The sequence below is a fragment of the Suncus etruscus genome, chromosome X (genome assembly GCF_024139225.1).
Source record: "Suncus etruscus isolate mSunEtr1 chromosome X, mSunEtr1.pri.cur, whole genome shotgun sequence".
Classification (NCBI taxonomy): Eukaryota; Metazoa; Chordata; class Mammalia; order Eulipotyphla; family Soricidae; genus Suncus; species Suncus etruscus.
Window position 1 is genome coordinate 82,567,648 of NC_064868.1, and position 72,089 is coordinate 82,639,736.

At 35.2% G+C, this 72,089-nt stretch overlaps 1 protein-coding gene and 1 non-coding gene across 2 annotated transcripts; one reads left to right on the forward strand and one right to left on the reverse strand.

Annotated features, from left to right (window-relative positions):
* Positions 1-6,813: 6,813 nt before the first annotated feature.
* Positions 6,814-6,875, reverse strand: LOC125999623 (U7 small nuclear RNA). Its single transcript, XR_007492136.1, has one exon. It is a non-coding gene; the product is annotated as a U7 small nuclear RNA (small nuclear RNA).
* Positions 6,876-41,104: 34,229 nt separating this feature from the next.
* LOC125998928 (melanoma-associated antigen B2-like) lies at positions 41,105-42,328 on the forward strand. Its single transcript, XM_049766948.1, has one exon. It carries the CDS (start codon positions 41,105-41,107, stop codon positions 42,326-42,328), a length of 1,224 nt encoding a protein of 407 aa, XP_049622905.1.
* The last annotated feature ends 29,761 nt before the right edge of the window (positions 42,329-72,089 follow it).

The following is a 72,089-nucleotide window of genomic DNA, read 5'->3' on the forward strand; positions in this document are numbered from 1 at the left end:
GAATGACTGTCATTTCACTGCAGACTTTTGGAGCCGATTGGTCACTAAATTAGCAAGGTACCTGGTATTATAGAGATATTGTATTTGTAATTTTCCCTTAAGATATTATAATTATATAATCATAATATTATAGTATATGAGAACAATGACAGAAATGATATTAGTCAGGGAAAAATCTCTTGCAAGCGCAGTGACTTCGAGCACAAAAGTACAGTTTTCCACACACCCAGCCAGAGGAAAAACATGGAGTGTCTCAAAGCAAGAAAAACAACCACTGGCTGATGGGTGGACATTGAGTATTTAGTCACAAGTAAGGAAACTAGTGAGAAGTAGGTGCTGACAAATTTACACTGGATCATTGAAAAATGAGACTTTCAGAATGATTTGAATAAGGAATTTCCAGATCTGTCTGGAAGTTCTGTAAGTCTGTTTTTTTTTTTTTTTAGATCTTTTTGGTAGATGCTAAAACATAGATTCAAAGATGAGAATACCATAAATGCAGGCATTAAATTAAAATAAGATGTATTTATTATTTTTATCAAAAAAGAGCCTGGTTTAAAATAGTGTCCAGGACTGAGAAATAGCACAGCAGAAGAGCATTTCCTTGCATGTGGCCAACCTTGGTTTGATCCCCAGAATCCCATAGGGTTACCTGAGACTGTCAGGAATTATTTTTGAGTTCAGATTCAGGAGTAACCCTTGAACACTGCCAGGTCTGCCCCCTCAAAATACAACTAACATACAAAACACAATGTCAAAACATCTATAACAAATACAGAGACACTAATATGACCATGAGTTTATTATTATTGAACTTATATCTGTGGACGAATTAGGATTTACCTATTATGTTCAATTTTAGGCATGATAGAATTTTTCCCAACCTCTACATTTTCTATGTGCAAGATTATGTTGATGAAAATTTACTTTGGGTAATTATAAACCAAACAGCATCCTGTACTATGACTGCTGTTGTAGTGATCTTTATGTTACATAATCAGTATTCAATACACTGCAAGTTGAATCTCTATAGTATAAGAATTTACTACTCATTATAACTTTGTACACTTAAGCACCTTCATTATCTCTCCATCATTCATCCTTTGAAAAATGCCATTTCTACCATCATATTCTCTATAATTTAAATACTATACTTTTTATATATTCCATTTGTGTGGCATAATACTTTTACTTATTTCTCTTGGCATTTTGAATAACCAAGTTGTTAATAACTTTAAAATTCGGGTTTGCCTAAGAGCTATCTTACTTAGGATTATATACTTCTATGTGTACATTTCGCATATCTATATGTAAGATAATTGTTGTTTTATAAGTTTAAGTTCATGTATACAAATATATGTAATATATATTTACTTGTTTTATATAATATGTAGAAGTATACTATACAAATAATTTTTTGTTTTGTTTTTGTTTTTTGGCCATACCTGGTGATGCTCAGGGGTTACTCCTGGCTATGATCTCAGAAATCGCTCCTGGCTTGGGGTACCATATGAGATGCCAGGGGATTGAACACAGTCTGTTCTAGGCTAGCGCAGGCAAGGCAGATGCCTTGTGGTCTGTGCTACCACTCCGGCCTCATGATTTTTATATGTACTTAATGAGAATTGATACATCCAGATGATAGAAAATATCTTCATAAAGTATTACTTTTGCCAAACATAAATGAAACATAAATTTTGATCAACACTGAAAGAAAGATTCACGATTCTAGTTAGAATTCTACTTAAAACCTTTCAAGTTAAAAAATAATAATGGGGGGCAGGAGTGATAGGGCATTTCTTGCAAACTGCTGACCCAGGATGGACCTGGGTTCGATGCCCGGTGTCCCATCTGGTTTTCTGAGCCAAGAGCAATTTTTGAGCACCTAGCCATGAGTAACCCCTTATCATCACCGGGTGTGGCTCAAAACTAAACCAAAACAAAAATAATAATGGGAAAGTTGTTAGAAAGTGTTTCAATGCCACTGTTTTATACTTGCAATGTTACTTTGCCATTCCGTCAGTGAACTGAGTTTAATTCACTCTCACATCTTAAAATTTCATGCTTCTTAAAATTTTCTCTTTAAGTCACACCTGGCATTAAAAAGGGTTTATTCATTGCTCTGTGTCAGAAATAACTCCTGTTGGGGTTTAAGGAGCTGTATGTGATACCGTCTAGGCAACTGGAAATCCCATATACAAGGTAAATGCCTGAAACCCTAAATGTCATGCTGGTTCCCACCTACAATTTCTGGGAGAATCTACCTAGTGGCGAGACAATCTGTCAGAAAATTAAAAAAATCAGCCAAAAATGGCATACAAAACTACTTGATCTAGTGAATGTATTTAGGGTATTCATGTATATAAATATGCTATATAATATTGTGGTATATTCAACTATATAAAATATTGGTACATACATACAGTAAAAATGGTCAGGAAAGGAGTAAATTTAGGGGAAATAGATGATTACCATACTTAATATGGTATGATCATGAAAAAAATTGGAAATGTGAAAGTAATATAGATTATTAAGTCAATTATTTCTACAGTTTTACATGGTAAATTAGAAGGAATGTATTGATAATGTTAATCATCATGTACAAAAATGGACAGAAGGTCAACAAATATTGGCTGAGAGTAGGAAACTAAATTAAGAAAAGGGTTGGTGGGGCCAGAGTAATAGATAGCACAGAAGATAGGGCATTTATTATGCACACGACAGACCCAGGTTTGATTTCTGGCATCTCATGTTGTCTTACAAGTCTGCCAGGAGTGATTTCTGAGTGCAGAGATAGGAATAACTCCTGAGCTATGAAAGGGGTTGACTCATAATTTAGTGTCGTCAATATTTTGACCCTTTTCATACTCTGCCTAGAATATATTTCCCAATTACAAAACTATTATTCTCTATGAACCTGCAGCTTCTTTTTATTAGGCTTATGGGGAGGGGGGAGATTGGGACATTGGTGATGGGAATATTGCATTGGTGAAGAGGGATTTTTTTATATGATTGAAACCCAACTACAATCATATTTGTAATCATATTTGTAATCAAGGTGTTTAAAGATATTAATAAAAATAAAATAAAAGTTCAATAAAGACTACTTGATAAATGTGATATTTAATTTGCTTTGTATATATTCCATTGCACCAATAGGCAATTCATTCAAATAAAAGAGGCATTTGAAGCAACGATTGGCAGAGATATTTGATGAACATTTGAAAATTAGTTGCAATGTAGAAAAACAGTTGATAGTAAACATTTTCTCAATGTTGTGGTCTAGAAAATGTCTTTTATGGTTGTTTTGTTTTTCTCTTTAAAATTCTGCTGTGGTTGATGGAACATTTTTTTTCATTGCACTCTATTGACTTGATTTGCTGCATCTGAGTTAATAATTTCCTCTAGAAAATAAAAAGAAGGGAATATTTGTGTCATGACCACATAAAACATTCTTTGACAAAACATGTCGATTCTCGCATTATGATCGCCAGTAACCTCCATTCCCATTGCCAATACACTTTTGTTAGAATATCCTCTCTCCCCGTGGTCTGGCACTATCTCATATTTTTGATGTTATTTTCAACATTAGTAAACATCTAAGAATGTTCTAGAAGAGAAAGCTTGAGTCTTAATCAATTTCCCATCTTACCTTGGTGAATATGAATGCTAGCTCTATATCAAGAGGTACTGAACCATAACAAGTTTAAAAAATGGAATTCTATGGGGGGAGGCAGAACAATAGGGAGTCTGGAGGGTGTTTGTCTTGCATGCTTCCAACCCAGGTGAGATTCCTGGCATCCCATATAGTTCCCTGAGCATGTAAAGAGTAATGTCTAAGTGCAGAGCCAGGAATTACCACTGAGCACCACTGGGAGTGACCCCAAAACAAAAAAAAATAAATGTAATAAAGCACAATACTGTCATCTTGGTTGTGGACATGCTTTTCACCACACGTGATTTGACTAGCTGGCCTTTCAGTATTAGATCCATATTTACATAGCATGACTTTACAGTTACCACCTTTATACTATCCACCAGAAACCACACATGTTCCATTCTTCTTCCTTTTCAGAAATATGTCTTTTGGCATTTTGCTGCTTTAGTACTTATCTCAATTTTTTCATTATTTTAGGTTTAGGTCCATACCCTGCAGTGTTCAGGTGTTATTCCAGACTCTGAAATCAAAGATGAATTCAGAGGGGACTTAGAGAACTATTTGGGGTACCAGGAGTTTCTTACTCATTAGTGTATAAGTTCTTTGCATATCAGTTTCAGCAATTCTAAACCCAGCAGTGAATAATGTTCTTATCACAGAGGAAGCATTCAAATATCTGCATGTAAATTAAGCAATATTATTTTAGGGTCACATATAAAGTTATTTCACGAAACCCAAGATATAGAAACTCAAATGCAGTGTTCTTCAAAATACACAGGTGAAACCAGAACTGTATAATAAGTCAAGAGAGCTTTGAGTAGTTACAGAAGGCTTGAAAAGAAAGTGTTACAATAAACATTTGAAACAAAAACAGCTAATAGGATACTGAAAAAGAAAAAGATGTTATCAGCAGTGAATTGACAGAGTTACAGGAAACAAGTTACCCCCTTTTTCACAATGCTCTACCTCCCTAAATATAAACTTCCAATAAAAAAGTCTGTGAGTTTTGCATGAGTGTGTATATGTACATGTGAGCATGAATATGAAAGCATGCACAGATGTGCCTGTACATGTGTCTGCAATATTCAGGGCAAAGAGAAAAATTGGCTTTCATCTGAAAAATTTTGGATGATTATGCAGACAATAAAGATATTGTAAAAATTTAAGCTAAATATAATAAGCCCAGACTCTCAGATACTCTTTTTTTCTCTCAATTTTTATTTAGGCATCATGATCTAAAATACTGTTAATGATAAAGTTTTATGCACTAGATGTTTCAATACCACACTGTCTACAAAATCATCGATTTCCTTCTATTCATGCCTTAGAGTTACCTACTCCAACTTCCAACCTCTCTGTTAATTTATAATCTCACATCTCTAGATCAACTCACATGGTCAGGAGCCATTGGTCATTTGTTATTCACTGACAATATTCCTTCACATTATACATATATGCATATGAAAAATCATTTTGAATTCATGCTTCTCCTTATGAATGACCGCACTCAACATGATAAAGCTAATTCTATCGACATAGCAGCAAATTGGCTGGCTTTATGTTTTCTATTTGTTAAGAATTTTTTTTTGGTTTTTGGGCCACACCCGGAGGTGCTCAGGGGTTACTCCTGGCTGTCTGCTCAGAAATAGCTCCTGGCAGGCACAGGGGACCATAAGGGACACCGGGATTCGAACCAACCACCTTAGGTCCTGGATCAGCTGCTTGTAAGGCAAACGCCGCTGTGCTATCTCTCCGGGCCCAAGAATTTATTTTTTAATGGAGAACATGTAACCAATATGGAGATATGCTAGTAAAGAAAGGAGCCAATTCTTGCCCCCAAGGGATTAAACATTATATGGAAAATTCACATTATAATTTACTCTCTATAGGTCATGAAGATTCCAGTAATAATGAAATATATTTTACTTTCTTCAATCCAGTGTTTCCTAATAATATTTGACAGCTCTCATTTCAAATATAATATACACTCTATTAATAATATCTCTTAACATTATAATTTTAAACACTATTTTAGAAACATACCTCCAAGCTCTTATGGACTTTGCAATGAATGTCAGTGGGCAAGATCACTGGACAGCTTGATGTCTCGGTTTAGAAAGGCCAGCCTAATTATAGTAATCGTCATAAAATGATGATATAAATATCCTGAAATAGAACATTAATGTGGATATGAAGAGGAGAAGATGTATATAACATATATGTAAGAATTAGCAGAAAGAGATTTGACAGGGTGGTTGAAAAGATACAAGAATGAAGAAAATATGACATTTAGTTTGGAAAATTTGTGTTTACAATAATTGGAGATTAACAAATAAACAACAAAAGTACAACTCTACTTTTTAGGATTGCTGATTAGAAAGATATGTGTGGCTAACTCTTGACTTTAGAGTTGACTTTCAGGGTGACCAGGTAAGCAGTTTTGAATAAGAAAAGCATGTACATGGAATCATGCTGAGTGAAATAAGCCAGAGGGAGAGAGATAGACACAGAATAGTCTCACTCATCTATGGGTTTTAAGAAAAATAAAAGTCATTTTTGCAACAATTCTCAGAGACCACGAGAGGAGGGCTGGAACTTCCAGCTCACTTCAAGAAGCTCACCACAAAGAGTGGTGAGTGCAGTTATAGAAATAACTACACTGAGAACTACCATAACCAGGTGAATGAATGAGGGAACTGGAAAGCCTGTCTAGAGAACAGGTGGGGGTGGGGTGAGCTGGAGGAAGATTTGGGACATTGGTGGTGGGAGTGTTGCACTGGTGAAGGGGGGTGTTCTTTACATGACTGAAACCTAATCACAATCATATTTGTAATCAAGATGTTTAAATAAAGATATTAATAAAAAAAAAAGAAAAGCATGGCCAGAACTTTGACAGGCATTTATTTTGAAGTAGTGGGTAGAGGAAAGTAAAGGAGCAAAAGAGTAAATTATTTTACTTGGTGAAGAAATAGGCAATGACCTAAAGGGGATTATATGCTCTAAGTACTCAAAACAAAATGTCAATAGATTCTGTCCTCCACTCAACAACAGTTATGTAAACAAAATATGGTACAAATACCTGATAGTGACTCAGTTGAATAAAGTCGAATACTTCTCTGTTCATTGTGATTTTATGCTACAGTTTCTTTTTTTTGGCGGGCCTTCCAGTGGAGACCAGAAGGCCTGCTGGACAAATTCTAAAAGAGCTGTAACAGTTATGCTAGAGTTCTGTTTAAAATAAATTACTTCATATTTCTTCATCAAGGTGTTTGTCTATATCAGTGTTTTCAACCTATTTTGTGCACAGGCACACTTTTTTTATGAAAAAAATTACGAGGCACACCACCATTAGAAAATGTTAGCAAAAACTGGGGCCGGTGAGGTGGCGCTAGAGGTAAGGTGTCTGCCTTGCAAGCACTAGCCAAGGAAGGACAGTGGTTCGATCTTCCGGCATCCCATATGGTCCCCCCAAGCCAGGGGTAATTTCTGAGCGCTTAGCCTGGAGTAACCCCTGAGCATCAAATGGGTGTGGCCCGAAAAAACAAAAAAAAAAAAGAAAAGAAAAGAAAATGTTAGAAAAAATTTAACTCTGTTCCTATATTGACTATATATAAAATGATTATCTTCAAAATGAATCAAATAGACACAAAGAAATTATTTTATAATTACTTTTAATAAAGTATTTTATAATGATTGGTCTATTTGTGAGCAGAAGCTGCATGTTATGAATGAAATTGGAATTTTTCCCATGGCACACCAGACAGTATCTCACAACAAACTAGTGTGCCGCAGCATAGTGGCTGAAAAACGTTGGTCTATATTGTGTGCTCTGATCAACAATTTGAGTTGGCTTACATCTTCGTTCGACCTAGAATAAAGGCATGCCCAGTCAGAACATTCTTTATTATTCTGCAACCCTTTTCTTTCTACTTCTTCATTCATTCTTCCTTTTATTTTCTGCAATTTTCAATTGTCCATTTCCCCTTGTCAGCTAAGCTCTTTCAGGACTCAATGGCTTGTCAAGATATTATCTTATTTTTTTTAAACAATTCTTTAACAAAATATTAAGCACAACTATTACTTGCAGCCTCTATAGAAATGTTTGAATTCTCAAACTTCATTGGAATTCTTAAAGTTATTATTTCCTTTAACTATTTCTGGCTAATTCTCTTCAGACTGTATTGTGACGCATGCCCACTATCCCTTTAACTTATAACGTACTTGTTGTGGTTTTTCATAAAATGTCCACTCAAAAGGTACACTTGATCATCTATGAACTCCAATGATCTCAACTATAGAGACAGACTTGCTACCAGTACATAATTTCAAGTTTAGTAGACAGAGTTAACTTAAAAAGATAGGGTTTATTATAAATAGAAAAAGTTGTAAATTGTAACTCATTATTATTATTGCTATTATTGTCACCATCTTTATAGACCTCTGCTGTGTTCAATATCATAATAAAAAGAGGTACATAAGCTTCCAGTGGGGACTTCATAAAGGTCATATAAAGCTTTATATAGACCCACAATACAGGAAGCTAGTTAAATGGTTTATTCAAAAATAGAATTTCATGAAAACTTCTTGATACTACAAAATAATAATCACTGTAGTTTCGTTACTGATTAAGCCAAGAATAATGAGTCTACTGACAACTCCTGATTTCTTGAAAGCTTAGAAGGGATGTTTATTTTACTCTCTATTCATTGTGACATTTTCATATAGAAAAGCCAGTTGCTATCGATCCTTTATTCCTAGAAAGATAGACAGGGTGAGAGGGGATCAAGGGCAAAGACCAAGACCAGAAATTAAAAGAAAAACTATTTTACAGCACATTAATATGGTGACTGTAAATAAAATTTTTATGATTTATTTTCCTCTTTACATACAATGGTGATACAAATGGTGATAATGTAAAATTCATCAGGACACTGGAAACATTAGAAAGATTCTAAGACATATAGCGTAATTTCTACTCAGTATATATTGTAATAGCAATGATTACATATTTATATATATTTAACTGTAGATTCTTTAAACTTATCAAACAAAATACTAAAGTATAATTTTGTTTTTGTGCCAACCATATTCATTTGGCATTCTTTATGCTACTTAGTCCTGTAAGGTAGAATCTCTCATATTCCAGATTCAGATTAATATACAGCTATACATGTACATAACTAATGTCTGATCTTTAGTACTTCTCTCTACCTTGTTGATAAGTGACACACTCTTCTTAGAAAATGCAGTCTAATATTTTTGTTTTTGTTTTTTACTTGGGGGGGGCAAACCTTGATGTGCTCAGGGGTTGCTCCTGGCTCCTCACTCAAAAATCCCTCCTGGCTCTGGGACCATTTGGGATGTCACAGATGGAACTCGCTTCTGTCCTTGGTCAGCAACTTTCAAAACAAATGCCTTCCCACTGTGCTACCACTCTGGCCCCTAGTCTAATGTTTTTGTGGTCACCAGTGACAGTCACCAATAAATTTGTAATCAAGGATAAAATTCTTGACTATATACTTTCAGCAATGCTTTGGAATCTAAATGGGAAAGAGTATATTTTACAAAATGACATAAGCAAAAGAAAACTCCAGTCCAGTATTTAAAGGAAACCTGTAACCCACTAACTTTTCAAGTGTTATCACATGAGGACAGGTAGCGACACCTTTATTTAGAACACTTCATTGTAAAATCAAGAAGAGCATTTTATTCCTTCAAACATAGTAGCCATATTAGACTCCAAGAGGAGCCTTTCCATGTGTTTTAAATATTCACTTGAGATAGGAAAAAAAATTCAACTTTGATTTAGTTTATATGGAAAAGGCTATATACCCAAACATATTAGATATGCCTAAAATTAAGTAAAATATTAAATTAAAAGGAAAGTAACAATGATTAAAATATTGAAAGCCATGAAGGCAATTTAGTCAGCCATTCAGTTCATACAATTCTAAATATTTTCTTTCCAAAACAAAAAAATAGGATTTAAAACTATATAACACCTGTATTTCTGTCTTTCGTGTGTATTTTCTGAGTTATTAGTGGTAGAGTCAACATTAAATTTATGTCTATTGCTGTTTTAATTAGTCATCTGTTATATGTTGCATATTCTAAAAATAAAGATAATGGTCTTAAAATTTGCATATTTGAATTGTTAGACAAGATATGATAAAGGAGTACAACAATGGATATATCCTGAAAGATGTGATAAAGGAATACAACAACAGATGTATTCTGGAAGCTATAATAAATAAATAAATAAAACAAATTGACTGTTTTACAGGGTAATCAGTGTAATATTAGGCTATCTGAAAATTTATAAATTAAAATGTTTCCAGTTGTGGATGTAAAACATTGCATAATTTGAGGCCAGAGAGATAGCACAGTGGTGGGGTATTTGCCTTGCTGACCCAGGATGAACAGTGGTTTGAATCCCAGCATCCCATATGGTCCTCCAAGTCTGCCAGGAGTGATTTCTGTGTGCCTCTGGGTTTGACCCAAAAACCAAATAAAATATTTTTGCATAATTCTCTGATACTGTAAGCACAGTTAAATATATATTCACATTAATAAGATTGGAAATAATTTAGTAATAATTTTTCATTTGACTTTCAAATTTATTTTTCTAGACCAGTGCTTAACTTCACAATTTAAAAGTGAAAAAATTGTTTTGCATAAAATTGAAAAATCACATGGTTTTAATGAACTTTCAAGGTCACCTAATAAAATATCTTATCCACTTTATTGTATTGTTTTAATTTACATGTGTAATATGTGCACAGAAGAATTGAGAAAACATACTACATAAAATATAATTTATAACATAAACGAAAAGGAAAATTTATAAATATCTTATGGAAATAGAGAATATGGTTCCATGTGTAAGAAAATATAAGAAAAAAATCTTAAATCCGTGGAGAGAGAACAAGGAATTTGCTTAGGAGAAAAGATCAAAGATGTGATAATAGGTACATTTGACTAAATAATGACTAAGGGGTTGCTATGTATAGGTATTTAAAAGTCCAAAGAAGAGGTGAAAATTATAGAGATGATTTCAGGGTATAATTTAAAATAATGCAATTAAATTTAAAAAGGGGGAAATTTACAAAGGAGAGAAAATGGGTCACCAATTTTCAGTGAATGAAATCTCCTAGAAGAGACAATCTAACAGTGGCAGCAAGAGTTGATCACAGGTCAAAGCTCACGAAGAAGAAACACTACTCAGGTTCAAGAGTAGAAAAAAAGTAGACCTAGAATGTATTTGATCTCCTTTTTCTCCAATTTTTTCTCTTAAGTAACTTTATTTATCCAAACTAACAATGGCTAACTTTAGAGCTTTCATTTCTCAACTTATCTATCAGAAGCTGATACCCTTTTGGAAACAAACAAGAGAAAATAAGAAATAAAGAAGTCATAGAAATTTGAAAACACAACGAAACCAAAGATTTTTATTTTCCCTAGTTCTGAGTTCACTCTGTATTAGAGGTCATATGATCCCCTGCCAGCTGAAATCTAAACATAGATTTCTTTCTACAGAAATTAAAAGTCCATGTTGTTGTTATATTTTTAAAGGCACATGAAGTAATAATCATCTAAGACACAAAAGTTACAAAATTTTAATATGGCTCTTTTCTAGAACCAACAGTTTTTATGCCAATTTTTATTATCTATGGTTGACCATCATTCTAAGTAACTAGAAAATAAAAATCCTTGGGGCAGAAGAGATAATATGAAGGTAGGGCATTTACCTTGCATGCAGAAGGATGGTGGTTCGAATTCCGGCATCCCATATAGTCCCCCGAGCCTGCCAGGAGCGATTTCTGAGCGTAGAGCCAGGAATAACCCCTGAGCACTACCGAGTCTTACCCCAAAACCAAAAATAAATAAATAAATAAATAAATAAACAAATAAATAATAAAATCCATGTGTTCTAATCTCACCCCAAATACCGTGTTTCTAACCCTTAAACAGATAGGTCTAAAGAACCAGAGTAGCTGCAAAGAAATAATCCACCAGTCAGAAAAGAATGAATGAACATTGCATTTGTGGCCTTTGCCTTGTGCTCTCTGCTGCAGTCAAAACCCAGAAGTGCTCTTTTTTATTCAAACCAATTCTCCATCCCAAGTGGGGGAAGATTGAGTAACCCAGGTAGGCATTTTCATATCAAAGAAGAGATTTAGGTAAGGAGGAATTTGGGGAAACACTTTTGTTTGGGTTGGTAGCTGGGTTTAATCTTACATTAACAAATTTAAACCTATGTTTTTATTTTTCATAAAATTTAAGCAAGATAAAAAAAATTTAAGCAAGATAACTGTGAAAGCAAACTATCCCCTTCATCTCTCCTCCTTTATAGTAAAAAAATCTTATCCAGGTAAATCTGTCTAAAAGATTGTATTTCCATTTTTCTTGCAAATAAATGACTAGTAAAAAGAGAATTTGGAAAATGACATTACTTCATTTCAAAACTTTTAAAGCTACAATCTAGACAATACATTATTAGGGAAAAATGGACAAAGACAACAGGAAAAAAACCAGAAACACATCCATGTATGTATACTTAACTTATATTTGGCAAAGAAACAAAGAAAAAATGATAGGGAAAAGATGTTCTTTTTAACAAATGGTACTGGAAACTGAGCGCTCCACATATAAAATGAAAATAAAAACGATCTAACCAAAATTTCCACACCTATGTAAAAATCAATTCAAAACAAGTCACATCAACTTAAATATAAATTTTAAGCCTATCGAAAACATAAAAAAGATGGAGAATAATGCAAATGATCTATGTCTTGTGATGACATATCATATATAATATCAAAGGCATGATATGCAAAATAAATCATGATAGGATGAATTTAATTAAAGTAGATAACTTAGAGTTGATGACATCAAGAGATTGTAAAGACTACTAAGACATATGTTATCTAAGATATCGATATAATATATAGACTTATCTAATATATAGACTATCTAATATATAGACTTATCTAACAAAGAGTAATAACTATAAAACTTAAAAACATGACAACAAAAATGCTTAAAATAGTACAAAGTCTTTAAGTGAATCTTTACAAATCATATAATAGAAAGCCTGTCTAGAGTACAGGCGGGGGTCGGGTGGGGAGGAAGGAGACTTGGGACATTGGTGGTGGGAATGTTGCACTGGTGATGGGTGGTGTTCTTTACATGACTGAAACCCAAACACAATCATGTATGTAATTAAGGTGTTTAAATAAATTAAAAAAATAAAAATATAAAAAAATAAAAAAAATCATATAAATGGCTTAATAAATATATGAAATATGTTGTAATCATTTTATAAAGTAAATTAAAGTGATGAGATATCATGTCACACCTATTAAAGTGGTAAAACCCCAGAATGTTGATAATATATAATGGTGATGATTATTGCAGCAATATATGAACTCTCATTCACTGATGATGGGAATGCAAATAGTGCAATCATATTTAAAGACCAATCGTTCATTTCTAATGGAGCTAAATGTACTCTTACTATAGCCATCCAGAAATCATGTCCTTTGGAACTTACCAAAAAGTCAATAATGTTATATTTAAAAGTAAATCTGCATATTTGAAGAATCAAAATTTATAATGATCAGAATGGAAGCAAACATACGTGGATAGATAGGTAACCATTCAATGAATAGCATTCAATGGAGAAAACACATGAGCTAACTTCAAAAAACCATGGAGTACATTACTATATAAAATTGATCAATGCTAAGATTCTGTACTACATGAATCTAGCTCTATGATATTTTGTTAAAGTGAAAAATGTGGAGATAATCAAAGGATCATATTTCCACATAACAGGTGGAAAAACAACAATATGAAACGAAACTATATGACTCTATAAAATGGAAGAGCATAGAGTAATATTTAAGACAATGGGACTCTATATAATACTATAAATATGAATACATGTCAATAGATATTTAAGTCCAATCCCAAATAATATTCAATACCAAGAGTTAAACGCATTGTAGGCAGTGACTGTAACTCCAGTGTAGTTTTGTTTATAACAAAAGCACCTAGCTGGTGGAGAATGTTCTTTAAAAGAAGATGAATTATGTGAAGACAATAGGAACATTGGAAATCACTGTTTTTCCTAAGCATTTTATTAAATAAAATGGGTCTTTACAAAATTTTAAAGAATAAAAACAATTATATCATATTAATTAATTAATGATCATGTAATATTATTAGCTATATAACCAGGCTCATACATATTTAAATCTATAAAATAAAAGATAGAATTCATCATAAAAGAGTGGTGCTCAAAAGATAATGTTCTAGTTTTAAAGGCTAAAGGTTTCTTTTTCACATACTAATTATTAAATATGTTGCATAAAGTCATGGTTCATTTCTCTATTTTTTTTAATTTTGTTTTCTTAGTGGACTATGGAAAAATTCTATATAATTGCATTTGTCCTGCAGTTGTTTAAAACCTCTTTATTTTGTTTATAACTGATAACTATTTTTTCATCATTAAAAAATCATTGGTTAATAGAGTCTAAGTTTTTCTAAATTTTATATAAAGTGCTTTCAATTCTGGTCCGATATTATGAGCTATCCATTTAAAAATCCAACCTTCTTTTATCCTAACTGAATAGTCATTTTTTTCAATAAAATTATATTTTCAGTCACTAAATCAGAGCTGTCAGTAACAATAAAAAATGATTTCTAATTATTTTACTAGGATTGCTACAGAGTTATTCTGGAAAGTATTTATTATACTGCCTAGTTTCATATTTCTTAGATATCTTTTCATCTCTTTTGATTTTACTGGTGTGTAAACAAAAAGTCACAAATTTATTTCAGAAATTAATTTCTTGAAATTATTTGAGAGAATAAAATGATAAATAAGGTTCATCTTTTTCTCATAGTGTTTATGAATATGGCTAGCTATTAAGTCTAAATCAAAATTGTGGGTTTATACTTCTCTCACTTCCTTGTTCCATTTATCCATCTTGTAGAGTCTTAACTGTGTCTATAGAGTCCTTTTCTTTATGGAAATCGTCTGTAATTTCTGTGAGCTTAAATTCACTCTGTTCAAAGCCATCTATTAATATTTCAATTAATCTCAACTTGAATAATCACTATGTATTTATTCCTGTGCATTAATTAATTTATTATTGTTAATTTTGATGGATTTGGGGAAAAGACAAAGAAGAAAATGAATTTCATCTAAAATGTCAAAGTTTTAATAAATATTCTTAGCAGTCTAGTTAGTCTATTTTCTTCAGTATATCATAAAATAGAGGCTTCAATTATTAGCTCTATTATACAAAATTAATTTTATCTGAATTTCATATTATGCTAGGTTTCTAAGGTGTTTACCAATAGTACATATCAACCTTTGTCTAATTTTTATTTCATGAAATGTATATCTTAAGCTCTATATTTTATCACTTAAATATTGCATGATTACAGAGACCATATGAAATAATTTTTTAAGAGTGAACAGCAAATTCTCTACATAGCAATCTATACAAATCTCTAAAAGAGCTGTAAGAACACTAAAATTGACAGAGGCATTTTCCCTAACATTTACCTCATTAACTCTAAACTTCATTGAGAAATAAATCAATCTGCAAATCTCAGTGGATAGCTATTAAAGCTACTTCTCTAGATTCATTAATTGGTAAGGTGAAATTTCTAATCTGAAATGTCAAACAGAGAAAAAAGGATTGTGTTAATTTATAAAAATATAATTTAAATTGTATAAAAATAGACATTTTTTAATTATTTATAGCATGTATTTTTCAAGTAAGTTGGGAAAAGTCCATTTGTTTCTCTGTTTTCTGGACTCCAGTAAGACAAACGAATTTAATAATCTTATTTTCACATTGGAAATGAAAAAATTCTTGATATGATAAGTGATATTTTAAAACACCTTTGTCGAATTCAATGGAAAAACCATGAGTAACTTTATAATGCTATAGATACCACCTTTAACTCGAGTGATTATTATATTGCCTCATACAGGTTAAGGTCAGTCCATGGTCTAAGAGCCAGTTCTGTGGCGACTACTGGCTCAACAATGCGCAAATTAAGACAAAAGCAAGACACCTAACCCATAAACATTTAAACATTCAAAAATCACTGAAATGTCGTAGTTTAGTTGAATATAGTCCAGTTCTCAGACTAAGCAGAATGACACTGAACTTCTTGAAAATCTAGAAAATCTAGAAAAAGAAAATCTAGAAAAAGAGCTGAAATATGAACATCCCAAGGAGAGTTGAAAGAACTTCTTCACAGTGCTTCAAACATTCTATTCTTATCTAACCAAGATAAGCCACATTAACCTTTGCTGGGAGCAAACTTAATTGCTTTTATTTGTATTACACTGTGATGTTTCCTGGATCTGGATAATGGTTTTAAAGTCTTAACATATTATCCTACCTACAGGAAAAGGATATTGTTTTTACTCATCTTATTTTTCATAAACGTGTAGCAATTACCAGTAAAGTGAATCAATTCATCACTCTCTTATACTGAATTAATTAAACTCTATAAAAAAAACTATGGGTACATTTCCATTATTGAAAGAAAATCTAATTTTATCTGATACACTCCAATCATATTATATTTGGGGGTCTCTTAAGTAATACCTAGGGGGACAGCAATTGTCCTTGAAGTTAATGGTCAAAACATTTCCAATAGCCACTCAAGATAACAAATGCATCAACATAGATGGTATGTGAAAATTCCCAGCTGATGATTATTATAGCTCCATTAATCACCCAGTATGTAAATAAGGTTGATGAGAAAAAGTAAAAATGAACCCAGTTTTGTGAAGGAAGGTAACATATATTAAACACTAGGTGTCAGGTAGAGGCAGAATTCTAATTGTAGAATTACATTATGCTTAGGTTGTGTATAAAATAATTTCATCATTAATAAACCAATATTATAATTAACATTAAAGTATTAATATTTTACTGGTGGGATACTGGGTGAATTATTTAAGAGAATAAAAGTAGTGCGTAAGTGGTAAAGTGTCTGCCTTGCCTGTGCTAGCCTAGAATGGATTGCAAATGGATCCCCTGGCATCCCATATGTTCCCCCAAGCCAGGAGCAATTTCTGAGCACATAGCCAGGAGTAACCCCTAAGCTTCACAGGGTGTGGCCCCAAAACAAACAAACAAAAATCTTTAAATTAGATTAGTATCATCAACTTGAGAGGTAAAAATATAAAAAACTGAGATCATCACTGTCCTGCCAACATTTATTTTGAAAGTAAATAACAATTGAAACTGTACCAAAATTTAGTCTGTTGTATAAAAACTCCTAAGATGTCTGAGTGGCCCCCTCACTAAGCATTTTGTAAAATCCACACACTATTTTAAGTGGTCTCTGAGTACATATAATTCAATGTCACAAAGACCACAGGTTTATGACTATTAGTTATTTTATTGCATGAGGTATTGAGATTCAGAAATACTAATTTTGGAATATGGCATACTACTATTAGTTGGTAGACAGGCTACTTAAAACCTGCTCTATTGTTGCTATTAACCAATAACAAATATCAAGGAAGGAAGTGGTTCCATAATTTGCCGCATATTGCTTAAAGTATCAAAAGATCCCAATGTATGTAATTCTTGCTTTAAATTGCTGAAAAAAATAGTCCAAATATAAATGTACTAATACATATTGACTACCAACATTTATGCTGAAGGCAAAGTTAAACTCTTAACATTTATTCTGTTTATAGTAGGAGTTATAGAAAAGGGAAAGATCCTATGATCTCTTCAGACTTTGTTAATAACATGAAGTAAAATGAATGAATAAGAGATAGGTACATATGACCCTTATGTGGTTTGACAAATTAAAATAGTTAATTTTTAGGGCTGGAGAGATAACACAGCAGTGATAGGGTGTTGCACAAAGCCAACCCAGGACTGAACTGGGTTTGATTCCTGGCATCCTAGTGGTTCGCCAAGCCTGCCAGGAACAATTTCTGAGCTCAGAGCCAGGAGTAACCTCTGAGAGCCCCCGAATGTGACTCAAAACAAACAAACAAACAAACAAGTTAATTGTTAAATACTATCACTGCACAGTAAGGCAAATGTTGCCAGGTTTAGCACTGGAATTCCCAGAACACTTCTGGGTGTGGCTTTATGTCTTTGTACATGAAAAAAGCACCATAGAATTATCTTCCCTTATCCCAGCAAAATAGTCTAGTTCTCCAATAAGAGGTGATGCATCCATTCTAGAAAGAACCATTTGGGACACCCTCCTCCACAGAAAAAAATAAAAACTTCAAGTAAGAAATCTGCTGAATTTTCATAATATATGAACAAAGTGATTCCAAAATATGGTTTTTTTTACCCACATAGCAAAATTACAACTCAGAGAGGCCACAGTGATAGCACAGCGGATTTGCCTTGCATGCTGTCACCCTGAGTTCAAGTGATTCCTGAACTCAGAGTCCAAAAGACGTGGCCAATAAATAAATAAATAAAATAAAATAAAATAAAATAAATAAATAAATAATACAATATCAGAGAGCTAAACAAGAACATAAACCTTTTACTATTCTTTTTTTTTCCTGGAAAAGAATTTTTCCTTATATTATTCATTGTTGTTACTATTGTTTTTGATTTGGGGAAGAGTAACCTACCATATTTGCTTTCATGATCTTGGTTTGTATCAAGTATTTTAGTTAATTAATCTTTCTCATGGGTATTGATGAATTTCTATGTTTTAACTTGTGAATAAAAAAAAAAACGTAACTGAAGAAATTCTTTGTTCTTGCTACATATCTAAAATATATCTCCTAATTAGTTTTTGTGCCATCATTTTTGCCTTTGGCGTGCTTATTTTTGGTTTGGGAGCTACATCTTCTAGGTGCTTGGAGCAAACCCTGTCTCTGTATTAAGGGCTTGCTACCAGCAGTCCTCAGGAAGCACATGTCAGGAAGACACTGTTTAATACCTTTTACTATTCTTAAGGGCCAGTGGCCCTGCTTAATTAGACAAAGAACCTGGATGAAGATGCTGTGTGTATGGGTATACCTATTTTTTTTTAAATTTGTATTGAGACCATTGTTCATTACAAGTCATTCACTGTGGTATTTCAGGCATATCGTGACAGAGAATTAGGGCCATTCCCACCACCAGTGTTGACCTTCCTCCAGCATCATTCCCCACATGCATCCCATAATCCATCCCATAATCCATAATCACCATAATTCCAAGCATGCCTCCTCCACTTTTAGCCTTTGTGTCTACCAATGTAACAGGCCCGTTTTGAGTTTAACTTGTTATAGTTTAGGTCTCTTGCTACTATTGTTATTGACTTTGGCTTAGGTATTTAAATCTGACATGTATTTTTTCATTGAATATTCTTGAGATCACTGGGTCCCATCCACTTTCTTCTTTTTTCTATTTGTAGAAAGACAGAAATATGAGGCAGAACCAAAGTATACCTATTTTAACGGTGACTTCACATTTTAAAAATGAGATAGGCATTGCCTTTCCTCAAATTTCTTTGCATGTATGAGCTTAAGGAGTTGTTTCTGTACTGTTTTCTTATATTATTGGTCCAGTCATTCCCAAACAAGCCATTACATTCCACTAAAAATTCTGGATTACTTGGATAAATAACTCTATCCCCTAAGGTATTTGACACTATGCTATCACTAAGGAATAGGAAAAAAAAGAAGCAAGAGAAAATTGGTTACTAAACTGTACCTACATAAATGCTGTGACATAAAAACCTAAGTAACAACTTGTTTTACCTTATATTTTGTGCAACTTGAGCAGGCAATCACAACTGGGGGATGAGAGTTAGCTCCAAATGCTGGGTGTCATTTTTAGAATGTGTAGGACTAGGTTTAATCCCTTAGGAGCTGTTCTACAAACATTGCAGACCCTTCCTTTGGTACTTACATGTTGAAAAGAATGAAGTCTCTCTTTTTATCCTTTATTCAGTATGTAACGTTTATTACAATTGCTACTTTCTATAGTTTGTATTTTATTGGTTCTAATATATCTGCTTTGGCTTTTTTCAAATCTATATTTAGCATGCATGACTGTTTTCCACCATTTAGCTGAGCCTGGATTTACCATAAAGAATTAACTGTGTTTTTTTTTAAACAGAAAAAGGTATATTTTGTTTCTCGATATATCTAGATACCTTGTAACTTTTGATAGAAAAATTCAGTCCACTGAAATTTTTTGAGTGAGATTAGTGGTGCTAAGATTAGTTTGCATCTTCCTATGCGAACTCAGGTGCCTTGTTTTTTTTTTGTTTGTTTGTTTTGTTTTTGTTTTTGAAAAACCCCTTAAACAGTGCCAGAATTTCTTCCTGAGAACCATTGGGTTTTTCCAAAGAAACAAAACATTTATTTTACTATGAATATTATTTATTGTTCATCCATATTATTTGCCTTCAATGTAACTTCATCAATTTTCAGTATCTCCCATGCTGTGGGAGCACTGTGTTCTTTAGCTTTCAAAGACTTATTTTAATTTTCCTATAAATCTTCCATTTAGTTATTGATCTTTCATACAATAATTATCTTATGTAATAAGCATAAAAAAGAGAGATGGCCTGAACTTATCCTATGAAAAATGTATTATAATATAACTGAGTACTTACTTGGACTCTAGTCCCCATATGCTGAGTCTGCTGAATTCCCTTCCTTTTTTATTATTCCTTGTGTTTTATGGGTACTAAAGATCAAAATCTGGTCTTAACGGTTATCTACTGATCTCACTGAAAACATTAGGCTAGTGCTTATGACTCTCTTCAATTCTGGAAACTACACTTGCCATGTAACGGGACCTAAGATGGGTGGGCAAAGGAATCTGAGTCTGATTTTGTGACATTTCCCTGACAGGGACCACAGACAATACATTTCTGGTTCCTTGAAGGACAACATAGGACTACACATAAGATGTAAGAATAGTCAGCAGGACTAAAGTTGTCATAAAGTTGAGGGTGGTCATCTTTAGGATTAATGTGGGCAGTACTTTTTTATAATATATTTTTATTTAAACACCTTGTTTACATGCATGATTGTGTTGTTTGGGTTTCCGTCATGTAAAGAACACCACCCATCACCAGTGCAACATTCCCATCACCAATGTCCCAAGTCTCCCTGCTCCCCACCCAACCCCCGCCTGTACTCTAGACAGGCTTTCTATTTTCTTCAGACATTCTCATTATTAGGATAGTTCAAAATGTAGTTATTTCTCTAACAAAACTCATCCCTGTTTGTGGCGAGCTTCATGAGGTGAGCTGTAACTTCCAGCGCTTCTCTCTCTTTTGTGTCTGAAAATTATTATTGCAAAAATGTCTTTCATTTTTCTTAAAACCCATAGATGAGTGAGACCATTCTGCGTTTTTCTATCTCTCTCTCTGACTTATTTCACTCAGCATAATAGTTTCCATGTACATCCATGTATAGGAAAATTTCATGAGTTCATCTCTCCTGACAGCTGCATAATATTCCATTGTGTATATGTACCACTGTTTCTTTAGCCATTCATCTGTTGAAGGGCATCTGGGTTGTTTCCAGAGTTTTCCTATGGTAAATAGTGCTGCAAATAATATAGGTGTAAGGAATTGATTTTTGTATTGTATTTTTGTGTTCCTAGGGTATATTCCTAGGAGTTGTGTAGGTGGATCATATGGGAGCTAGATTTTCAGTTTTTGGAGGAATCTCCATATCACTTTCCATAAAGGTTGAACTAGACGGCATTCCCACCAGCAGTGGATAAGAGTTCCTTTCTCTCCACATCCCCGCCAGCACCGATTGTTCTCATTTTTTGTGATGTGTACCAATCTCTGTGGTGTGAGGTGGTACCTCATAATTGTTTTGATTTGCATCTTCCTGATGATTAGTGATGTGGAGCATTTTTTCATGTGTCTTTTGGCCATTTGTATTTCTTCTTTGTCAAAGTGTCTGTCCATTTCTTCTTCCCATTTTTTGATGGGATTAGATTTTTTTTCTCGTAAAGTTCTGTCAGTGCCTTGTATATTTTGGAGATTAGCCTCTTATCTGATGGGTATTGGGTGAATAGTTTCTCCCACTCAGTGGGTGGCTCTTGTATCCTGGGTGCTATTTCCTTTGAGGTACAGAAGCTTCTCAGCTTAATATATTCCCATCTGTTTATCTCTGCTTTCACTTGCTTGGAGAGTGCAGTTTCCTCCTTGAAGATGCCTGTAGTCTCAATGTCCTGGAGTGTTTTGCCTACGTGTTGTTCTATATATCTTATGTTTCGGGTCTGATATTGAGGTTTTTTATCCATTTGGATTTTATCTTCATACATGAGGTTAACTGGGGGTCTAAGTTCATTTTTTTGCAAGTGCCTAGCCAGTTATGCCAACACCACTTGTTGAAGAGGCGTTCCCTGCTCCCTTTAGGGTTTCCTGCTCCTTTATCAAAAATTAGGTGATTGTATGTCTGGGGAACATTTTCTGAGTATTCAAGTCTATTCCACTGATCTGAGGGCCTGTCTTTATTCCAATACCATGCTGTTTTGATAATTATCGCTTTGTAGTAAAGTTTAAAGTGGGGAAAGTAATTCCTCCCATATTCTTTTTCCCAATGATTGCTTTAGCTATTCTAGGGTGTTTATTGTTCCAAATGAATTTCAAAAGTGTCTGATCCACTTCTTTGAAGAGTGTCATGGTTATCTTTAGAGGGATCACATTAAATCTGTACAATGCTTTGGGGAGTATTGCCATTTTGATGATGTTAATCCTGCCAATCCATGAGCAGGGTATGTGTTTCCTTTTCCGCATGTCCTCCCTTATTTCTTGGAGCAGAGTTTTATAGTTTTCTTTGTATAGGTCCTTCACATTTTAGTCAAGTTGATTCCAAGATATTTGAGTTTGTGTGGCACTATTGTGAATGGGGTTGTTTAGGCGAATTTCAGGGTGGACTGAAAAGTGGTATCAAATAGCTTTAGGACCACAAAAGTTCTCTTTTTCTTTCTCTTTGAAATGTTATCAGTGATTATCCAGGTTAATATAACATTTGATATAGATTAATTTACCTGGTCCCCAAATTACATTACAATGAACACAATTAAAGCCAACTAAGAACTATGCAATTCTACAATATTTTGTCAAGTAGCAACAAGATTCGTTTAAATCCACAATTAAATGGAGAATAAGTTGGAATAACATTAGCATCTCTAAATTTGGATGAGAAACAGTGGTGGCAGAATAAATTTTAAAACTATCAGCATATCTAAACGTATTTGAACTGATATTGAGCAAAACAGCTACTCAGGTAATAAATATCTTGAAATGTATATGAGGTACTCTAAGGATATGCTACTTTTCTTTGCTTATCAATTTTTATTTACTTTTCCTTATCTAATTTTTATATTTAACCTTTTGGGATCTTGCAACAAGTACTCAAGAGACTCATCAGTCTCCTCAAGTGATGCTCAGTCAAATATTATTCAATGGAATGATCATACAAAGCAGTCTTGCTGATCCCTATGGTACTGGGCTACCTTAGTATATCCCAGTGATCCCAGAATTGTAGCAGGGGATCAAACTTCACAGTACAATATAGAACCAGGGATTGGGTGCATTTCACACAAGTATCTGTACCCTAAGACAATCTCTCTTGGCCCCAAGCAGACTACTTTAAGTTTGGTTGATTTGGGGGAGGGGTGGAACTATTCAATGATACTCAGTTTATTCCTGTATCTGTGTCAGGAATCACTCTTAAGGGTAGTTGACTGTGATGTGCTAGCAATGAACTATATCAGCCATATGCAGAACACACACCTCATCCCTGGTCTATTTCCTTGTTTCTGGGATATTTTTAATAGTTGGCTCATAAGAAGAAAAGTGCTTCAACTTTAGGAGAGAGTAAAAAAGGCCGAATATTTGTACCAAAAAATTAAATTAAGTGTAGACAATGACAATTTCTCTCATGCCCCAAATATTTTAATCCCAGGAAAGTGTAGATTTTGTTAAATTATTAATGTGGGGTCCATCTTTATATTCATTTCTAGTAAGATGTAAAGGTACAACTTTAGCTACATTAGTCATGAATCCAGACATATTAATTTGTGTATATATATTAAGTATGAAATTACTTCTGATTGCTTGATTAAGGAAAGACCTATATCTAAGTTTCATCAGGCTATTGGAGGAATCCATTTAAATTTTAGCTGTAACATGTGGTTATGCTTCTGTTTTGCATAGTTTTATTTTGTTTACTGCATCTAGACTGGGGACTTCACTAAATTGCTATGAATTTTTAAGTCCTTTTATATGTTATGATATGTGACTGTCCAGAGACACTCATGTTACATATAGCTCTTTCCAGGAAAAGTCCAGAATATCTGAAGTATTCTTGTCCATCATGTACTCATGCATTATATCTGTATTTTAAGTCCAATGATATAGAATTCACATTGTCTCTGCAATATTTTTTACAGCAGCACCTGTATTGGTGTTAGATGAATTCACAAATGATTATTGACAGCAAAAGTGATCCTTTTATGGGCCATTTCAGAAATCTTCAGAACACACTCAATTAAGGGAGAATTCATGACCACTTTCAACTAATTGAGAACAGTGTCTCAGGCTAAGGCACCCTTCTTTTAATGAATGGGTGAGCGCACCTCTTTCATCTTGACTATATGTTCTAAATTTGAAAACAGAAGAGCAATTTTAGACACTACAAAGGTCTGGATACCTCCAAAACACTGACAACATTTTGTTCATTGGAATTTATTGTTTAGAATTCGAGAGGTATTAAATTAAAATTATTTTCATTGATAGAAAATAATGAATGCATATAAAATTAATCAAAGTTATCACGTTTAATTTAATAGTTTGGTTTATTGAAGTACCAATAATAAAAACAAAGTTGGGTAAATCAATTTTTGTTGTTGCTTTTGTTTTATAGGTTTTTGGGCCCTACATGGTTATGCTCAAGAGTTACCCAGAAATCACTGCTAGCAGGCTTGGGGGATCATTGAAGATGCCCATGATAGAACCCAGGTAAGTCTAAGGCAGGCCACATGCAAGGCAAATGCCCTATTCTCTGTGCTATTGCTCTGAACTCCACACTTGAATAATTTATTTTTTAAGAATCCTCATGAGTCTACATTAAACAATTGTATTTGATGACTAGAACTATCATAGTTTTCTCTGTGACTTTCTGACATGGAAGAAAACTTAACTGCTGCCACCAAGCCAAAGTATATGTGTCATGATAACTTAAATTTTTTAAACATTGGTGAATTTACTTTGTCCTAAGCTAAAATCTTCAATTTATATCTTCTGTAGAACAGTTCAAGAAGACATATTACTATCTCTCAAAGCCAAAGCAATCAAAATTGTTTTTCAATAGTACATGGATTAAAGTAAACACACACTGAGCATTTAAATATTCATTATTATGGCCAGGAAGAGCTATAATTTAGTATTTCTATATGTGTGAGCTATACTACTTAAAATGGTCATATCTTTACTAAGTATTTCCAATTCTAGCAGTATATTCTAGTTTTGGGAGAAAAGTAAAACTATATAAACTATTTTTTAACTTTTAACAACAGGAAAACATAAATTTATAAGTGAAATAATTCAACAAATTATACCTTAAACACATGATAAAACATGTTAGTCTGACATTTTAAGTAATATTTACAGGAAGTACCAAAGTCATGTAATAGTTCAGGACATGAATGGAACTGGAGAATATCATGCTGAGTGAAGTCAGTCAGAAAGAATGGTTACATACAAAATGATCTTATATATATGGGATTTAACACACACACAACCACACACACACACACACACGAACACACACATATATATAAGAAACAGAGGGCCAAAGGCAGCAAACCTGAAGTTTAGTCAACAGAACTTTTCTTGCAGGAATGGAGTGGGAAGAGTGGGAAGTTAATGTAAAAGGAAGGAGTCTTTAGAAATTTACTGGAGGAAAACAAATATACTGGTGTTGGAAGTTATGTTTAAAGAATGTATTCCTGAATCCATTATTAACTGTATTGTAAGTTACAGTATCTCAATAAAGATAATTTTAACAATTTCATATTTACAAGAATATATGTAGGTATAGTGATATTCTTTATTATTTTTTGTTTTGTTTTGATTTGGGGTCCACTCCTGGAAACCCTCAGGGATTACTCCTGGCTCTGCACTCAGAAATTGTTCCTGGTTTGGAGGACTATATGGGACACTGAGGAATTTAACCACAGTCCCTTCTAGGTTAGCGTGTGCAAGGCAAGTGCCCTACTGCTTGTGCCACTGCTCTATCCCCTGTATAGTGATATACTTAATACGGATGCTGAGGGAATAATTAAGATATAAAATAATAAGTATTGTTCCATTTAACATTTTGTGTGCCTTCCTAGAGAAATAGATAAAATACTAGCAATTAGATTGTGTACCATTTGATTTCTTGTGTATATTTGCTATTTTAAAAATTTCCTATAATACATATATATTACTTTTATGCTTAAGCATATAAAAATAAAATGAGGAACTCTAAGTTGAAAAACTGGCATTATCATATTAGTGAATATAATTTGGCAAATTATTAATTATATTTGAACTCAACTCATTATTTAGTTTTTCTAATTCATGGACTAGTTAATGGAAACTATTAGCTTTTATGTCATTGTTTTTAATTTTATTATAATTTGTGTTAGCATATTGAAAAAATCAGTATTAAAGGTAATATACATTAACAGTTTGAATACTCAATCCTCTTTACCTTCTTAGTTACAACTTAATCTACAACTCATCATTTACACTATTTCAATAATCATATTCTTGGTTTTGCTGATTCTGATAAATGTATGACTTTCGATACTAAATTAAAACATCCCCATTCTAATTTTCTATACTTCCAAATGTTGGTTAAGGCAAAAAAAACATGTGAATACCTATTTTGAAAACACTGCATTCAGACTATTAGACTCCTAGTGATTTTCCATTTAGTATGATGTGAGTTCTCTACCTTCCATGCTCAAGAAAGCTGTACAATGACATATCACTAAAACTGTGTGAATACATATATAATTAAACTGAATTAGAACAACTATATATACTTTTAATATTTGTGAGCAGATGCAGAATATTGTCTTTCACTCATAAAAGTAGATCCACTATTGAATTTCCTTGTCTATTAAAATTGGTTCCTATTTATATCAGTAGTCTTTGTCTTCTTATTCCCTCTACCAGAGAACATGGCCTCTTTCATATACTTGGATATGACCCAATACAGACATAATAATTTGAATAAGACAATGTACCATCACATGACCTCATTGAAAACTAATGCTTCCAACACACAAAATACATAAAGCCACAGATGCACATTTTATGAAATAAGTCAATACTACTTCTTCAGGCTTGAATTTCTTCAACTGACTGTAATCAAAGGAAATAACACATCTTTGTTTATTAGCTCATAATAATTTCATGACTAAAATATTCAGTCTGGGAGATACCAGAGCAATGAGTTATTCTGGGAAGTCCCAGCCACCATCAGGACCAGATCTCTTTACCAAGATGTGGCAGAGTCCCAGTCCCTTAAAAGGACCAGCAATTAACTCACCTACAACCTAATTTTTTGTTCACCAGGGAAATGACCCAAATGTACAACTTTTCTCAGAGACACCCAGCTCTAAAGCTCTTAGAGCATATGTAGCCATGCAACACCTCCAACCTTCATAGCCTTGGTAGCCCAGTAGGAGCACTGGAAATCAGATAGGAAAGTGATGTAGAATTCCTGTAAACCCATTGAGTATAAACAATAACATACAAGGTTCCACTAGCACATAACACCCATTGAATCCTTTGCAAAGACTTTAGTAATACTACAATGAGATTTGTCTTGTAACAAGGAGTAAATAATTTAGTGCTTGTTAAGGGAGCAGTCCGGGGACATTGGTGGAGGGGACTCGTTTTGAAACATTGGATACCTGATCCAAATATATTGTGAGCCTCTTTGTAAATTATGGTGTTTGAATGATGATTTATGCAAAAAATAAAATATTAAAACCATAGCACTGTCTGGAAATTCTGGTATATTTATTTCTAAGTTTACTTTGTCCTCATGTCCAATTAATGGAAACTGCATATCACTGCAAAATTCCTCACTTTCAAATCATTGAGAAACTAAATTCCATCATATAGAAACTGATGTTTTCCAAAATCATCTCTTCAGAACTACTTGAAAATAAGTTATGGTCATTATTCCATTACCAAACTTATCCTCTTGTTTTCCATTTCATTATATCTATCAATCTTTTCTTCTTATTGGATTTTCTTATTAGGACATAAATGCATTATGTATATGTGTGTAGGATATTTTTGGGGGAGAGGTCCCATGAGATATGTGTGGCGGACTTAAACCCAATTTACTCCTGAGAGATCAGTTTCAACAGGGCTCATATGTGATTGTACAGATCCAACCTGCTTTGACACATGCAAGGCAATTGCCGTACCTGCTGTGCTATTTCTCTCACAACCTCGAGCATTATTTAATCTCTCACATTACAAATAATAATAATAATAATAATAGTTATTATTTGTGCCCATTTGCTTTAAGATAATGTCACAGACTCTGTTTCTCTTCATAGTAAAAAAATATCACTGACAACATTAATGACATTATCAGGATTAGTGTAGATAAAAATTTGCAAAGTTTTCCATTTATTTCTGAATGACAGTGAGAAATTTGCAAGATATCTAACAGAGCATAGCTAATTCATGGTCATAGCAAGACTTACACAGACTTTTTAGATATTTTCACTGGTGGTACAGGCCTGTTGTTGTAACAAACTAAGCATTGCATTCTTCATTATCACATATGGCAATGAAGAAAAAGATTAAGAGGATAATAAAGGATGAGGAAGATTAAAAATTAGTTTCCTTACTTTAAGGAGAATGTTTTCAAGGGTTGAAGCATACTGCGTGCATAATTCTCAGCATCACTTGATCTTCTGAGCCTTACAGAGAATTATCAATGAGAACCAACCAAAAATCAGCCATGAAAGGAGGGTAAAGACAGAAAAAACTAATAAAAGATTAGCAGTAAAAACATTGATTGTATTAGATGTTGGTCTTTATGGTTACAGTATAATTCGTGAAAACTGATTTGTTTAAAGTTCTTTATATTTTACTGCAAAATTGAAAGGTGTGACTATTTCACTTATCTGTATTTACTATGTCTTTCCCATATACTATCAACTATCCTAGATTGCCATTGTCTCCCGTTGTCACTCTATCCCATTAACAACTATCACATATTAGCAAATACTTGAGAAGTAGATGGAAAAAACTGATATAAAAGTAAGAAATCATAATATTCCAGTCTACAAATTACACACTTACTTTTGTTGTAAATTCTACATATTTAGACCAATGCACTCTCGAGTTTCTGTTGTATTATAATATTGATTATTTATAAGGGAAAATTATGTTCTCCAACCTTTTACTTTCTGCATGGCCCACCATAACAGAAAGACATTGATATTTGTAATATCTAGTCTTGTCTTTTCCTGGATGTTCTAGATATTTGAATCAAATAGGTTATACAGAATGTTTTATTACACTTAGAAATATGGATTTTAAATTCCTTCCATAATTTACCCTGGTACAATATTTTAAGGATTAAGAATCATTTCACTATCTCTGCACTTTAATTTATTTATCAAATATGTGTCATCTTTAAATATTATGTAACAAAGTTGTAAGTACACCCAATGAATGCCCTGCGACATTACAGTAACTGTTTTTTAAAAAAGCAGTTGTGCATTTGTTTTCACTGTGAAATAAATTAGTCGCTTTTTACACACAGTAATTATTACTTGAAAAAACTGACAAGGTATGACAATTCACATTCTGAAAAATATGCTAATATGATGTGGATATTCATAATATTGTATTAATAAATATTTTATATAATGAAATGAAATGTCAGCACTTAGAAAATCTACAAACTAAGTTAATTAATATTCACCAAATGTCCAATAAATTCTAGTTAAAAATTATACACACAAGTTAAAGTTCATTCAAAGTGAAAAAAATGTGGATTTTAATTGAAAAGGTTTTAAAAAGTTCATTGCTATAATTTTAAAATCGACATTTAATTAAAGCTGTAAAGAATGGCCCCAGACACATTTTAGAGTGGCATCAAAGAAGAGTTTCCAAAATAATCTGAAAATGGTATTAAAAGGCATTTTATTGTTACTTAACATCATGAGGTTTTTCTTCCTAGAGATTCAAACATTGAATGCACAACCTGGTATGAAAACACAATTATTTTAAGTTAACTACACCTTAGAGATATTTAAATATTAAAGGTAGAATTAAAAACACGCAAAATAAAAATTATTTGTTTATGTATTTATTAGCTTTGAGGCCACACTTGGCAGCTCTCAAGGATTACTTCTGCTTCTGCTGTCAGAAACCAGTCTTGGCAAGCTCAGCGAACCATAAGGAATGCTGGGGATTGAACCAAAGTTGATCACATGCAATGCAAACACTCTACCCACTGTGCTATCACTCCAGCCCACATATCCTGTTTGATATTTTGTTGTTGGGAATAAATGACTTTGACTTTAAAGTTTCACTTAGGAAGAAAGTTTAAAATGAAGAATATTTATACAGTAAAAAAACTACCACATAAACCAAAAAGACAATCGAGCAATTGGGAGTAAATATTTGCACAATATATATCTAAAGAGTGACTAATATACAGAATGTATAAAAAGTTCATAAACCTTAATAACAAAACAGCAAATAACCCAATCAAAATTTAGAACAAAGTCCTAAATTGATACTTGTCCAGTGAAGAAGTACTCCATGCCTCAGATTCATATAATAGTTGTTCAATATAGCTTAATTTTAGGGAGATGTAAATCAAAATATCAATAAGATATTACTCTATCCTGGTGACAATGAGTTATGTCAATGCATTCATAGAACGGTCTATGTGATAGCACTCAAAGCATACTCATATACACTAGTGCTGGTGAGATGTGAAGAGAAACTTTAGTGTAGGCCCTATAGGAAACCATATTATGCCTGTATTCCTGAAGTTCCTTTACTCAGTATTTATCGGAAGGCTATGAACATAGTTCCTTGGGCATATATATGCTTCAGTTCATAGCAGCATTATTCCTAATAACAAAAGCATGAAACTATACCTAAATGGTCATCCCCAGATGGCTGTAAAATAAAACTGTGGTATAAAAATATTCAACATAATTCTACTCTGCCGCTAAATAATAGGAAATCAAATTTTGTGACAAAATATTTAAAATATGAGGTGATTATTCCAAGTGAATAAGTAAGATGTGAAAGACAATTGCCAATGGTTTTATGCATATGTGGAATATAATTACTATATCAAACAAACCTAGGCTCTAAAACAAAAGCAATGTAATTACCAAAGGAAAAGGGGTGGTAGGGTGAGTGGCATTGTTGTTTTTCTATTGTGGGATGGCACTGAAAATTGGTGATTAGTGCATGAGTCTTATATTCATATAAAGGTATGAAAATAATTCCCTCAAATTCCATATTATTTAGATCAATTAGTATTTTAAAACTAATAAATATATTTAAATTTAAAGATAATTAGGAAAGTCTTTTTAAAACATATGAAGTAGTTTATTTTGCACACTGATATATATATATGTGTAATGTTTATAAAATGTCCCAGGTTTAATGTTTAATATTGTAAATTAGTGTTCATGAAACACATAAACACATAGAGTGCATTGAGTCCTAGCAGAACCATCGATTCAAAATCAATACTTTCCCTATAAACTTGGGATCTGTTATAGTCCATGAAAATGTTAATTACATATAACACCAAAATTTTTTTTTGCTAAGACAACAGACTAGGCCCTTAGCATTATCCAGTAGTAAACTCTCCTGAGGATTACAACAGATAAATAGATCAGAAACTTCCAGAAAAAGAGATTGGTAAAAAACATAAAAAATCACAGTCTACAAAGTCTTCAACAGCTGGCTACTTACTGCTGTGAAGAAAACCACATAAGACCACAAAGATTGCTGATAATCAGGAAAATATGACACCACTAAAGGAACAAAGTAAAAAACAATTAACAAAATTAAACATCCATTCATGAGTAAAACTCTCTTCAGAAGTTTGGCATGAAGGTTCAACAAAATTCGGACTCAATCTAATATTCTAATGCCATTATAATAATCACTGAAAACTTTTTATTATAAAATAAAAAACAACATAAAAGACATATCTCTTTCATTTTCATCTTACTCTGTTTCTTGAAGTCCTAGTCAGAGCAGTGTAGACAAGAAAAAATATTATCCAAACCATAAAAACAATACAATTTCTCCACGGGTAAGATCATCTTATACATAAAAAACCATAAAGACAATGATTAACTAATACTAATTCATAAACTCAATGAAGTTTCAGAACGAAATCAAACTTTATTCAAAAGGACATATGCACAGCATTATTCATCTCGGCACTTAGTACAATAATTAGGATACGGAAACAACATGGTGTTCAATGACAGATGAGTGGATTATAAAGGATTGGTACAGGGAGACAATGGAATACTATTCAGCTCCAAGGAGCAATGAGCTTATGAAATTTAATGCAACCAGGTAGGAACTGGAAAATGTGTTAAGTGAAGTAAGCCAGAAGTAAAATAGGATGATCTCACTTTAACTGTGGCATATATAATAATTGGATGAGAAAAAGTAATGTAATAAGGAAATTGTCTAAGCCCATGACTCAGAATAGAATAAATGGAGAAAGGAAGAAATCAAGGGGATAAGAAGTAGATGAGAAAGAAAAGGTGAACAAGTCACATGTCTTGGTTATAAACATGTGATGAGGAAGTGTGGCATATGTGTATAGCCAAAAGCACAGATACTTGACACTAAAAAAATGAGATATCAACTATGACTATGGTACCAACTCTTAAATGTGTCTGTCAAGAAAGGGATGTTTAAGACTAGGGGAGAAATATGAGAAAACTTATGAAGGAAAGTTGACATTGGTGCTGGGATTGGTGTTATATTTATGCCTAAAGCTCAATTATCAATAACTTTGTATATCATGGTTCTTTAATTAAAACATTTAAAAAATGAACACTAAATCTTTAAATGCATTATGTTTGTCTGAGGAAAGAGTAGTATGGATCATACCCAGTGATACTCAGGCTTTTCCTAGCTCTAATGATTAGAGGTAATTCTAGGCAGTGCTCAGTATGGAAAGTTCATCAGTAAAAGGTAATCTGTGGTATGCAAAGCAAGCATTAAATCCTGCATCCAAGAGGTTATTAATCTGGTCCTGATAGTTATATTTTAATACAATGAAAAATAAAATATCTAAAAAGGAAAACAAAGTAAACTTTATTATATATAATAATGCACATATGTAGTTAGAAAAATAATGGAAGAAAATATCTGCCCACTACACCTTAGAATAAAAATAACTGTTAAAAGAAATTGAAGAAAATTAACGTATGTTGAATACCCGTTCTTTTCCAGAGTGATCACTTCCTACTATTATTCTCTCAATGATCATTTCTCTGACCTTAACTATCCTCCACTGTGGCAATCTTCCACTGTGGCAACACTTTGCACTAAGGCATAGTTCTTCTGGCATTCATTTCTCTTTTTTATTATTTTCCTACAATATTCCTTTGAATTCCAAAAATGAGATTAATCATTCTATATCTGTTTCTTACCCTCTGACTCATTTCACCTTGGATGATACCCTCGATGTCCAAAAATGTAGCAGAAACTAACATTTCTTCATTTTTTTCTAATGCTGCACAGTATTTCATTGTGAAGTTATACCATATTTCTTTTCCAATTTTTCTATACTTGGTAATTTAAATTGTTTCCATATTTTGACTATTGTGAATAATGTAATGAACATAAGATTGTAATTATCTTTTCTATATTGTGTGGGTATTTATTTTTTGGCTGTTAGGGTACATCCACAGGAGTGGAATTGCTGGTTTCTATGGAAGTTCAAACCTTAGTTTTATGAGGAATATCTATATTTTCAAAAAGGCTGGAACAATCAACATGCCCATCAGTAAATGAGACCCTTTTGCCCTCATTCATGCCCAAACTGATTGTCTTTGGGTTTTTTTTTTTGTGATACATTCCATTTCTTTGGTGTGGGGTGATAATTTCTTGGAATTGTTTGATTTGCATTTTCCCACAGATTGTATTTGAAACAATAATTTTGAACTTTTTCTATGTGCTTTTGGTTCATTTGGATTTATTCTTTGATGAGAATCCCGTTCAGTTCTTTGCCCCATATTTTGATGGGTTTGTAAATTTGTTCTTGTGCTGTTCTACCAGGGTATTATGTACCTTGGATATATAAATATATATAAACATGTATATGAAATACATAGATATAGATACAGATATATTCTTTACCAGATAAGAAGGTAAACAATTTCTCCCAGACTGTGGACTGTCTTTATGTTCTGTCTTTATGTTCTGTCTTTGTTTCCTTTGAGGTGCAGATGCATCTTATATTATTGTAGCTTGATTTGTTTATATTCCTTATTACTCTTTTGTTCAGTGACATTTCACCTTTATAGAAGCTTCTAGTTTCAATGTCATGAAGATTTATGCCAATGGCTTAATCTGTGCTCCTTATGTATTCTGGTCTGAAAATTGGGAATCTGATGCTGATCAGTTTTGTGTAGATCCCAGCTGGGATGGCTGGAAGACCACTTCTCCTGGTGCTTTTCTTTCCCTCAGATTGCACTTACCTGGTGGAAAAAGGTCTGCTGTTCATTCTGTCTCATTTTCTGAGAGTGTGTGACTTAGCCTCTTTATGTAGAAGGTTGGTGTGCTTGTGAGGTTTGTTTTGCCATATATCTATATCTCTCCAACTCTTTATTTCTTCCCCCTTCACTTTTTTTTCTGCCTGCTTCTCCTATTAGATTTCACCGATTTTGTCCTCAATTAATGTTATTCTGTTACCCAATGAGTTTTACATTTTGCCTATTAATTTTTTAATTCTGTCATATCCTCTCATTTTTTTAAATTTCCACTCTCCTGTTTTTTGTATATATTTTCTTTGAGCTCCATCAGGATTCTCAACAGTTCTCTTACCAAGTCCTTATCAGAGAGTTTAGATAACTGATTATTACTGATTGGGTCTATCATCTTCATTCACTAAGGTGGTGGAGTTCTGTGTTGTATTCTTATTATGACTTTCGAGTATGGAAGTATTGTTTTTGTGGTGCATGAACAGTAAGTATCATTAGGATGTCTGAAGAGGTAAAGTAATGTAAAATGGTCAAAGCTGCATTATGTGTCATGTACTTTGCACAATCCTGACCAAGGAGCAAGATGGCAAGTTCTAAGTGTGATTTTCTAGCTATTTCCTAGACATGTTGAGTTCAGGTGACAGGAAGCATACCGTATTTTCCGGCGTATAAGACGACCCCCTAATTTTACAGTTAAAACATAGGTTTAGGCCTATATTTGCAGTATAAGACAGAATGTTCCTGTGCTGCAACTGTAGCTTCCACAGTGAGCCAATCACAACAAGCAAAGGTCCAAAGGTTATACTGTAATAGACATCCTCTCTGACTGTGGCCAATTTGAGCAAGCTTTTTACAATGTAGATTCGGGTACAGAATATTGTCTAATTTGCATGCATAAAAAGCCTGCTTGAATTGGCTGAGTTAGAGAGGTGGTCCGAGCAGGCTGGCAGTGATTGGTGCAGGATCGAGTTGGAAAATTTATTTTGTGACAATATTCAGACAATTTTCGTTTAGTGGCATATTGAAACATTTTTCAGGTTATATTCGGCGTATAAGACGACCCCCGATTTTTGGTCGACTATTTTTTGTTTCAAAAGTCATCCTATATGCCAGAAAATATGGTAACTAAATTTTTTTATGGGGAGAATGTACCATCACTCATCTTGACAATAAATTTTTGGGTAAGATTCCAAAAGCACAGACAACAAAATAAAATACAAAAATAGGATTGCATCAAAATATAAAGCTTATGCACAGTGAAGGGAAAAGAAGAATGAAGAGATGTTCAAAAATATTTGCAAGATATGTATCTTTATGCAATTAGAAATTAATATTCAATGTATAAAAGTAACTAAAACTCATTCATTAGAAAGTGAACAGTCTTATTAAAAAGTGGACAAAGGACTGGATAGATACTTTTTCAAATTGTAAGTACAAATAAAGCTTGGAATAGACTTGTGGGAGATGATGAGATGAAGTAACTTTTAAAATTCAATACAATGATTTCTATAGTATTGCAAACTATGATACCTCAAAAATTAATTTACAAAAAGCAATTACAATGTACAAATTGCTATCATCTATATTAAGTTTACAACAATAATCATCAGTGAAATTAAAATAAAAATCAAGTTGTTGTAACATGGAGATCAGTATGTTATGAAGCAATAAGTACTGAAAAGGATATATAATCAAGAGAATACTTGTACACTGTTGGAGGCTATGAAAATTGTTCTATCTGTTGAGGAAACCAGTGTAAAGGTGCCTTGTATAGTATAAACAAAACTACGACCTAATTCAGTAACTCCATTAACAGGAATATATTAAAATATGAAAATATTATACCCAAGGGATATATATACACTTATGCATTCACTGAAGCCTTATTATCAATAGCTGTGACATATTATGGAATTAGAGTATAAATTAACAGACAAAGAAAACGCTATATATATTGACATATATTAACATACTTTTAGATATATAAAGTACATACGATTAATATATATTATATTTATATATAAATATATATAATTAAATATACAAAATTAAACTTATATATCAGGAAATTCTGCAACTTATATGAATCTGGCAGTCATAATGCTAAAGACAATAAGATAGACTTTGAAAGATACATTTATTATATTACATATATGTGTGACCTAAAAAGAATGTTAATGTAGAAGTAGACTATGGGTCTTGTTCTAAGAGTACCAAAACTCACTCCATTTTAATGGCTATCTATGTAACTTGTGTGTCATTTGGAAAAGTACAAGGGGTTGGTGGGGGGTGAATGAATGAAAATAGGAATGTTTAAATGAAATGTAACTGGAAATTACAAAAAGATAGGTCCCTGACAAAATTCTTAGAAGCTCTGATTTGCAGAGTGTTAAGCATAAAATGTGGCTAATACAAAAGCAATAATGCATTATTGGAGAAAAGCTATTTATTAGAAGCTAAAATATTCCACTCTTCTATTTTTCTCGAAAAATGCATTTTCACCTACGTATAATGGATTTAAAAAAACATGCCCAGAGCTGCACCTGGCAGTGCTCGGGGGTTCCTCCTGGCTCTGCACTCAGAAATTGATCTTGGAAGGCTCAGTGGACCATATGGGATGTCTGGAATCAAATGGAGACCCTCCCAGGTCAGCCGCTTGCAAGGCAAATGCCCTACCACTGTGCTAACTCGCCAGCCCCAGGAGTTATAGGTCTTTTTAGCGAGAAAGATAGAGAGTGAAAATTATAAAAAAACGAATGAAAACACTCTTGTGATTAAAAAAAATTTCACTTATATAGATAAGAACTTTCTTTGAACAATAATTCAGATCCACAATGACAAATGTTTTCAGTAAAAGAATTCCCAATTTTGGGGGAATATAAGATTTATCCGGACTAATAAAAATATAGAGGTTCAAGAGAGATAGAGATAGTACAGAAGTTCAAGCATTTGCTTTTCCATGCAGGGTTCGATCTCTAGCACTGCATATAGCTGAGTGGGCTTCATTCAAGAAGTTCAGGGTCTTAAAAAAAGGCAGCCTTTTCCTCTTCTATAAAATACATAAATATGAGTGTGAGAGAGAGAAGATATGTACATCTATACTGAGTTTTCACTATATAGGTTTGTTATTAATTATTATAGAAATTCCTAATTCAAGGATATAAAATATATTCCTTAATTAAAGCATCTTGCTTGGAAAGATAAATCACGAAAATGGCCCATCTCCCCCCAACAGATGTGAATGAAATAATAGAATCCTCATTGTCATCCTTCAGTGCAATTTTGCCTTCATTTGGGCAGTTATTAAAAGTTAATAAATATTTTTTCAGTATTCAAAATTAACTTTACAAATTAAAATGTGTTTGATCATGTATTCTATCTAGCATGAAAGCATATGATCTGCATGCTTTATGTATTTTAGAAACTTGAGATTCTTTTTTGAACTCACTATTGTCACAATAATCGTAAAATTTGTTACTGCCTAATAATTTATTGTGCTTTTGTAAAAAAAAAAAAAAAGCCCAGAGAATATATTGAGAACAAAGTCAGATTTAACTGTTATTCATAAATGAGCAGATATTTGTCTACTACAGATACTTCATTTCATATTTATACATATAATATATATTTTATATATAATACTAATATTTCTATAATATATACACACACAAGTTTCCCACAAGATGAGTTTTATCAAACCTAGTTTTCAGATGAGATTTTGCAAGTCTTATCACATATCCTTAAGAGACAAAATAAGCAACCATTTTTTTTTTTTTGGTTTTTGGGCCACACTGGCGGTGCTCAGGGGTTACTCCTGGCTTTCTGCTCAGAAATAGCTCCTGGCAGGCACGGAGGACCATATGGGACACCGGGATTCGAACCAACCACCTTTGGTCCTGGATCGGCTGCTTGCAAGGCAAACGCCGCTGTGCTATCTCTCTGGGCCCAATAAGCAACTATTTTATTGGATATGCCTGGGGAATTACTTGTAGGTTGGTTCTGGGCAACCACTGGTGGTGGAAGGTGACTAGGATTACAGTCTGTGGTATTCAAGAAATCTCACAGTGCCAGGGAGCAAACTTGGGACCCGAGCATGCAAGCATGCACTGCAGCCATTTGATGGATGGCCATATAGCTTCATGCGAAGTTAAATCTTGGGTCCCAGAATACCCCAATGAAGCCAATGCAGACCACGAGAAGAAATGGAGCAGCCTGCTATGTGTCCCGTGCTGGCTATTTGCCGCTTAGCTCTGTATCTCCGTGTTATACTAGTTCCGGTTTCGGTTTCCGGTGGCCATCTTTATGGACGGCGGTTGCCGGGGGTCGTGACCTGACACGACTGGAGGCCCGGAAGTGGAATCCCCACAGTTGCCGGATTACAGCCATAACCCAGGAGAGGAACCGTGATCACAGGAGGCTTCTTCTAGCCTGTGAGTACCCCTGAGCTTTATTTATTGAATGAGGAACCACTAGACACATTGGGACAGTCCCCGCAAAAGACTGAGTATCCCGTGTAAAAAAAACGGTTGGGCTTAGAGGGCGTTGCAAACACTAACGTCTTGGGTGTCTCAGTGGCGACATATTACCCACAGCCAAGACTCTGCTCCCACAGGAATGAATGGACTGAGAAAATGAGGGCTGAGTGAACCGTAGGTGCCTAGGTCCCCACAGGAGGCTGGGATATTGTCTATACTCTTGCGGGTTCTCTGTTCTGGTTCAGGGAGACCGGAGCCAATTTCGAGAGACATGGGGGGGGGGAAGGTGTTCAATTGATGAACGTGAGGGTTCTCAGGCGGAAAACACGAGGCAGAAACCCGCCAACCTGTCTTCAATTCGTTGTCTGTAGGGGGGTGAGGCAGGTTTGGGGTGAGTAAGAAAATGGTGGGGGAAAGGTAGAGGGGGTGAGGCAGGTTTGGGGTGAGTAAGAAAATGGTGGGGGAAAGGTAGAGGGGGTTGTGGGTTTGGGTTAGTAAGAAAATAGTGGGGTAGGGGAAAGGCAGAAGGGAGATAGCATGATAGGGGTGAGTGGAATATATATCAGGCATGGGGTAAAGGCAGAGGGAGGTAGCAGGGTTTGGTTGAGTGTTTCAAATGGTGGAGAGGGGGAATGGTGGAGGAAAATGGTGGGGTGGGCTGAGTGGGAAAATGGCAGGCATGGTGAAAAGCAGAGACAGATGGTGGGGTTTGGGTGAGTATTGAAATAGCAGGGGAAGGAAAAGGCAGAGGGGAATGTTTGGACGGGGGAATTGCAGATGGGGATGGTGGGGTTGGGGTGAGTGGGAAAATGTGGTGGGCATGAGGAAAAGGCATAAGAAGATGGTGCGGTTCGAGTGAGGGGGAAAATGGCAGGGGGGGGCCGGGCGGTGGCGCTAAAAGGTAAGGTACCTGCCTTGCCTGCACTAGCCTCGGACGGACCGCAGTTCGATCCCCCGGCGTCCCATATGGTCCCCCAAGCCAGGAGCGACTTCTGAGAGCATAGCCAGGAGTAACCCCTGAGCGTCACCGGGTGTGGGCCAAAAAAAAAACAAAAAAAAAAAAAAAGAAAAGAAAATTGCAGGGTGGGGGAAAGGTGAAAGTGGATGTGGGGTGGGGGTGAGTGGGTAAATGTGGTATGGGAGAAAGGCAGAGAGAGATGGTGGGTTTGGGGTAAGTGAGGAAATGGCAGTGTGGGCGAACAGTGGTGGAAATGGTGAGATGGTAGAATAGCAGAGGAAAATGACATGGTTGGGGTGAGAGGGAAAATGTGGAAGGTATAGGAGAAAGGTGGGGAGAGATGATGGAGTTAGGATGTGGGAGAAAAGACAGCTGAAAATGGTGTTGTGGGGGGAACTTTAAAGGGAGATGATGTGCAGAGTGTGGGGAATGTGGAAGTGGGGGAATGTGGTGAGTGTTGAGGAAAAGCAGAGAGATGGTGGGGTAGAGGAATGGTGGAAGGAGATAACAGGGTTGGGGAGGCTGAGGTTGGACAGCAGGGGATGAGGGTGACAGCAGAGTTGAAGTTGAGTGGGGGAATGCATGGATTAATACCAAATGATATGAGATGGTTGAGTAGATGTCAGCAGGGTAACAGGGTTTGGGGGAAGACCGGGATTAGGTGCAGTTGTGGGGCAAGCTGGTGAGGAGAGGAATGGTTGGAGGGGAGATGACAGGGCTATAGATGAGTACAGGGTGTTTGTCAGGGGTTGGGGAGACAGTGAGCATGGCGTTGAGCGGAGGAATGGAATGGGGGTGGGAGAATAAAGGGAGAAGTTGGTAGGGTTGGGGTGAGTTCAAGAAGGATATATGTGGTGAGGGAGATAATGGGGTATGGGTGGGTTGGGGAACTGGTGGAAAAGATGAGGGAGATGGCAGTGTTTATTAGGGTACATACAGCATGGCTGGGAGTGGGTGATAGTGACAGTGTATAGTGACAGTAGGGTTTGGAGGATACAGGGTGATTGTTGGTAGGGTGATGTGGTGAAGTTGAGGGGACAGTAAACTTCAGAGTGGGTGGGGAGGGTGGCAGGTGTTGTGGGGTTCCTCAGAGTGCAATGGTGCCCTCCCAACACCCAGAAGTATGCCTGGGAAATCAGAGCTGAGCTTCCCTTCCCAGGGTGCACACATTTTCTTCTCTGTCTTCCAGGTCTCCATTTTCCTATACATTTGACTGACCATGCCTCGTGGACGCAAGAGTAAGCTTAAGGCCTCTGAGAAGCGGCGCCAGGCCCGACTGGAGACCCAGGGCCATGCACTAGCTCAATCCACCAAAGCAGCAGCAGCAGAAGCCTCGGCTGAGGCAGGTGTGGCAGCAGCATCTATGGCCTCAGTTGAGGCACTTCTGGCAGGAGCAGCAGAGGCCTCGGCTGAGGCACTTCTGGCAGGAGCAGCAGAGGCCTCGGCTGAGGCACTTCTGGCAGGAGAAGCAGAGGCCTCGACCAAGGCAGTAGTGTCAGTAGCATCAAAGGCTTCAGCACAGGCAGCTGTAGCAGCTGGCAAGGCAGCCACAGCCACCAAAGGTAAAGCTGCTGCAGTGGCTGCATCCATTGCACCGGTGGTAGTGAAGAAAAGAGCAGCCACAGAGGGAAGAAAAGCTGAAGATGTGGAAAAGAAAACCTCTACTCCTCAGCCAATGCGTGGTACTAAGGACCAGCCTCATGCAGCCTCAGCTGCCAATTTTAAGAAGCCCCAGGAAGAACAACATGTGGCCACTTCTTCCAAGAGTCAAAAAAAGAAGCCATCCTTCTTTGCAATCCCACTGTATCTAAATCCGGATCAGTTAGCCAGGAAGGCTGTGGTGCTGGAGGAGTTCCTGTTGTACAAATTCAAAACAAAGAAAGTCATTCTGAAGAAGGATATGCTAGAGATCATCGGTGCAGAGTTAGAAGGGCACTTTGACGAAATCCTAAAGAAAGCTTCAGTGCGCATTGAGATGGTGTTCGCAGTCAAAGTCATGGAAGTAGACCCAGTGATCCACTCCTATGATCTGGTGAGCAAGATTAAACTCCCCAACAATGGGAGGCTGCGTCCTGGCCAGGGGCTCCCCAAGACCGGTCTTCTGATGCATATCCTGGGCATCATCCTCTTGAAGGGCAACCGCGCCACGGAGGAAGATCTCTGGAAATACCTGAGCATAAGGAAAATATTTCCTGGAAGGAAGCACTCCATCTATGGGGAGCCGCGGAAGCTGATTACAAAAGATCTGGTGAGGCTCAACTATCTGGAATATAGACAGATCTCCAGCAGTGATCCTCCACGCTTTGAGTTCCTCTGGGGCCCCAAAGCCTATGCTGAAACCAGCAAAAAGCAAGTCCTGGAGTTTATGGCAACAATCATTCGCCAAGAACCCAGCGTATTACTGGCCCAGTTCAAAGACCTTTTGAAAGAAGAAGATAAGTAAGAACCCAAGTTACAGCTATAACCAAAGAAGACAGGAACTTTGATTCCTCTATGACTGTGCAGAAATAGATTTTCATCCTTACCGAAGTCAGGTTTTTTCCTTTTACACAAGTTCTGATATCAGCATAGGCATTATATTCTTTGAAATTGGGGGAAATACCCCACAGTTAGTATGAAGGTGAAAGAAAAAGTTACTATAATGTTCGTTTGGCAGATACTTTTTCACAGGAAACAAGTTTTGCACTGTATTTCTTAGATTGTTCATTAAATTTAGAAAATTAAACTTAATACATTTAACCTTGAAGTTCCCGACTTATTTACGCCACTGTGTGTTGTGTGCACTCTCTTCAATGCAAAGTGCTGGCACTAAGGGTGCTTAAGTGGAGGAAATTTTAGCCTCTACTCAGAAATCTTGAGCCTGTCAGTTAGACTCACACAAGTAATATGACATAGAGGTGAAATTTAAAGGGGAAGGGGGGCAGATTCCTTATGCTTGTTGCTGAGTGGCAATTTTCTGAGTAGCAAGGCAGTATGGAAATTTAGGCATGTACAATTCCTCGTGAAATATAATTTTCATTGGCACTATGTGTGGGGAAGGGTCTGGAAGATGTTAAAAAGGTCAAAGCCTCAGATCCAAGGTGAGAGTCAAAACCCTGTGGTTAACGTACATTATATGGCTAGTGAGGGCTTGACTCTATGGTATAGTGAACATAACCAGGTGGCTTGAATTAAAGGATAATTGTACAAATGCTTTCTTTGTGGACACTAATTCTACTAGCTTGAGTTATATGTAGCTAAAGATGACCATTCTACACCTCTACACCTGAATGAAGTAAACCGCAAGAATATTGATCTATGTTGTTTTAGTTAGGGCCTTTTGGGAGCTACAGAGACAGTGCTCAGGGCTTACGCATGGTTCCATACACAGGCCTTCCCCTACAGCAAGGCTCAGGGGAACATCTGTGGTGTCCAGCGTAGAACCCAGGTTGGACACCTACCTCCAAAGCATGTACTGTACTCAGTGTACTATCACTGTGACCCATAGCAAGAGATCAGTGTTGTTTCCCTAATATTACTGAGTATTTAATGATATCTATCTTTATAAATAATTCAAAGCAGGCAGTGGTATCATCCGAGATGAAAATGATACTAATCATTGTCATTTTTAATTATTTCATACTATTTTCGAGTTTTTTCATATAATCTTATGCATATACAGATACGACATATTCTGAGTCCTATAATGTAAAATAATTAAATTTACTTAACAGATAAAGAACTTACTATTTTCTCTAACTAGCAATGTTGATTAGTTGTTGAACTGGTACTATATTTCTGGTCCAGTTCTGTCCAGAGGCTACACTAGTCTTACAGACTGATTCTTCTTTTGTTTGGTTGGAGGGTTCCCCAGCAGTACCCTGGGTGACCAGGGCTGTACATGGCAGTTCTTCAAACAACATATATTGCCTAGGAGTTAATTATGGGTTCTGTGTGTACCAGACATGTACTGTTCCTCTGAGCTATCATATGGTCTGACACTGTCTCTTAATTTCACTCTTCTTCTCCTAAAGAGAACCCAGGAAATAAAAGAGGGATGTGTAGCTACGTCCCCAAAACAGCCCTCTTGGAAGGGATACTAAATGAGAGAAATTAAAGATTGGATATTTCCTTTGAGACTTCTTTTCCCCAGACCCTTCCTCACAGTGTGTTTTCCAGGACTTGGGAAATGATTTGCCATGGTAGGCTGTCAGGGTCTAAATTTGTTTAGGATGAATGTATCCTGAGTATTTAATGTACAAGATAAGTTCCACTAATAATATTATATTGTGTTCTTGAAATTTTCTGAGATCTTAAATTATTTAAACAATTTTGTGTGGTTGTGGATATTTAGCTTGATTTTGAAAATTATTTTAAAATGTGTACAAATAGGCATGTTCTTCAAGCCTGTTTTCTTCCTTTATTGTTTCCTGTTTCTTCACTTATTTTTTTCAGTTCTGGAGAATTCGGTGGTTTCTCTTGACCACGTACTTTCTCACTTTTTCTCTCGTCACTTATTTCTATGTAAGTTTATCTCAGTAAAAGCTATCATGCTTGAAAAACAAAATTAAAATTTAAATGTAAAAATCTGTAATTATAGCATATATATTTATACCTTCTATATAATTGATGTTAGTCAATTATTTCTTGAGGCAATTGATCATTTGGTGGTTTTTCTGGGGAGTGTATCTGTGTGTGGTAAGGGATTACTACTGGCTCTGCATTTAGCATTTACTCCTGGCAGTGCCTTCGAGACCATATAGAATACCAGGTATTGGACCCATGTTGACCATGTGCAAGGCATTTAACCTACCTGCTGTAAAATTATTCTGGCCCCATACTGATTCTAAGAGTGGAACGCAGTATCCATACAAGAGTGTGAGAATCACTGGTTTAGACTATAAATACATGAGCATTTGAAAAATAAATAAGATCTGGAGCCTTGTTGATTAGAAGAAAAGAGAGGCATGACCTTTGAATACGTGTTCTCTTGGTCTTCTCTCTCATTCTTCTCCCATGTCTGCCACTGGTAATGACTTGCAACCAGGGCAAACTCTGTGATGTCCTGGCAATGACATAGGACTTGAGAGACCCCAAGGACTCTAGTGTGATGGCTACAATGACAGTCACTAAGAAGATGATGAAGGAAAATTAGCATTTTACCTTCCATGGGACCTAGAAGAAGGACCCTCTTGGGTTAGGAAAACTAAAAGATAAATCTGAAGTCTGCAGTTGAAAAATATGATCAAATGCTTCCTGGGAAAGGTCACTCTGCTCTTATCTAGGTTAAAAGATTTTTTTTTCTTTTCTTTGTCCCAGATTTTACTGTGCCTATGAAAAATAACAACCACTTTTTCAACTTAGCTATAAGCTCTGAGTTGGGGTTCCTGCCTCTTGCAGAGAACAACAGAAAATTATATCTGACACAGTAAAAACCCACCTAGATTGCATTAGATTCAGGTAATTTGTTACTGGACCCTCTCCCGACCTACGGGTGGATTGATTGACAAAGTTGTTGGTTTGTTGGGCTCCACGCCATGAGGTTGGAAGTATTGTGATCCTACATTTTTTACCCATTGCTTAGTATAGGTAATTAATTCTTCATTGTTATCCTGCTCCAGACCTTTTAGCCCAGGGTTGGATTACGGTGAGTGAAGCCCAACATGCTTATTCTCTAAAAAGAAGCTTCAAATACAACCTTAAAGAATAACTTAAATTATGTTACTAAGCCCCATTTAATTGCTGCTGATTATATTTATAGTTCAAACCAAACCTTTATTGACAGCCCAGAATGTTATGCATCATTTCCTTAATCTGGGAAGTGTCAGGTACAAAGATATCACTAGATTCTTACAGCTTCTCATCACCAACTCTGTAGCCTTAAATTCTTTACCTTGTCTTTTCCTTATTGGTAGAAGGAAATCTACTAATAATTAACATGATTAATTCATCGTTCTGCTAAAAGTATTCATAGATGGAAATTCGAGAAATTTTCAAGTGAAGTCTCAACCCACTTATACTATTTAAGCAATGTTACCACCCTAATTTTCTGCCACAATACAAGATACCTTCTAGTCAGTAACCACACATAAAATTCTGAAGCTCTCTTCTAATTCAGAAGTTCTGAACATACTCTCCTCAGTCTTATCTTTATGTCCTTTCTACTACTCTATATATCACTGGTTTAGTCAGTTCTTTGGGCTGAGACTTGTATTCCAGGCCTTTCAGAAGTTTGTACCTTTTCTTATTCTCTACAATCATCTCTGACAGTTACATTTTGCCACAATAATTTCTTTCTACACAACACTCATTACAATTTTAAATATTGATTTTTTTATTTTCCCTGTGATACTGAATAGTAAGCTCAATAACTGTATAAAACATACATACCATTGTATAATCTTTGTTCTAAATGACATCCATGTCATTACTATTCAGTGGCTGGAAAAGCTCAGTAAAAACTTGCTGAGTGTATAAATGTCCCCAAAATATAGTTCAGAGTCATTATTATCTGATCTTGCTAGTTACAAAGATAATAAATTGAGGCAAATAATCAATATGCAGTGTGCAGCCAATATAAATTACATATGGTATACCTGCCAGATTTTACCCATAATAGAAACTAATGACAACAAACTAGTCAGCTATAACTTTTTTGTCTTCTTCCAATAAAAACATATATCATCATTATACATGATAAAGCTCTTTTCACTTGTTTGAAAGGCAACTATGTCTTAAAATGTCTTGAAAATATGAAATCTAAAATTTTAGGTCCTTAAAACTAGATAGATTCTTGAATATAATCCAGAATCTTGAGTATCACTTCCTTTTTGCAATAGAAAAATATTAAGCCCAAGGAAGATAAACCAACTTGTCTAAAAAACAAAAACCTAGTAGTAAAGGCTAGTTCTGCTGAACTCTACCCCTAACTGAACACATCTCATCAACATCCTGAGTGTATGAAAGTAAAATCAGTTTATGCAATACTCATTATAAAGCAATATTAAGGGACTAAAGCTATAGCACAGCAGTAGGGTGTTTGCCTTGCATGCTGTTTACCCAGGATAGACCTGGGTTTGATCCCCACCATCGCATATAGTCTCCAGAGTCTGCCAGTTGCACATTGCTAAAAATAAAACCTGAGAGCATCAGGATGTAGCCCAAAACAAAGAAAAAAAACAAATAAAGCAATATTAAGAAGATATGCTTATTTAAAAGTTCTATTCTGGAATAGATATTAAAATATTATATCTGATATATATATGATAATTACTAGCCCTGTTATGAAAGTTGTGTGTTTTCTTGCATCAGACCTAAATATAGTATTTCCAGATGCTAAATGAAAAGAGTAAGAATTAGCTTGTTCATGTAGAAACAGTCATCAGTTAAAGGCAAAGTTTTCTATGATAAATGAGTACTAACCTGCAAGTTCATTTAATGGCAAGAATCTAGCAGTAACTTAAATTTATGTCTTTGAAGAATAGAACACAATATTACTTTTGTATTAGCTCTCTGTCTATGTATGTATGTATCAATAGGTATTCCATAGCTAAATGAAGTCTGCAGAAGAACTGCATGAATCCTAAAAGAAGGGGAAAAGTGTCCTTGATTTCAATGTCAACATGTCAATAATTAAAGGCTACAACTTTATTTATTGAATTATTTATTATTTATTACTGAGAAAATTAAGATCCTCTGAACCTCTGAGTGACTGTTAGTAAAGGTACTTCCCTGTGGCTATATCAGCTAATTTCATAAATTTCACCTGATGCCAAATCTTGGTTTTGTATACATTTATACTAAATTTTGCTTCTATCTTTAAAATCATTTATGATGAAAAGGTAAATGTACACACATGCACACTTAAAATATTAAGAAATGGACACTTAAAGTTCAATGGCAAAGTATTGCTAGTCTTGTAATTTTATGGATTTTTTGTCCTTTTAGTGTTTACTATTCTTTTATTCTATTTGATTTGATGCCATATATAACTAATTTTGGAAAAGATTAAATTGCAAAATAATATACAGATTCACAATCACTTTCATTTCCAGTCTCATTTTTTTCATCCTAAAATTTGATATGATACGGGTCAGAGAGATAGCATAATGGTCAGGCATTTTCCTTGCACAAGACCAACCTTAGTTTCATCCTCAGCTTCCCTAGACTATCAGGATTAATTTCTAAGAGCAGAGCCAGGAATATCACCTGAGTAACTTCCACAGAAAATGGAACTGGGTGAGATAAATATATGAAGCCCTAAATCTTTAAGCACTATCCCTGGCATACAAAAACTAGTCAATGGTGATCTTGGACAATATTATAGTAGTAGTAGCAATAATATTGGTTGTGGTGATAGTAGACCATTGTCAGTTGTGCATTGTCATTGTGCACTTTTACTCTCCTGTTCATGTTCTGTAAATTCAGTAAGAGGATGGCAGTTGAGGAAAACCTGTCTGGGTCTGTGTGGTTGATGGAACTGTCAAAGCAGGACAATAAAGAGATTTGACTGTTCCAAGATAGGTACAAAGCAAATCTCTTTTTTTAATGAGTTATTAGAAGCAAATTTATTAAAAATTTAATTTGATAAAGGGATATCAGTTTCTTTTCTTCATTCATTTTCTCTTCATCTTTCAGATGGCTGAGGGTAAAATCATTTTGTGATTTTAGTATCGGGACAAAGCAATATTGCGAGAATGCAACATATGGTCCTCTGGCATATTTTTCAACTTGATATCTAGTGAGGAGAAAAGTACCTTTTTTTGTAGGTGACAACAAAAATATTTTTAAAAGAATAGCTATAAAAATTCTAATAGATAGTTCCCTATCTCCTCATTTTGATGATAAGAGCACTGAATTAATACAGGATATGTACAAGTTATTTTACTTTATTAAAAGAGTTGTGATATAACGAATCCTTTATAGTTGAATTTCAGAGATACAGTGAATCAGTGCCATTCTCACTGCTGTATCAACCACCCTCAACCAATGGACCCAGAGTACATCCTTTACCACCACCTGGTATGCCAGTATAATAGAACTATTTAAATTTATATTGTTAAAGTTATGGTCACTTGATTCTATTGTCCTTAACTTTGGCTTGGATGTTTAGTTCTCTTCTTATTTTTTTTCCACCATCAATGCATGAGACCACTTGGCCACTGGCTTGCCAGCATTTTTTTATTCCTTTATTCTTAGTTTTATTGGAAAAAATGTGAAAATATGTGGTAAACCAAGTAATTCGTGTCTCCAGATTCTATGAAAAAGTCAGGAATTCCTTTTACTTAAAAGATAAAAAAAGAAAAAAGAAAAGAATAAAGGGGTGTATGTGAGGGGCCGGAGCAATAGCACAGCAGTAGGGTTTTTTCTTGCATGCAGATGACCCAGGATGGACCTTGGTTTAATTCCCAGCATTCCATATTGTCCCCTGAGCCTGCATGAAGTGATTACTGAGTGGCACAGAGCCAGGAGTAACTCCTTAGTGCTGCCAGGTGTGGCCCCAAGACTAAAAAAACAAATGGTGAGTGTGTGGCAGGTGTTTTTGTTTTGTTTGTTTGCTTGTTTTTGCATAGGCAGAGCAAAAGATGTGGAAAGTAGGATAAACCTTTGGCCTAAAAACAGGGAGAACCTACCCATGAAGCATCGTTCCACAAGACCAACTATAGGCTCTGAATATATTAAGTTGTCTAACCCTAAAGTCTTTCTTTGTGGTCCCAGTTCTTCTCAACCACGGTTGTTGCACTCCGATTTCTGTAGAAATCTGTAAAGAAATTTGTACAGATCCTATGTCCAAGTCAGGATGACATGGAGCATCTTCTGGTTTCATCTCACTGTTAGGTGGCAATTTAGGGAACCCTTCCCTGAAAGCAAGTTGTTGCTGTTACCAAGTTATCAGGGTCTCATGTGAAATTCGGTACCAGGAGAGCATTAGGGTCTTCTCTGCTAGAAGTTCAATTCCTGGTGCTCATGCAGAAAACCGTGGTGGTTCCATAGATGGGATCAAAGGTTAAGAGGTGAGTGGCCAATGTCCAATCTTCTGAAGCCTGGGCTAAGTCACTATGACAAATGTTCAGAATGTAAGAAAATAGACAATGAAATTACACTTATTAATTAAATACTTCTAAAGATATATTTGAAGGCGGGCTGAGCAATAGCACAGCGGTAGAGTGTTTGCCTTGCAAGTGGTTGACCCAGGATGGACCTCGGTTTGATCCTCGGCATCTCATATGGTCTCTCAAACCAGGAGCGATTTCTGATCACATAGCCAGGAGTAACCCCTGAGCATCACCAGGTGTGGACCAAAAACCAAAAGAAAAAGAAGAGGAAAAATAGAATATTTGAAAGAAATATTTATGTCCCCTTTAAGTCTTTAGAATTAGTCTGGGAGGTGTACAAGTTTTTTAATACATTTTCCTGCACTGAATGACTCCCCATGACTAAAAGAATCTACCCTTTAATACTATTTTTTTTTTAAAATAATAAAGTAGAGGCCGAGAAATAGCACAGTGATAGGGCATTTGCCTTGCACGTATCTGACCCAGGACTGACCTGGGTTCAATTCTTCAAACTTGCCAGGAGCACAAAACCAGGGTAACCCATGTGCACCGCAGAGTGTGGCCCCCAAACTAAAAAAACTGTATTAGGCATGTGAAAAATCTGCTGTAATTTCCAAGTAATGTTCCTTCTTTAAATGTATGTGTCAAATTGGAAGGAAGGAAGAAAGGAAGAAAAACTCACACATAGGCTTTTTAGGACATGAGGAAGGGTTTGGTCTGTATAAAAGAAAGAAGTATATAAAGACACAGAAATAACATAAACAGGAATTTAAATTATTTTGGAACCTGAGACATAGTATATTGTATATACATATATATACATATATATCACCTCACACATATGTTCTGCTTGGGTTCAATCACCAAGCACCATACAGAAGACCCCCAGTGCTTCCAGGAGTGATTCCTGAGCAAAAGTCCAGGAGTAAGTATGTAGCATCACTGTGCATGGCACAAAACCAATAACGAAAAATAAATAAATAAAATTTTTATTACTGTTATTGTTGGTTTTTGGGTGCTCAGTATTTACACCTGATTCTGCCTTCAGGGATCTCACATGGTAGACTTGATCTATCATCATAGGGTACTAGGGTACTAGGGATCAAACCTCAGTCAACTGCATACAAGACAAGTGTCCTTACGGTTAATACTATCACTCCATCTCTGGAATTATTCGTTTTTCTTTTTAATTCCAAAAGGAAGGTAAGAAAAATAAGTGCTTTTAAGTAACATCACCTCCTTTAAATATATTGCTTTATCAATTCTATTAATTTTTATCTTTTATTTTTACTTCAAAAAGGGGCAAATTGGAAAAAAAACATAAAAATGGTGCTTACTAGGCAAAATATGAGGAGCGCTGAAGGGTTCTGCAAGGCCAGCAATTTTGCTTATTTTCTTTATTTTGGAAAAGGTCATCTGCAATCTGGGCCCTGCTTGGGACTTGATGTTTGTGTAAGATAAAATCTCCTGTTTCTCAGGAGAATGACTATCAAGATATTTTTAAGAAAATCAATCCAATATGAGGTTTGACATCATGTAACAATTCAAATGCATCATTCTTATTGCCTTTGAAACCCCTAAAATTGCATGAACTTACAGAAAAAAACAAATGTTATTCAAAGGCAGTCTTAGATGAGCAACCCCTACAAACGCTACAAATACAGGCTAACCAAGTGGGGGCAAGAAAGCATTTTTCTTTGGTGTTATATTTGTTTCAGTGACTTTTCATGTGATTCATTAAAGATATTTTTAACTATTTTTCCCTCAGTTGAAAAATTACAAATATAAATCCTGACTCTGGAATTGCTCAAACATGCACAGCTGCTGGTTTAAGCTTATAAAAACACCAAACAAAACAAAACACCACTTGGCGTGGAGCCCTGGTTGATGTTGCTGTAACTGGATTTGAGGGGGTTAGTGGTAGAATCTATTTCACACTGAAGAAATCTGTTATTGTTCTTGTTATATAAAAAAAGCTTCATAATAATGCAAAGTATATTTCATGTGATACTGAGAGAGAACATTACACTTTATCAAATTTAACACAAAGAGAGCCTGAATCATTTTGAGGAAATACTGCTTTAGTGAAGGTATGGCTACTTTTAAGAAATAGTATTTATCTCATTATTTAGAAACAATTTGGGAGGCCCATTTTTTAGTGTCCTGCAACATCTTCTCATGTGTTGCTATTAACTGAATTTTGCGAATTCTATACTTATTGGGCAATATCCATTCTCTTTATAAAAATTCTACTTCTAGCTAGGCTGAATTTTGGAACGATGGTAAGAATAAATTCTCCTAAAATTCTTGGTAATGTTTTTATCATTTGTTAAAATTCTCAATAACTTGTTGATAGTTTACAGTATTTCATATTCATTCATAATTGTAGACAAACCAATATCCAATATTACTTTCAATTAATATTAGAGATAATAACTTCCAGGATTATTTTCAATTAAATTCTTTGAAGCAATCAATCCTCTTGTGAATACCAATCATGTGGCAAAGTCTAGAATCCCAGTGTATCAAATATATATGCAAAACAAGGGCTAGGCTATAATTTTCTGGGGGATAGAGGTACAAAGGAGAGTGTTAGAAAAAGGGGCTTAACAACAAAATCACCTGGTATTATACTAGGTAAATTCTACTGCATTTATTCTCATTCATTTCATAAAGATGCAGCCACCATTTTTAATAGCAAATATTGTGTGGTTGTACAAATTATATAAATATTGTGATGTGCTAATGCAAACCTCCTTTATTACACCGAAATTCTTGAAAGCAAGGGATAATGATTAGAGGTTAGAAATTTACTCCCAATAAAGTTGCATTTGGAATTAAATTACTGCCAGAAGATAAAACCATGGAAATCATGTGACATTTCCAGGCTCCCCTCCCAGGAACTTGAACTATATAGCTGTAAGATATTTAAATACACACTAGGAGACCCTGTACCCATAATTTTATATAAATTTCATTTTTTTCAGAAGGTTTTTGATTAAGTCCTACCTCTCATCTTAACTGCTTTCTCCATCCTTACTTGCGGTTGCCATATAAAGTTAAATTTTATTCCTCGATTTTGTATCGAACTTCCAGAACTAGGCTTATAGTTATTTATCAACATTTGCATCACCTTTAAACTTTTTTAACCACTGATGTGGTGAAGTTATCCATATAAATATGCTACTCCATATGTATAATTGCAGGAAGGGACATTTAGTTTCTAGCAAGAGGCACAATATTATGTTTTAACTTGTCTCTCTCATGCCATATTTTTCACAATTCTTAAGACTTTGCTCACAGTGTTCAATGCTCTTTAGAATATTCTTTATTTTGATTTTATCTTTGAAGTCCTTCCAGATCTAAGCACTTCAAGACCTTAGCTCATCCTTGACTGTTGGATATTCTTTCAAAAGCATCATCCTATAATAGGGGCGCTTGCTTTAATTTTCCATGCTCCCTCTACCTCCTCCACAGTACCTACACAAAGCCATATAGTTTCCAGCATAAAAAATCTTCCCCTCCCTCTGAAATGCCTTGGAAATTGTGTTTTATTTAACTTTTTTATTATCTTTATGAAGATACTCTGATAAAGTTATTCATAGTTTTTTTAGGAATACAATAGCTCAGCAACAATTCCACCACCAATGCCAACTTTTGTCCATTAGTGCCTAACGGGTCCCTCTCAACCCTACATATACACTATCCCCCCCCCAATGCCCTTCTTGACTTGTGGAAAGACACATTTTTAAGGTCAGTTGTTGCGATTTGGAGTTTATGTGTTTTGTGTTCTTGACTCTATAGTTTGGATATACAGCTATACCACCCCTCTACACCACAGATGTGCCTGAGGCCTTTGACTCCTGCTCCTTATTTCATTTTTTTCTTATTATAATTTTTATTATCCTCCTAAATTTATCCAACCTTTGTCCTTCAGCTTCCCATATTATGAGTCAGACTACAATCCACAAAGCATATTGAAGAAATAGAAGTAGAACACTACCAGATTTGACATGAAAAGGACCTTTTATGGTAGAACAGCTTTGCCAGTCAACAGAATCAAAAATTGACATATGAAGCAACATAAAATTAAAGACTTTATACATTGCAAGAAACTAGAACTTAAAATACAACTGAATGGGAAAAAATAGTCACACTGAACTATCAGATATTAAAGATATATATAAAGTCCTCACAGAGACCCCCCCAATTTAAAAACTCTATCCAAAAATGGGGAAAGGAAATGGAATACATTTCTTGTGAAAAGACTGAATGGTGGGTCAAAAGCTCATTAAAAAGTGCTCAGCATCACTTATTATTAGGGAAACATAAGTAAAAATGGCAAGGAGGTATCACCTCACACCAGTGAGAATGGAGCATACCAAAAATAGTAGAAATAATAAATATTGTCAGGGATGTGGTGAAACTGGAGTTTTCTTTTCATTTTCTGTTCACTCATTCACAGAGGCTGTCACAAATACTGCAGTTGTTAATTTTGTAAACTGCCATTACAATAAATCTCCATGGCAATAAAATTCATCTGTTTGCAGCCTTGAAATCCACTAAAGGTCCTTTTGCAAATATCAATGGGAAGACTCGTATGCTTATATGTAGTATACAAATAGCTAAGAAGAATAAAACGTTCATCTTAGTGAAAAAACTCTTAGCTATTTGAGTTTAACATATATACCTTTAATTCATTTTGAGTTAAATTTGTCCGCAGTATTAAAGAATGGTCAGATTTCATTTATTGGTATGTTGCTAAAATATTTTAACATTTTTTACTGAAGTGTCATTAACTGTTTATAAATTAACTAACAATATATCATCTGGTTTATATAGTAGCTCTCAATTCTATTCCATTGGTTTAGTTTTTACTCCAGTGACATACTGTTTTAATTACTATAGCTTTATGGTACAGTTTTAAATCAGGCAATACAAAGTTTTCTTCTTCACTTAGTTATTTCTCAGGATTGCTTTGTCTATTCATAATGTTTTCTGGCTCCATATACATTTTAGCAGTTTTTATTCAGTGTCTTTGAAAAAGATCATTTGAGCATTGTTTTGTTTTGGGGTTACACACAGTAGTTCCCAGCTCTTACTCCTGGATCTATGTTCAGGCATCAGTCCAAAGTCCAGGCAATACTTGGAAAACAATATGTTGTGCCAGGGATTGAACTGGTCAGCCATATGTAGTTAAAGCACTGTAACAACTGTATTATCTTTCTACCCCAAAATTCCATTAGAATTTTAATGGAATTGCTCTGAATACTCTAAGTAGAATGACTATTTATTAATGTAAGTTCTTGCAGTTTGTAAAAATGATGGCATCTGGGGCCAGAGAGATAGCATGGAGGTAAGGCATTTGCCTTTCATGCAGAAGGTCCATGGTTCGAATCCCGGTGTCCCATATGATCCGCCATGCCTGCCAGGAGCGATTTCTGAGCATAGAGCCAGGAGTAACCCCTGAGCACTGCCAGGTATGACCCAAAAAACAAAATAACAAAACCAAAAAAACAAAAATGGCGGCATCTTCCGTTTCTTTGTGTATTATATTAATTTTATTTATAAAATGACAACTGTAGTTTGTTATTAAATTAGAATTGTTAACACTTATTGTTTCAATGTATAACTACCATTCCACATCATCAACAAAGTTTCCAATATCCTCCACTAATTTTCTTATATTATTTTCCATCTACCTTTTTTTTTTCATTTTTTTACCTTTTTCTTCTACCATTTCTCCCATCCTGTCGTGTAATCTTCATCTTAGACTCCAAGATTAAGATTTTTCATTGTTTTGATATGTTTGATTCCTTTGGGTTTTTTTTTGCATATCTTGAGTGAAATTTAATTTATTTTATTTTCTCTCTTATTTTGCTTTAAAATGGTAGCTTTCAGTTCCATTAATGTTATAGAAAACTACAGGATTTCATGTGTTCTCATAGCTTAGAGAACACTGTGTATATAGATATATACACACACACATATATATATATACACACACATATATTTTATCATTTTTTCTCATATGTCTATTGCTAACTATTTGGGGTGTTTGCAGATCTTGGCTTACAAATCTGTGATGAACATAGATGTGCACATAATTTTTTGGATGAATGTTTCCATGTTCTTGGGGTATATATTAATTCTAAAGTGAACTAGCAGTGTCAATCAATTAGATGCATACATATTTGAGAAATTTCCAAAGGGGCTGAGGACCTCATGATATTGGTGAAAGAATCCTGTCACTCTGGTGGTAGGTATAATGTAAAGCGTACAAGTATAAATCAATAATATAGCAGTAGTATAAAATAAAATTCAGTTTATTTTTAATTTAAAAATATTTTCTATGACTATAAATATGAATTATTCTCATCAGGTATAAGAGCTGTCGCTATATAAATCTGGAGACCTCTTATTGTATATATGTTAATGAGTGTTAAACACTTTGGAATTAATAATTCTTTAATTGATATGTTTATTATTTTACCTTATTACTACTTTAGCCTGTGATATGCTTTATTTGATATATGGTTCTCACTAATTTTTAAAAATAATCACCTTAAAATTTAGCAGTACAGAAAAATTATTAGAATGTAAAGAGTTTAGTCCCCAAATTGACATAAAAAGTATACTCCAGGGGCCGGCAAGGTGGCACTAGAGGTAAGGTGTCTGCCTTGCAAGTGCTAGCCAAGGAAGGACAGTGGTTTAATCCCCCGGAGTCCCATATGGTCCCCCCCAAGCCAGGGGCAATTTCTGAGTGCTTAGCCAGGAGTAACTCCTGAGCATCAAATGGGTGTGGCCCGAAAAACCAAAAAAAAAAAAAGTATACTCCACCAGTATCTGACAATTAAACAAAGGTAGAGAAGCAATACATTTTTTCAACACAGTTTAAGAATAATTGGCTCTATATGTTTTGAAAGATATCTAACCACATATTTTATACATTTCAGCAAAAATGCATATTTACCGGTTTTAAGTATAAAATATTTTATGCAATTATGAATATTAAAAACATGTGAAGAAAGTGTTTAAGGTGATCTTTCATTTGTGGATAACTTTTTAGGTACAGCTAACAATGTTTTTATTTGTTATATAAAAACTGATTAACACTGACACTAAAAATAACTGCTCTACAATGTACCTGTTAAAGCAAGAAAAACAATAGTTGCTGATAAAGAACTTGTATCAGAAAGTATTACAAATATTCCTAAAATTATAAAATAATTAAACAAAACAATGTTCACATTTTAAAATATATATAACTGTCAAATATAGAAGTAGATTGGTTTGTTATATATAATGTGTGTGTTGGGGACATACTTGGCAGTGCTCAAGGCTTATGCTTGGCTCTGTGCTTCAAAATCACACCTGGCAAGCTCAGGAGGCCATATGGGATTCCAGAGTTAGAATCCAGGTCAGCCACATACAAAGCAAGTGGCATACTACCTGTGCCATCACTTGGACACCTCAAGATAATAAAATTTTGTTTATTAATTACTGATCTAGAATGCAACTAGAATAAAAAGATAGGTATTGATATCAGCAGAACTCATAGTAGTTGTGATAACATTGCTATTTTACGCAGCCAGGTGGAGTTGTGTGGACATGCTTAATAAATATATGTTATTAGAATTTTGTACTATGAAAATATATGACAAAATTACTTAGAATTCATTCCTGGAAGCCAGGTAGGTGTCTCAATGGGTTGGAAAACATTCTTTCCTTGAAAGACTAGGTTTCAGGGGAAAAACATAATATAGGAGGTAATACACTTTCTTGGCATGCACCTTACTCACTTTAAATTCCTAGCACTATATATTATTCTCCAAATATAGACAGAAGTTTTTCCTGAGCAAGGGTCCTGGAGAAAGCCTTGAGCTTTCTTGAGCCAGGTTTGGCTCAAAAAAAGAGCAAACAATAGAGGCCTAGGTTTAATCTTGGAACTGCATAATCTCTAAAGCACTGCCAGGAGTGAGCCCTGGAACAGATCCAAGAGTAGCATCTAGTATCCCTGGATAAGAACCTCCCCTACAAAGTTTATCCCATACATTAAAAAATTATTACTACTGATAAGCAGTAATTTGCAGAAGCCAGGTCCCCTGTTTGTGACGTCAGGCGGGAAAAATCTATGAAACTAGGCCTGCCCAGTGGGGCCCGAGTGTGAAAAATTGTGAGTGCTGCCTGTGTGTGTCTGTCTACTGTCCTGTAGTGTGAACCTCTTGGGAGTGAGCAAAAGAGAGACTCCAGCAGAGCGCAGCCGACCGCTTTACTACGCGGCCGTGAGCTCTTTCTAAGGAAAGAACACTATCGCAATAAGAAGAAAAAATCACAGGAAGAACTGTGCTGGATCACTGAAGCCCAGCATTTCTATCCAGACTGTCTTCTCTGCTTCTTACTTGGGCTTAAGATTTGATCCTGTGTGAGGCTTCATCCACGGAAGACTCCCCACCCTTGGAAGCAAGCCAACCCACCCAGAAAGGGCAAAGCCAGAGGAGTGTGGCTGCCTACATTATTTAGCCAATGAATACCACCACAACACGTAGAAAAACCCACAATACAAGTGTGACAATGGGGAAACAACGCAGGCCAGCATCAGACATAGAGAATGAAGATGACAATTCTGATGAGCAGATAATGACCAACCAACTAATCAAGCTCTCAGATAAGCACTTAAGTCAAGCAATATGGAAGATGCTCAAAGAACTCAAAGAAACCATGGATCGAGTTGAATAGAACACTAATAAGAACCAAGAAAATATGAAGACAGAAATCACAAAACTCCAAACTGAAATAGCATGTCAAATAACAGGCCTGAAAAAGTCAGGAAATGAAGTGAATGACAAAATGGATAAGCACTGGGACAGGGTATCTGAAGCTGAGAATAGACTTGGTGCTGTGGAAGATGAGTTAAATAACAATTCCATACAGTGGGAGAGATTGGAAAAAAAACTTAAAGCAAAAAAACAGACAGTGGAAAAATTAGTCAAAGAATGGAAACAGATGAAAATAGAAGTCTATGATAAGCTCAACAGAAACAACTTAAGAATCAGTGGAGTCCCAGACCCCGGGAAGAAGATTTCCAGGAAGAATCAACGGTCAAGAACATCATTAAAGAAAAACTTCCAGAGCTAAAGAATATATGTGATCAAATCCTCCATGCTCGAAGAGTACCAACTAAAAGAGACTCCAGAAAAACCACCCCAAGACACATCCTAGTCACAATGACAAATCCCACAGATAGAGACAGAATTCTGAAAACAGCAAGATCAAAAAGGGAAATTACATTCAAGGGAGCATCCTTGAGATTTACAGCAGACCTGTCACCAGAAACACTCAATGCCAGAAAGCAATGGTGGGATATTGTGACAAGACTGAATGAAATGAATGCTTCACCTAGAAAACTGTACCCAGCAAAACCCACTTTCCGGTTTGACGGAAGAATACATGGTTTCACAGACAGACAACAGCTCAGAAACTTTACAGACTCAAAACCAGTCTTAAGAGAAAAACTGAAAGACCTAATTTAAGACCAGACTTACCAAAAGACACACCAAATTTCGATATAAAGATGGCATTAAATCCCAGAACAATTCTTTCTCTCAATGTCAATGGACTAAATGCACCAGTTAAGAGACACAGAGTGGCTAAATGACCAAAAAACTCAATCCAACCTTCTGCTGCCTACAAGAAATGGACATGAATAGTCAGAACAAACATAGACTCAAAATAAAAGGCTGGAGAAAATTATACAAGCAAGCAACACCCATAAAAAAGCTGGAGTGGCCATACTAATATCAGATAATGCAAACTTTATACTCAGGAAGGTTGTAAGGGACAAAGATGGACATTTTATATTAATCAAGGGGTATGTAGAGCAGGAAGAAATCACTCTCCTAAACATATATGCACCGAATGAGGGGCAAGCAAAATATTTAATACAACTGTTGACAAATCTGAAAAATAATATCAATAACAACACAATAATTGTGGGGGAACTCAAAACTGCTTTGTCAACACTGGATAGGTCAACCAGACTGAAACCCAACAAGAATATACTAGACCTGAGGAGGAAATAAAAGAAAGAGGCCTAGTGGATATATATAGGACACTCCATCCCCAGAAACCTGGATACACATTCTTCTCCAATGTACATGGGACATTCTCCAGGATAGACTATATGCTGGCACATAAAACATACCTCCATAATATCAAGAGGATAGAAATTTTGCAGACTACCTTCGCTGACCACAATGCTCTGAAATTATTTCTGAATTCCAAAGGGACACAGAAAAACAAATTTAACACCTGGAAGTTAAACAGCCTCAAACTGAATAACTAGTGGGTCCGAGATGAAATCAGGGAGGAAATCAAAAGGTTCCTGGAAACATATTACAACAAAGACACAAACTATCAGAACATATAGGACACAGCAAAAGCAGTCTTGAGGAAAATTTATAACTTTGCAAGCACACATCAGGAAGGAAGAAGGAGCTTACCTGAGTAGCTTAATGACACAGCTAATAGAACTAGAAAGTGCTCAACAGAAGGACCCAAACATAGGGAGACAGAAGGAAATAACAAAGCTTGGAGCAGAAATCAACGAAGTGGAAACCCAAAAAACAATTCGAAAGATCAACGAAAGCAGAAGTTGGTTCTTTGAAAAAATAAACAAGATTGTAGACCAGTGGAAAAACTAACAGAGAGAGAGAGAGAGAGAGAGAGAGAGAGAGAGAGAGAGAGAGAGAGAGAAACTTGATAACTTGTATTAGGAAAGATAAAGGAGAGATCACTACTGATATGGCAGAGATTCAAAGGGTAATCTGAAACTGATATGGCAGAGATTCAAAGGATAATTGAGAAACTCTACACCACTAAAAATGAGAGCCTGGGAGAAATGGATAAATTCTTGGACACTTATAATCTTCCACGGTTGAAGGAAGAGAATGTAGCATATCTAAACACCCCCATCACCATTGATGAAATTAAAACGGTAATAAAATGTCTGACCAAAAACAAAAGCCCTGGCCCAGATGGATTCACTAATAAATTCTTTCAAACTTTCCAAGAGGAACTACTACCAATCCTGGCAAGACTCTTTCATAAAATTGAACAAACGGAAACACTTCCAAATAGCTTTTATGAAGCCAACATCACCTTGATACCTAAACCAGACAGAGATGCTACCAAAAAAGAAAATTACAGACCAATATCACTTATGAATGGAGATGCAAAGATCCTCAACAAAATCATGGCAAATAGGAGTCAATGCCTCATTAAGAAGATTATCCACTACGATCAATTAGGTTTCATCCCAGGAATGCAAGGATGGTTTAACATCCATAAATCTATCAACATAATACACAACATCAACAACAAGAAAAGTAAAAATCACATGATCATATCAATAGATACAGAGAAAGCATTTGATAAGGTCCAACACCCATTCTTGATCAAAACTCTCAGCAAGATGGGAATGGAAGGTATCTTTCTCAATATAGTTAAGGCCATCTACCACAAGCCAGTGGCAAATATTATCCTCAATGGAGAAAAACTAAAAGCCTTCCTCTAAATTCTGGCACAAGACAAGTTTGCCCTCTCTCACCACTCCTATTCAACATAGCACTGGAAGTACTTGCTATAGCGATTAGGCAAGAAAAAGATATCTAGGGAATCCAGATAGGAAAGGAAGAAGTAAAGCTCTCACTGTTTGGAGATGACATGATTCTCTACTTAGAAAACCAAAAGACTCTACTAAAAAGATTCTAGAAACAAGAGACTCATAGAGCAAGGTAGCAGGCTACAAAATTAACACGCAAAAATCAATGCCCTTCCTATACACCAATAGTAATAAGGAAGAAATGGACATTAAGAAAACAACCCCATTCACAATAGTGCCACACAAACTTAAAAATCTTGGAATGAACTTGACTAAAAATGTAAAGGACCTATATAAAGAAAACTATAAAACTCTGCTTCAAGAAATAAGAGAGGACATGTGGAAATGGAAACACATACCCTGCTCATGGATTGGCAGAATTAACATCATCAAAATGGCAATACTCCCCAAGGCATTATACAGATTTAATGTGATCCCTCTAAAGAGACCCATGACATTCTTCAAAGAAGTGGATCAGGCACTTTTGAAATTCATTTGGAACAATAAACACCCTAGAATAGTTAACGCAATCATTGGGAAAAAGAATATGGGAGGAATTACTTTCCCCAACTTTAAACTTTACTATAAAGCAATAGTTATCAAATCAGCATGGTATTGGAATAAGGACAGGCCTCAGATCAGTAGAATAGGCTTGAATACTCAGAGAATGTTTCCCAGACATACAATCACCTAATTTTTGATAAAGGAGCAAGAAATCCTAAATGGAGCAAAAAAGGACTCTTCAACAAGTGGTGTTGGCACAACTAGCTAGTCACTTGCAAAAAAATTTAACATAGACCCCAGCTAGCATCATTTATGAAGGTAAAATCCAAATGGATTAAAGACCTCGATATCAGACCCAAAACCATAAGATATATATAGAACAACACATAGGCAAAACATTCCAGGACATTGAGACTACAGGCATATTCAAGGAGGAAACTGCACTTTCCAAGCAAGTGAAAGCAGAGATTAACAGATGGGAATATATTAAGCTGAGAAGCTTCTGTTCCTCAAAGGAAAAGTGCCCAGGATACAAGAACCACCTACTGAGTGGGAGAAACTATTCACACAATACCCATAAGATAAGGGGCTAATCTCCAAAATATACAAGGCATTGACAGAAATTTACAAGAAAAAAATCTAATCCCATCAAAATATGGGGAGAAGAATTGGACAGACACTTTGACAAAGAAGAAATACAAATGGCCAAAAGACACATGAAAAAATGCTCCATATCACTAATCATCAGGGAGATGCAAATCAAAACAACTATGAGGTATCACCTCACACCAAAGAGAATGGCACACATCACAAAAAATGAGAATAAACAGTGTTGGTGGGGATGTGGAGAGAAAGGAACTCTTATCCACTGCTGGTGGGAATGCCATCTAGTTCAACCTTTATGGAAAGCGATATGGAGATTCCTCCAAAAACTGGAAATCGAGCTCCCATACGATCCAGCTATACCACTCCTAGGAATATACCCTAGGAACACAAAAATACAATACAAAAACCCCTTCCTTACACCTATATTCATTGCAGCACTATTTACCATAGCAAGACTCTGGAAACAACCAAGATGCCCTTCAACAGACGAATGGCTAAAGAAACTGGTACATATACACAATGGAATATGATGCAGCTGTCAGGAGAGATGAAGTCATGAAATTTTCCTATACATTTATGTACACGGAATCCATTATGCTGAGTGAAATAAGTCAGAGAAAGAGAAAAACGCAGAATGGTCTCACTCATCTATGGGTCTTAAGAAAAATGAAAGACATTCTTGCAATAATTATTTTCAGACACAAAAGAGAAAAGAGCTGGAAGTTACAGCTCACCTCAGGAAGCTCACCACAAAGAGTTATGAGTTTAGTTAGAGAAATAACTACATTTTGAACTGTCCTCATAATGAGAATGTATAAGGGAAATGGATAGCCTGCTAGAGTACAGGCAAAGGTCGGGTGTGGAGGAGGGAGATTTGGGACATTGGTGATAGTAATGTTGCACTGGTGATGGGTGGTGTTCTTTACATGACTGAAACCCAAACAGAATCATGTATGTAATGAAGGTGTTTAAATAAAATATATAAAAAGTATTACTACCCAAGTTTAATCACTTTATGGGAGATAAATTGATTTATTTTCCATGATCATATACAGTACAATCAAACGTGCCTCTAGAACCAAGTATTCTTATTTCTTGAAGAGCATTTTATCTACTAAACTGTTTTCTCAGGAGAGGCATAATGCAAAACAGGTAATTCTTTGCATTCTATATTCATATTAACATCTCTAAGAAATACAAATTTATACAATGGACTAAAAGGAAAGTTATTCTGGCTCAAAACTGACACTCAAACTTCCCATCCAAAAGCTTTATTGTATTCAAGTAGAACCACATTTAAAATAAACTATTTTAAATATGCTGACATCACTGTAACTATAACATGTATATTTCTTTTTTGAACATTATTTCACTTTGACTATGAATTAATGGGTTGTGATGTGTCAATTACAATTTGATAATTTCATCATTGGAAAATCTGCAGAAAAATTGTAGAATAACTTATAAGCAATGAACAAGAGAATTTGATTTACAGGGGGCTTAAATATAATACCCATCTTTATACCTTTATTCTTTGTTGAAAATTTCTCATTCTCTGGACTGTTTATCTCATATATATTTCTAATCATACATATAGTGTTGAACAGAGTAAGAGTTGATATAAAATTGTGAAATCTTGACTGTGTGACTTATATTCCCTTGTTTTTCATTACTAAATACAGCTTTATTTTCTGTTACACTAATGATGGTGTGCAATGTTATTGCATCATAATTAAGTTGGAAGCAATACTCCTATTCAATGACTTGATAAAGGCAAATATATTTTGAAAAAAAAATCAAAACAAATTGAGGACAAATTTGTGAATGTTCTTAAAGTAAATCCTGATCTTTGATTTTATAAGAAGCTTGGGTATAATTTTTTTAGCAAAAATTATATAAGTTTAAACACAAAATACACTAATTTATTATTCTGAAAACAGTTCCTTGAACTGAATTAATCAACAAGTAGTAAATATTTTAGTATACATTTTAGCTAAAAGTACCTCATGCAAATAAAGATAAGTCAAATTTCACATTACTAGTTCTTTCTAAGATTTTATATCAGTAAATACATTAAAGTACTCAACAATTTGTTTCACTATATCATACACACATTAGATATATGCTCGTAATTATATGGTGCACTTTATGAAGATAGCCTAAATAACAATGAAATATTCTTAAATTTCAGCGAATTAAAATAGAAAATCAAGGACTCCCGAGATAGCTTAGAAGTCAAGGCATATGCCTTTCATGGAGATGAAATTTATCTCTGCTAATACTTGACACTGTAACACAAGCACTGACAGAAATAGCCCTGGTGATCCCTAACATCTGAAGACCTGAGTATTGAAATGGTCAGCCTACTGTTTTTGGTATAACAGGGATGACTCCCAAGTTGATTGAGCATTACGAAGAAGCTCACATGTAAACAAATGAGTAAATAAAATTACAACTAAATTAATGCAGTCTCCTATTTATCAAATTTATTAAGGCATTATTATTTAGTTTAATCAGAAAAGAACTTAGTCCTGAGTGTGACCCACAAAATAAAGCAAAGAAAAAAGGTTTTTATGTGATCCTAGAATACAATTCTGGGTTTTGGAATAAGAATAAGTACTCTAGGTGCTGTCTCCATTTGTCATTTAGTAGCTGAGTAGGTAACCTGCTTGCTACAATTTACTCTTGTTTGCTCATTTTTCTTATCTGCAAATATAGTACCTATCTTGTAGATCATTTTAGGATAATTTGCATAATAATATAATCTTATCAAAGGTTTGGCACGATGTATATACCCCAAACATGCCTGATCATTTTTGGTTATGAAATAAAGTTTAAAAAGTATGGGGCCAGGCGGTGGCACAGCTGTAAGGAGTCTACCTTGCATACTAGCCTAGGATGGACCGTGGTTCCCTGGCATCTTATTTGGTCCCCCAAACCTGGAGTAATGTCTGAGTGCATATCCAGGAGTAACCCTTGAGTGTCAACAGGTGTGAACCAAAAACATACATACATATACATACATACAAACATATACATACATACAAACCAATTAATGTAATGTACATTAATTAAAATGAGTAATAAAATATGAGATAGTTTTGTATATAAACAGAATGCATTCAACAAGATTTAAACCCTGTTAAGATAGCACAGTGGTAGAATGTTTGCCTTAGATTAAAAAGGATGGTGGTTTGAATCCCAGCATCCCGTATTGTCCCTCGAGCTGCCAGGCATGATTTCTGAGTGTAAAGCCAAAAGTAACCTCTAAGCACTGCCAGGTGTAACCCAAAAATAAATAAATAAACCCTGTTCATAAAAATCCTTAAGCGATATGGGGATTAAAGAAATTCATATCAATGTTACAAATGTTATATACAACAAACACATATGGTCCTTAGTGAAGAAAATCTAAATATATTTCGCCTTTGAACAGTCACAAGACAAGGGTGTTCGCTTTCAGCACTACTATTCAAAATAGCATTGGAAGTTCTTTCCATACCAATTAAGCAAGAAATAAAAATAAAAGAAATTCAAATTGGTAAAGTGGGGGGCCGGCGAGGTGGCACTAGAGGTAAGGTGTCTGCCTTGCAAGCGCTAGCCAAGGATCAGGGCCAAGGTTCGATCCCCCGGCTTCCCATATGGTCCCCCCCCCAAGCCAGGGGCAATTTCTGAACGCTTAGCCAGGAGTAACCCCTGAACATCAAACGGGTGTGGCCCGAAAAACCAAAAAAAAAATTGGTAACATGGAATTTATACTATTTACAGATGACATGATGTTATACTAAAGAATTCTGAAGATACTGAAAAACTTCTTAGAAAAAATAAGATTTTACAGTAAAGTAGTCAGCTACAAAATAACAGAAATTTGTTGCTCTATTTTATAAAATGATGATGTAAAATAAATTGTATTAAAATCATTTTGCAATCATTAAAGAGGCTTAAAATCATAAAAAGGCAGTGAAATAATTTTTTTTGTTCACAGTAGAAATGTTATCATTGTTAAAATAGCATTATTAAAGTTTCAGTTCAATCCACATCAAGTAATCTACAGATTCATTACAATTTTCATATAAATTCTCATGGAAATTTTCACAAATATTGAAAAAATACCTTATACAATACATATATAATCATAAATTCCCAGAATATTCAAAGCAATTTTGAATAAAAATGATGTGTTTTAAGACTTTAAGCATTACTATAGAACCATCATAATAAAAATACATAGTTTTGACTTCTTTAATTAACTATAAAAATTAATAGGTCTGGCCTCTGCTAAGAGCGTAGAAATTGGGAGAGAGACTGAGAGGATATCCACCTTTGCCTGTTTCTCTTGTCGTCTGTTCTGAAACGCTCCGAAGAAGGCCAAGAAAGACCCAGTGAAAACTGGCTCCCAGAGGCGCCCAACCAGAAAAGCCAAGGACTACTCAGAGAAAACTGGCTCCCAGAGGTGCCCCAGCAGGAAGGCTAAGAAAGACCCATCAAAAGGTGTCTCCTAGAGGCTCCAGAAGAGCTCTGCTCCATTCCACTTCACAGCTGCACTCTCTTTCTAACTAATGAACCCAACCATAACACAGAGAAAAAAAATCACACTACAAGAGTGGCAAGGGTGAAACATTGTAGGCAAACACCATGCACAAAGAATGAAGATGATAGCTCTGATGACCCAAAAATGCCAACTGATTAATCTCTCAGTAAGGAGTTTAGAATAGAAATATGGAGGATCCTAATGGAAGTCAAAGAAAACATAGCTCAAGCTGAACAGAACACGAAGATAGAAATCAAAAAACACAAAACAAGTCTGAGAAACACCAAGGAGGTCTGAAAAACACTGAAGCTGAACTGCAGACCTCAATGGAAAACTTCTCCAATAGAGTAACAGCAGCCTAGGACAGAATCAGTAAATTGGAAGAAGAAATGCAGAATAATTCTAAACAACAGAAGAGATTGGAAAAGTGCTTAAAGAATGTGGAGAGATGAACATATAAGTCTTTGATAAACTCAACAAAAAATAACATAAGAATCATTGGAGTTTCAGAGGCCCAGGAAGAAGATACCAGGAAGAGCCAACAGTCAAAGAAATCATCAAAGAGAAACTCCCAGAGCTAAAGACTGCATGCAATCAAATCCTGCATGCCTGAAGAGTGCCATCTACAAGAGACCCAAAGAAAATCACCCCAAGACACATCCTAGTCACACTGATGAATCTCACAGATATAGAATACTGAATACAGCAAGATCAAAAAGGGAAATTATATTCAAAGGAGCATCCTTAAGATTTACAGCAGAGGGGCCGAAGAGATAGCATGGAGGTAAGGCGTTTTTCTTTCATGCAGAAGGATGGTGGTTCGAATCCCAGCATCCCATATGGTCCTCTGTGCCTGCCAGGGCGATTTCTAAGCATAGAGCCAGGAGTAACCCCTGAGCGATGCCGGGTGTGACCCCCCCAAAAAAAAAGTTTTACAGCTGACATATCACAACAAACTCTCAATGCCAGAAGACAGTGGTGGGATATTGTGACAAGACTGAATGAAATGGAGGCTTCACCTAGAATACTGCATCCAGCCCAACTCATGTTCAGGTTTGAAGGAAGGATACATTTCTTCATGAAAGTTCTTCATGAAAGTTTCTTCAGAAACTTTACAGATGCAAAAACAGCCTTAAATGAAAAGCTGAAAAGTAGAGTTTAAGACAAGACAGACCAACAGACACACGAAACTTCTACACAAAAATGACACTAAATCCCATGACAGTCACCCCCCTCAACACCAATAGACTAAATGCACTAATACAGAGACACAGAGGAGGGTCCGGAGAGATAGCATGGAGGCAAGGCATTTGCCTTGCATGCAGAAGGACTGTGGTTTGAATCCAGGCATTCCATATGGTCCCCAGATACTGCCAGGAGATATTTCTGAGCATAGAGCCAGGAGTAAACCCTGAGCAATGCCAGGTATGACCCAAAAAACACAACAACAAAAAAAAAGAGACACAGAGTGGCTATATGGGTCAAAAAGAGGAACCCAACCTTCTTCTACCTACAAGAAACACACCTGAATAGTCCGAAAATAAACATACACTCAAACTCAAAGACTGGAGGAAAAGCATCCAAGCAAACAATACCCTTAAAGAAGCTGAACTGTGGCAATATTAGTATCAGACGACACAAACTTTAGACTCTGAACAGTTGTAAGAGACAAAGATGGACACTTCGTACTAATCAAGGGATATGTGCAACAGGAAGAAAATTGCACTACTAAACATATATGCACCCAGAGACCAGTAAAACTATCTAATAAAATTATTGACAAATTTGAAAGAGGACATCAATCATGACACAATAATTGTGGGAGACCTAATCACAACCCTGTCAACACTTGATAGGTCAACCAGACTAAAGCACAACAAAGTGAAAAGAGAAATGGAAGAAAGAGGCGTACTGTGTATATATATATATATGACTCTCCATCCCCAGAAACCTGGATTCATATTCTTTTCCAATGTACATGGGTCATTTTCCAGGATAGACTGCATGCTGGCACATAAAACGTACCTCCATAAAATCAAGAGGAAAGAAATTTTGCAGGCTACCTTCACTGACCACAAGGATCTGAATTTAGATATGTACTACAAAGAGATACAGAAGATAAACTTTAAAAACTGAAATTAAACAGAATAGTACTTAACAAGCAGTGGGTAGTGATGAAATCAAAGAGGAAATCAAAACTTTTCTGGAAACAAATGACAATGAAGACACAAACTATGAGAATCTTTGGGAAACAGCCAAAGTGGTAGTGAGAGAAAAATTTTAGGTTTGCAAGCACACATTAGGAAGCAAGAAGGGACATACCTGAATAGCTTAATGGGGCAGCTTATAAAATTAGAAAATGATCAACAAAAGAAATCAACAATAAGGAGACAAAAGGAAATAACAAAGCTTAGAGCAGAAATTAATGAAGTGGAAACCAAAAAATCCAAAGATCAATGAAAGCACAAGTTGGTTCATTGAAAAGAATAAACAAGATTGATAGACCACTAGCAAAACACAGAAAGAGAGAAACTTTATAACACTTATTAGAAGCAAAAAGGGGATCAGTACAGAAATATAGAGATTCAAAGGGTATTCAGAGACTACTTTGAGAAACTCTGTGCCACTAAATATGAGAACCTAGAAAAATGAAGAAATTCCTGGACTCATAACTTTTCACCATTGAATGAAGAGGACATCGCATATCTAAACATCCCCATCACTATTGAGGAAATTAAACTGTATTCAAATATATACCTCCAATAAAAGCCCAGGCCCACATTGATTCACTCATGAATTCTTTCAAACCTTTCAAGAGGAACTACTACCAATTCTTGCCAGGCTCTTTCATGAAATTGAAAAAAACGGGAACACTTCCAAATAGTTTCAGTGAAGCCAAAATCACCTTGATAAAAAAAGACAGAGATGCTGAAAACAAACAAACAAAAAAAAAAAAACAAAAAAAAACAAACAAAAAACAAACTACATACTAATATCCCTGATGAACACAGATGCAAAGATACTTAACAAAATCCTAGCAAATAGGATCCAATGCCTCATCAATAAGGTCATTCACTACAGTCAGGTAGATTTTATCCCAGTAATGCAAGGATGGTTTAACATCCGTATATCTATCAACAGAATACACAATATCAACAACAAGAAAAAGAAAAACCACATAATCGTACCTTTCTCAATATATTTAAAGCCACCAACCACAAACCAATGGCAACTATTATACTCAATAAAGGAAAAACTAAAAGCCTTTTCTCTAAATTCTGGTACAAGACTGTCCTCTCTCACCACTCCTGTTCAAAATAGTACTGGAATTATTAGGTAAGGTGATTAGGCAAGAAAAATATATCAAGTGAATCTAGATAGGAAAGGAAGAAGTCAAGCTCTCACTTTTTGCAGATGACATAATACTATGTTTAGAAAATCCTAAAGAGTTTACAAAAAGCTTCTAGAAACAATGCATGCATATAACAATGTGGCAGGCTATAAAATTAACACACAGAAATCAATGCCCTTTTTATACACCAATAATGATAGGGAAGAAATGAACATTAAGAAAACAAACCCATTCACATTAGTGCCACATAAACTCAAATATCTTGGAGTTAACTTGACTAAAGACATGAAGGACCTATACAAGGAAAACTATAAAACCTTGCTTCAAGAAATAAAAAGAGGACATGTCGAAATGAAATCACATACCATGCTCATGGGGTGGCAGGGTTAACATCACTAAAATGGCAATACTCCCCAAAGCATTGTACAGTTCTTATGGGATTTTTCTAAAGAGAAATTCTTCAAAGAAGTGTATCAAACACTTCTGAAATTTATTTGAAACAGTAAACACCCATGAAGGGCTAAAGGAATACTTTGGAAAAATATGGGAGGCATTAGTTTCCCCAATTTTAAACTGTATTACAAAGCAATAGTAATTAAATCAGCATGGAATTGTAATAAAGACAGATCCACAGATCAGTCTTGAGTATTCATGTACTAATGTTCTCCGGACATCAATCACTTAATTTTGATAAAGGGGCAAGAAATCCAAAGTGGAGGAAGGAAAGAGCATCTTCAACAAGTCATGTAGTCACAACTGTTTAGCCACTTGAAAAAAGCGAACTTAGAACCCCAGCTAACACCATGTATTAAGGTAAAATCCAACTGAATTAATGACCTTGATATCAGGCCTGAAACCATAAGGTATAGAGAAAAAATGTAGGTAAGACACTCCATGACATTGAGACTAAAGTTATCTTCAAGGTGGAAACTGCACTCTCCAAACAAGTGAAAAAAGAGACAAACAGATGGGAATATATTAAGCTAAGACACATCTGCACCTCAAAGGAAATAATGCCTAGTATACAAGTGCCACCCCCTGAGTGGGAGAAATTATTTACCCAATACCCATCCAATAAGGGGCTAATATCCAAAATATACAAGGCACTGAAAGAACTTTACAAGAAAAAATAATCTAATTCCATCACAAAATGGGGAGAAGAAATGAACAGACTGTCAAAGAAGAAATACAAATGGACAAAAGACACATTAAAATGCTCCACATCACTAATCATCAGGGAGATGCAAATCAAAACAGCAATGAGGTATCATCTCACACCACAGAAACTGGCACATATCACAAAGAACAAAAGCAATTGGTGCTGGCGGGGATGTGGAGAGAAAGAAACTCTCATTCACTGTTGGGGGGAATGCCGTCTAGTCCAGCCTTTATGAAAAACAATGGAGATTCCTCAAAGAAACCGAAAATTGAACTTTCATATGATCCAGCTATACCAATCCTAGGGATATACTGTAGAAACACAAAAATGCAATTCAAAAATCCCTTCTTCACACC

Excerpts from the sequence above, each read along its gene's own strand:
- LOC125998928 (XM_049766948.1), top strand. The coding sequence starts at position 41,105 with ATGCCTCGTGGACGCAAGAGTAAGCTTAAGGCCTCTGAGAAGCGGCGC.